Below are 69,451 nucleotides of genomic sequence, written 5' to 3'. Positions count from 1 at the left end.
AATTTCATTTACCTATCTGAAATAGTACTCAAGTTATAGGCTTTTGAAAAATTCAAAGTAGGAAAAGTACCACTTCCGGTTATCGGAAATCGCTCAAAAGTTGATACGGATCTACGATTTTGATAAAATACTTATATTTGAAATTTCATCAACCTAGCTGCAACGGTACTCAAGTTATCGTGTTTACACACGGACACACACACACACACACAGACATACCGACAGAATTGCAAAGCCAAGTTTTTCAGACTGGATTACGCATAAAACCTATTAATTTGGATAAATCTGGATTGATAATTTTTGCCCTATTAAAATAAGTCCTCTATACTTCGGATGTGATGAAGGACTGAGGTGTAACACGGTGAAAATTGTTAAAATTTTAAGTGATTTTTGTGCACGATTACAATACTTTCTCTATACTTCGTATATACGAGAAAGTAAAAATCAAATCCCAAATCTCAGAAATCAAATGTCACGCGATAAAATAAAATGTTTAAAATGTCACACGACACGATCCAAACGATACATCAGACATTGGATGACACAAAAGGCAGGCAAAACAGAGTCACCGTGAAACAAAAAACAACACCATAAAGATTGATTTAGTGGTGAGCTACAATACGTTACCTAAATATTCGCATTTCTTTGTTGTACATTCCTCCAGCTTGTCTGAAACATGCAAGGCAATAGGTAGATTAAAGCTTGCAGCAGTTTTGTTTAACTCAAATATAACTTTAACTTTCAGAAAGAGGCAAAGGTTAGCTAAGTATATTAATGATAACAAATAGCTTGTGAAGCTGACTACTCAAATGATTTAAGTCGACACATATTGTGGCTGGATTGTAGCTTATAGGCTATATATTATAGTACTTAGAGTAGGTAGATTAAAGAATAAAGAAGCAATTACATTCATATACGAGATTTAGATTTACGTTTGTGTTTATGTTTAGATTTAGATTTAGCTTTAGCTTTAGCTTTAGCTTTAGATTTAGATTTAGATTTAGATTTAGATTTAGATTTAGATTTAGATTTAGATTTAAATTTAGATTTAGATTTAGATTTAGATTTAGATTTAGATTTAGATTTAGATTTAGATTTAGATTTAGATTTAGATTTAGATTTAGATTTTGGTTTAGGTTTTGGTTTAATATTTTAACAATATATTTGTCTTTTTAAATACTTTGTCAATAAGTTTATAGCATCTTATTAAATACCGGGTTCTGTCGCTTTACGTAGTTTTGTCTAACAGGCATTCTCAGGATGACAGTAATTATAAGGAGTGGTAATTGACAAGGATAATATTGTCATTAGACCGTTAATTGGTGGACTGGAATGTTTACTGATTGGTAGCTATGTGGGTAAGTGCCAATAAGGATGCATTTACGTACACGTCGGTTATAAATCAAGTTTAAAGTATATATGCAACCCTTATCCAATGGTTAAAATAAATACTTTTGATGATGTAAAGTATTCCCATAGTACCTACTGTTACGGATCATTTGAGGTCAGGTTAGAATAGGGTAGAATAGTCTCGAACTTAGGGGAGAGTGCGTGTGTGAGATGTGTTTACCCTACTGTGTAATAACCCCGGTGTATTTATGTATTGTAATCCCAAGGTCGAATGCGGGTATAAAAGGGGGAATGAACGATTGTGAGGGGGTCAGCGGTTAGTGGTAGCGGGTAGGACGAGGGTTGCTCTGTTATGTGTAAAGAATTGAGACCGAATAAAAGTATTGAAGTAAACACGAATCGTCTCTTGAGTTGTAATTAAACCTGAACGTATTGACTGGTGTTCGCACTTACTTTACAGGAATTCGAACTCGAGACTTTCGAGTTTGCTGTCTAGCGCATCACCCCTAAGCCACGCCGTCCCCATACTCGTTCACTCGCCTTTTATACCCGTAACATTAAACTTTTATTAAAGACGTAACATTTTCAAAATACATGACGTGAAAGTTGAATGTAGTTGGCTAATTAGAGATATATGTCTTAAAATAAATGCCTGGTTAGAAAAGATTCGGTATACGCCTTAAATACATGCCATGTTTTAAATAAAAGATAACTTACGGCCCGTTTCTTCAGCGGTTGTCTCTCCTACAAAAACAAAAACCATCCAACAGAGAAACACGAAGACATCCATTGCTACAAGCATCTCTCACCTAGAGAATCACGTATATATGTGAGCGGCTGGAGTGTATTATTATTATTATTTGTAACTTAGAAGGTGAATGTATCGTTTCGTTTCATGTCGTAAATTGTTCGTAGTTTTTAGTTGTGTAGTCCCGTATTATGGCGCCGCTGTCTTACTGTTTATGTCCCTGTTTACAGCTAGTTTGTATATATTTCGTTTATATTGTTGTCAATGGTTATATTAAGTGTCTTTCTAAATAATTCTGTTGCATGTTTCGTGGCGTTTGGGTTGTTATCTGTGAATTAGGGACTATTTGTTTACGTGTAGTGTGCGAGGTGTGTGGAAGTCAGTTTCCGGAGTGATGGTTGATTGCTTTTGGATGTCGAGCGGGTGAAGGGAGGAAGACTGTGTGTCAGGTCCTGGACCATCCGGTGCATCAAATGTCAAAGAAACATCATCTAACTGTTAAACTAAGTGAATCCAATTCTTGTACGCTTGGACGTAGTCCGAAATTGGGTGTTTTGTTATATATAAATTGTTTCGTTGAGTTCGGTTTTGTATGTCTTGAGTGTTTTGTTTTGTCTAGATCTGAATCTAGATTCTAGTTTTTTATGTAAGTTTTGGTTCCATATTTTTGATAAATAAATCTTATTATATTGTTAAAGTTTTTTTTTTTTAGTAGTTTTATTATTTAGACTAAGGTTAGGTTATTAACCAGTCTGGGTTTATCCGGGCTTGCACTGACCGGACAGTAGTTAGTTAGATAAGCCTAGAAGGGTAGATTTTAGGTATTCACCGCTAGCAGGGCTTACATATACGTTTGGTAAATCAAGTTAGTTTCGTTAAATTATCTTTTTAAAATTTTCAATGTCAAGTTTAAATGAATAGGAAACTGAAAATTCGGTTTTTATACATTCACCTTAAAGTTTTAATTTCTAGCATGTAACCGATTTGGACAAAGTTTTAAATTCTGTATTCATATTACTATCATGAAATCCCAACCACAATTAAAATACCTCAAACAAAAAACTAAAAGGTCTCGGATAAAGTAAACTACAGTTCAATTTTTTTTTTTAATTTAAGATTATAACACATTAAATTCAACGTTAATAATGAATGAGAGTTATCGCTAAGATTAAGGTAAATACTACTTACAAAACAAATATTATCAGTCTTGAGTTACAGATGTTTTGAAACTAGCTTCAAACTCTCGTTCATTGACGCTATCGCTAATTAGATTCGATAAATATTTGACTGGTAACCAACCCCAGTAATAAAATTATTGAATCTACACAAACATGATCAATCAACACATGTTTACACAACAACACAACACATCAACGCGATGAACAAATCAACAGGTGCTGATTAGTATTGAGCTTTAATTAAACAAATCATCAAGTATTGATTAGTATTGAGATTTAATTAAACAAATCATCAAGTATTGATTAGTATTGAGATTTAATTAAACAACAGGAGCTGTTTATTATTTAGCTTCAAAAGTTTTCGTTATTATTGTTTGTGTATCATCCAGAATTTTCCTGACTGCGTCACTGCAATGTGTACCTGTAACCTTTGAAATCATAATGTGTTATGTGAACATATGGCCTCTGAAATTATGATGTGTTATGTGAACATACGGCCTCTGCAGTCATGATGTGTTATGTGAACATATGGCCTCTGAAATCATGATGTGTTAAGTGAACATACGGCCTCTGAAATCATGTGGTTTATATTTATATGAACCTGTGACCTCTAAACGCATAATATATTATGTGTCCATTTGATCCCTTCTTCTCTTTTCTTAATTGTAATGTTGGACGGGGGTTTCTCCAAAACATTAAGTGTCATGTGTCAATATTGTATGCACCAAATTTATATATTATAGTCCATTAACCCAGACTTCAGCCTGCTTTTCTGCCATGGTTAGCTTCCATTGCCTTTGTCCTTACTGGAACAAACTACAAGATAGCGGGTGTTTGAGTTTAGAGTTCTCTCTACTAGATGGGCTGCTGTCCAAAGCTTACTAGACTCATCTGCCTGGGGTTCAGACTCAGGACTTCTGGAGTAAGCACTCACACGTTCGTATGGCCGACCACGAGGTTCCCCTGTGACCTCTGAAATCATTATATTTGTTGTGTACCTTTGACCTCTGAGGTCACGATGTTGAATGTGTACCTTTGACCTCTGAGGTCACGATGTTGTATGTGTACCTTTGACCTCTGAGGTCACGATGTTGAATGTGTACCTTTGACCTCTGAGGTCAAGATGTTGAATGTGTACCTGTGACCTCTGAGGTCACGATATTGTATGTGTACCTTTGACCTCTGAGGTCACGATGTTGAATGTGTACCTTTGACCTCTGAGGTCACGATGTTGAATGTGTACCTTTGACCTCTGAGGTCACGGTGTTGAATGTGTACCTTTGACCTCTGAGGTCACGATGTTGTATGTGTACCTTTGACCTCTGAGGTCACGATGTTGAATGTGTACCTGTGACTTCTGAGGTCACGATGTTGATATGTGTACCTGTGACTTCAGAGGTAGCAATGTTTCTTTTATAAAAACGTAGTCTCTTTGATTTAAAATGTCCCTTAAAAAAAATCCATCTCCAAAAACCAGTTAACAATAGCATATCTGTGGATTATAGTTTTAATCTTCCACAGCATTACAAAAAAAAAAGAAATCAGTCGATTCACTTTGTGATGTTCGTTTTGTCAGACTACTCAACCAAACGCAAAAATTTGTCAAAATACTTGTACAGAGTCAATAAACGACCAAACATCGTCAACAAAATCTGAATCCTCCCCTCCTCGTGGTACATCGTCACAAAAATCTGAACTCTCTCCTTCTTTCTCCCAAAACCCACCTCGATAACTCGTGTGAATATAATCGAGGATCAAACACTAAACTACAGTAATTTAAGCTCAGTTAATTTTTAAATAAGATTTAATAATTTATTGGTGACATGTGAAGAAATAATGATTATAAACCAGTTGAATTTATCAACATTATAGAGAAGAAAAATAATGATTATTTAATCAAACATTTTAAACACATGCAGTGTCTCAAAGAAATGGATAAATAAAGACACGTTATAATCAATGACCTACTGTAAACAGAAGGTGCACAAAACTAGAGACGTGTACAGAATCACACAGATCGTAAAATATATAGATAATTCGGATCTTATGATTTATTTGCTGCGGCATCATATTAAAGCTCTCAATATCATTTAATTTTATCTCCCTTTCATAAACACACCCACTCAATGATAAACACAATCAAATTTTATATACATACATACACACACATATAGGCCTATATATATATATATATATATATATATATATATATATATATATATATATATATATATATATACTAGCTGCATCCCGTGCTCCGCCACGGTAAATCTTTTTAAAATGTACCAACTGGGGAACAGAACAAAACTAAACACAACACAAACGAACAAAAAAGAAAACACAAAAGAAAAAAACAAACACAACACTCATAACATAAACACAATTTAAATGCAATCAAAAAGGCATATTGCTCACAGTCTAGCCCGTAGCGCCAAATCGCGCCCTTCCCGAGCGCCGCCGGACGCGTCTGACACAGTGAATGACTATAAAACAGAGGCGTAGCGACCCTTTCCGGCGCCCGGGGACAAACTTTCGATTTGACCCCCCCCCCCTCAAACTTACGATTGGCACCCCTCTCCTCAAAATTTCAATTTCCACCCTCCCCCCCCCCCCCCCCCCCCGTTCAGACTTTTGATTTGCACCACTTTTGATTTGAAACCCCCCCCCCCCTCCCCCTCAAACTTTCGATTTGCACCCTCCCACCGCCCTCAAACTTCCGATTTCCACCACCACCCCCCCGCGAACATTTTTTTCAACCCACTTTGGCGCCCCCTTAGGTCGGCAACAGGGGACATATGTTCCCCCCCCCTCTCTACGCCTCTCCTATAAAACCCCCAGCAGTATTTAAAATATCCGTGTTTTACCTACCATATTATATCACTTTATCAATTCACGCATTTTTTTCCCAGTACTTTAAATTTTAAAAATTTACAATAGAGTTTCATAACTAAAACCATTTCGCACCAAATGAACGTGATGACGCGTCTATAATAGTGCTTAATAGTTGATTAAAAAAATTCATAAAAAACGTTTTAATAACAAGCTTTTGTGTAATGATGCACTAAAAAGTAGAAAATAAATTATAGACTACTATTTAAATAACTATAAAGAAAAGCGTGGGTCACTTTAGTATCTATTGGATACCTTTACTAATGTTAAGGAAGACACCCACGCTTTTCTTTATAGTTATTTAAATAGTAGTCTATAATTTATTTTCTACTTTTTAGTGCATCATTACATAAAAGCTTGTTATTAAGACGTTTTTTATGAATTTTTTTTCAGTACTTTACATGTTTTATCTACAATAGAGTTACATGACTAAAAACCATTGCGCGCCTACTGAATATCACGTTCAGTAGGCGCGCAATGGTTTTTGAACGCAGCCATTACGTGGTCGTGATGGCGCAGCTATTGATGACGCGTGTGGTGTGGTTGGCTAGACATGCCTACTAATTCGGTCCAAATTTTAATTAATTCATAAAAAATCAATTAGGCATCCAATTAAGTCAAATTTAGTTTCAGATTGTATTGTCTTCATGTCTTGACCCACGTGCCAACTGTGAATCGTGTCGGTCAAGTAGAACTGTCCGAATTTTCACTCCTGCGTTTCCGTCAAGACAGACTTACGACAGACAGAGGAAGTGAGTTAAATAAAAGCTTGTAAAAATTATAAGTAGTAAACATTACATTCAGTGAATAAAATAAATAAAAAATAGCCTTTTATCAATCAATGCTAATTATAATATTTCAACAATAATGTAATCTTACACGTCTGCATAATTTGCATTCACATTTTGCTAATTATATTATTCCAACAATTATTCCTTCTTGCAGATTCTGCATTCACATTTTTAGCGTGAGTTCAATTTATTTTTAAAATACCTCCCTTGGCAAAATTACTAAACAGTTTAATTAGATTTTTCTAACCTACAGTTATTATGTTATAAAAATGTATCCACTTTTTCTAGGAATATTAACGAAAACGATATTTGACATTGATCCTTTTAATATGTTTTAGCAATGTGCGTGTATTTAATATTCTCTTTACGTTATGCAAAATTGTACAAACAGTGGAAATTATAAAATAGCTCTATGTCGTTATATAAACAGACCCTACTCTAATACTTATAATAAGACAATGCGATGCACTGCAAAGCACTAAATGGTGCGATGTTTACTTTTATGGTTCCAAAATCTATAGCGATGACGGACGGACGGAAGGAAGGAAGGAAGGACAGACACAGCCCGCTTATATTATATATATATATATATATATATATATATATATATATATATATATATATATATATATATATATATATATATATATATATATATATATATATATATATATATATATATATATATATATATATATATATATATATATATATATATATATTGGGGGCATCGACCGCACCCCCGACGAAATTTCCTGCTAATCCACTGATTGTTAATGAGACATCTAGAGATTTAAGTAAGTACTAGCTGGGGCAGATGGTGGAATCGCCCCTAATGCCAACGGTGCCATTGCCCCTCCGTTGAAAGCTGCTGTACTCTGGTCATGGGTCGTGCTTTGTGCTGTCCTCTCGAAGCTGCTGATCTTGTTTTTGTCTTTCTTAACCCATCTCGAGACATCTGACAACAGGAACAACACAAATACGTGTTAACTTGTGGGTGTGTCCTGTTGGTGTGTTTTGTTAGCGTGCTATGTTGGTGGAGTTGGTAGGTGTAGGTGGTTGGTGTGTATCGTTCCTGTGTATTGTTGGTGTGTATCGTTGCTGTGTATTGTTGGTGTGTATCGTTGCTGTGTATTGTTGGTGTGTATCGTTGCTGTGTATTGTTGGTGTGTATTGTTGGTGTGTATTGTTGGTGTGTATTGTTGCTGTGTATCGTTGCTGTGTATTGTTGGTGTGTATTGTTGCTGTGTATTGTTGGTGTGTATTATTGGTGTGTATCGTTGGTGAATATTAATGGTGTTTTATTGGTGTGTATGCTTGGTGTGTTTTGTTGGTGAATAGTGTTGTTGGTGTGGTTTGTTGATTTTTGTTCACGTGTAATGTAGAAAAAGTTTGTTGATGTATTTTGTTTGGGACTTCTGTTCGTGTGTTTTATAAGTGATAGTATAAGTGTTATTTAAACTTCTAAGTTTTTAAAAAACTGGTTTGCAAAGTTTTTTTTTTCAACAAAACTTTCAAACTCAACCACGAAGACATGCTGTTTCTGAATAAGCTTGTTGACTCTTTAAATAATTAAATCTACTAAGGATCTTATTATTTACTCCCATCAATGTCCTGTTCAATTGCCCATTTAATTAGCAAGAATCAATAAACTGCACTGAATCAAATAAAGCAATTAAATAAAAACTCACCAGAGTCGAAACTGCTAGAAGTCTGTGACCTATCGTAAAAGTTAGAAATCATTAAATGTCTAATTAAAAGATAAAATTTATAATTAGGTATAACTAATTTTACTATATTAAGTAAACTGAAATTATCATATATATATATATATATATATATATATATATATATATATATATATATATATATATATATATATATATATATATATCCTGTAATATAGAAAACCAATTAAAATGTCAAGCCAATTAATTCAACTTAACCTTGTTTTGTCTGGCTGTATTTGCGCATGTGTTTTAAAATCTGTGAAAATAAAGTTCAAATATGGCAGTTAACATTTTATAGCAGTCTAATTATGATGTGTTTTAACTATGTGACCCATGGGCAGTGGGGTAGGGGTGGGGCAATTGTGAGATTACCTGAGATTTTTTTTTGTTGGCCTAACCAGAAGAAAAAAAATTAACTAACATAAAACAAATGCAGTTTTTTTTTTATAATAACGTTTCTTTAAATGCACTGAAAATAAGAAAATAAAGCGAACTTGCATTCTTTGATAAAAGCTTTGGTCGCTTAAGAGATATTTTAGCGACCAAAGCTTTTATTACATCCAAAGGTCCATATCCAATGCATCGGTAAAAATCTAAATCAAGACTCCTACAAACATTGTGTTAGTGTGCTACTTACATTTAAACTTCCATATCAAGACTACTACAAACATTGTGTTAATGTGCTACTTACATTTAAACTTCCATATCAAGACTACTACAAACATTGTGTTAGTGTGCTACTTACATTTAAACTTCCATATGAAGACTACTACAACCAATGTGTTTGTAGACTACTTACATGTAAACTTCTATATGAAGACTGCTACAAACATTGTGTGTTACTTACATGTAAACTTCCGTATGAAGACTCCTATAATTACTGTGTGCTACTTACATTTAAACTTCCATATGAAGACTACTATAAGTACTGTGTGCTACTTACATTTAAGCTTCCATATGAAGACTACTATAAGTACTGTGAGTGAGACAAAAACAATGACGGCTATGCTGATGGTCAATGCAAGGACATTGACCTCGTCTGAGTTTATTCTAGCATCTAAAAGTGATAAACACAGAATTGTAAGTTGTCAATAGCTGTAGAATGTGGTAGGTCTACACGTGTGTGATGGCCTACAGAGATGCATAATGTTTCAATAGACTAATGTAGTGCAATATTAATATATTATAAATTCGTCTAATAATATTAGACGAATGTATAATATAAATGGAGAGAGCACATTGTTTTATACGAATGAAACTTGGGGAATGATAAATGAACAACTAAACGAGTTCAAATAATGACCAGATTTGGCGTTATTCGTGTTGGGCAATTTGTAGTTAAACAAGAAATATCTTACAGTCCCCTAATGTAACATTTGCAATTTAAATGCCGATTTTGTTTTTGTATAATTTTTTTTTGGTTTTAAAAATATGGCCTACCTCTTAAAACTACTGTCGTTGTATTTGACGTTGGCATATTGGTAGTCGACGAAACATCTGTTACATAAGTATAAACTGGTGATATTTTATATATATATATATATATATATATATATATATATATATATATATATATATATATATATATATATATATATATATATATATATATATATATGTAAGTAGCACACTGAAACTATGTTATATTTATATATGCATATTATATATACACATTAGCAATGAATGGCATTTTGAACTAGATAGCAGTGTGCTCAATCTGTCTGCCTATATTTGGTTATATATTGTTTTAAGGTGTTTTGAGAGATCACATAAAAAAAGGCAACAAAAAAACCTACTGTGTCCCATGTGTGTCGTTGTTGTATCCTCTGATAGAATAAAAAGGGGAAAATTATATTATTACAATTTTTTTTACTAATTAAACACAAAAGCAATGGGCTCTAAATCGTCGAGTATAAATAAACAACTTTTTTTTTTTTTACAAAGATCACATAATTACATAGTTGTTAGACACTATTAATTAATTGGCAATCAGGAACGTGTAGAATTTTCAATTAGTGTTAATAACTATTTAATTTTACTCTGTTGGATTAGACGCAAACCGATACATGATAGTGACTTATTAATAACTACCATATATCGATTGTATACTGATAAGGCACCTCACCTAGTAGCAAATAGTGCTGACCACAAAAGATTTTCATATCTCATCTCACAGAAACAGATGAACTCTACTTTACCTGCCTTATACAGCTGTAAAGATTACACATACATAAGAGCTTATCACACTCTAAGCTGATGATTAATTTATATTTTCAGCTCGACAGAAAAAATTGTCTTTAACTCACCGTGAATTTCCGTTGTAGGCATACTTGGTGTGCTACCTAAAACCATCAAGGGAAATAGCACGTTAATTCTTGTGGATTTGAGGGGGTTATTTTTCCTTAACAGTGACATTCTAAAGGCTGATTGGAGTCATGCTCTTAATCTTATTGTAATTAAAAAATGATGATGTGATTATGCTTTGGGCACTATTTAAATAATTAAATACTTACTCTCTTCTGTGGTTACTGAGGTTGTATCATTTGCTGGAGAAAAAAAAACACATTATTTTAAGGTAAATCTTTGAGTAAATAACAGTAGGGCGGGCGCCCCAGGGCGTTGGGATGAGTCGCTAAACCTCTGCTTATAAATTACTTAACGCTACTTTCCCACTGTTGCATATAGGTATCTAAATGGCGTCTTAAGGCAATAGGGGATGGTGGGGGGGGTGGGGTGCTGGGGGGATACTAAATTTGCGAGACATCATTTAAAGACTGTCCGAACTTAAGCAGACAATTCATGAGCTATACAAACTTCTTACAATGTATAATCATCTCGGCTGACCGACTCTGTGAGTAAGACATGAACTGGTGTACCACGTGACACCGGATCACGTAGGATAGGTCCGTGGCTGGGATGGACAGCCTGGCCGTTAAAACCACCACATGGACGCTGTTTTTGTTAGGTACCTCGATGATCCTCGTCACCTTCTCGCTTCTTATCAGGTCTCCGTTTCCATTTCTACAAGAAAGAAATACAAATGCACATCAGTGACAATACGAAATAAGATTTGCAATGTTGGTTTAATTGATAAAGCTAATTATTGAATTATTTATACGAATTTTTATATTATGATACAATTTTTAAAAATCTTAATTCATATGGGTGTGTCTATTTTTTTAGCGTGAACGAACCTAAGAAACACATTAGGCGGGATATAGCTAGATCCATTAGACAAGCAGGTCCAGGTGTATTCGGTATTTGGTTCAACCAAGGTTAGGCCAGATAGTTCCGGATCAAGGGGCACCACTGCAGAAATAAAAACAGCAAAATTAAGAAACAGTTACAGAACTTGAATCTATGTTTCTGATATTTTAAAAGACTAAATCATCAAATGCTTGAGTCTCAGTGATTAAATAATTATGTGATTATCGCCCCTACACCACGACCATATGACAAGGGAGACTATCACGCATCAATTTTAATTACGCAAGCTTACTTTTGTTTAGTAAAGCAACTACTAATTGATTAGAGTTAAAAAATAATAATATTCTAGGTTATGATTTTCAAACTGAAGCTTAGATTTAATCAGCTTATAACACGTGTGATCGTTGAGATTGTTATTTAGTTTTTAAAAACAGATGACTCAGCTTGCGTCCACAAACAGACGTGGAGTTACTTCCCCCAGCAGAGTAGCTTATACAACAATGTGACATTAATTGCCTTCAACTTACGTATAACATAAGGGGTAAAAGTTGTTCTTTTCTCGTCACTGTCTAGCCGGTAATAACATATAAGCTCCCGGATGTTATCTAAAGCAGTTACTGTAAATGTTATAGTTGTGGTGTACGTCGAGGTTTCCTGTGGTAAAGCAAAATGTCAAGCTTGAATTTTTAAAATTTGAAATAAACGAGTTTATTGACTTTGAGGAATGACGGTTGAAATCGGGAAAGTAACAATTCTGTTGTTTATGTTTTAATTTCGAGCCCATATCTGATATAGGTCACACTTCCAAATGTAATCGGCACCATTCTGATATGGCACATTTTTTATCTAGCACCATTCTGATCGGGCACATTTTTATCTGGCACCATTCTGATCTGGCACCGTTCTGATCTGGCACCGTTCTGATCTGGCACCATTCTGACCTGGCACCATTATGATCTGGTACCATTCTGAATTGGCACCATTATGACCTGGCACCATTCTGATCTGGCACCATTCTGATCTGGCACAATTCTGATCAGGCACCATTCTGATCTGGCACCATTATGATCTGGTACCATTCTGATCTGGCACAATTCTGATCAGGCACCATTCTGATCTGGCACCATTATGATCTGGTACCATTCTGATCTGGCACAATTCTGATCAGGCACCATTCTGATCTGGCACCTTTCTGATCTGGCACCATTCTGATCAGGCACCATTCTGATCAGGCACCATTCTGATCTGGCACCATTCTGATCTGGCACCATTCTGATCTGGCACCATTATGATCTGGTAGTACCATTCTGATCTGGCACAATTCTGATCAGGCACCATTCTGATCTGGCACCATTATGATCTGGTACCATTCTGATCTGGCACAATTCTGATCAGGCACCATTCTGATCTGGCACCTTTCTGATCTGGCACCATTCTGATCAGGCACCATTCTGATCAGGCACCATTCTGATCCGGCACCATTATGATCTGGTACCAGTCCGATCTGGCACCATTCTGAACTGGCATCATTCTGATCTGGCACAATTCTGATCTGTGACTTTGCCAGACAATGCACACACGACCACGCACTTGGTATTTTATTTTATTTGGTCAATAGAAATAGACAATAGAAATTTACTTTTACACATTTCCGAAAGAAGAAACATACTTCAAAAAATAATAATGTATTTCAATGGGGGGCGCATTTTAACAGGAACGTTCAAATCGATACCTGAATAAAACCCTGTTTATTGTTTATTAGCTTGTTATACAATATGGTATACAAGATGCAGTAAACGTTAATATTTATGTAAACACGATAATCGCATCCGTTGGATAACGTTAAGACGAGATACACTTAGTTTTTACATTCACTGTGCTGTTGTCTATCCAATGATTGACCGGAAGTCCACCTTCCCTCCCCCAGAATAGCTCTGGCACCAGGGAATAATTGGTCAGTCGGACGCTGCATGTCACAGAACAGTTTGTTCCTTCCTGCAGGTAGGACAGGCCTGTGATCTCTAGGTGTTGGCCGTCTGCTGTAGTAGAGATGTCAAGGTTCAGTGGCTCGAAAGACATACATACAAACACAGATAAACATAAACATACGACACATACGCACATAGAAGGACTAAACTTATAAGTACACAATTAAATACATCAAAAGAAACCGTCATAAACAAATCATATACACGCAATACACACACACACACACACGCACACATATATTTATATATATATATATATATATATATATATATATATATATATATATATATATATATATATATATATATATATATATGTCTGGCTATATGGTTAGGAATAGAATTAGAAGTGAAGCACTTTTATTATACGAGAAACCCTTATGTTTAAAACTGTTTTCTGTAACGTCTGAATTGTAGTTGTTATACCTGTCTTTGTACACATTAATTGCACAATAATTAATTTAACCTTACAAAATTTCCATATATTACGTTATATGTTTAATAAACTTACCAGCATAAGCAGATATAAGTATAAATCCCACATAACAGTGTAAGTACATGGCGACGGCAACGATTTGTTACATACAGAAGTGAAGTTGTAAACTCGATTGATAACGTTAGCGATCTATGCATTGTAAATATTGGCCTAGATCGTTGCAACGGCAATAAATAACGACCAGGCCTAGTGTTTCATGCGTCTTGGTGGGTTGGCTATTGGTCTCACTATGTGGTAATCGACTGATCGTGTTGCGGTAACTTCCCACATACAGTGCTCCAGATAGTAGTGCTCGGTCAGTCATAAATATAATACTGATATACTTCACATAGAGGTGCTATTCATCAAACAGCACAACCCAACCTACCGCCCGCCCCCACCACTACAACACCCCACCCCCACCGCCAAACTGCCCCGAAATACCGTTACACCTATTGTGCCTACTATTACATTTCATCACCCGACATCAATGTTTTTACTGTCTTTCTGTAGGCAATATCCATCACCGTTCTTCACAAGAAGCCTATTCGAGGATACGTATACTTTTCTACCGTGGATTTGCATTATACAAATCACTACAATACTGTTTGTCTTTAAAAGCGCCGATGATAATGATGTTAAATTGTTCCTGTTTGGACGAGTGGTGTTGATAAATGACGTAATATCTTTGGGGTAGGGCGTCAATAAACCAACCGCCCGTCTGCCGATCTGCCAGTTCCTGATTGTTCTCAGATGGACCCAGGGTAGTGCTATAAATCTTGTCCATATTTGCATATATGTAAGCTATATTTCAACATTCGAGTCCATTAAGTTAAAAATGCATGGAAACAAATGTGATTTTTAAATTCATTAATGAACAAGTTTTAGAATGTGTAGGCTGTTATAATGTTGGGTTTTTCTTAAATTTGTTAACTATCTGGAGAAGCCTGATATTATGATTGTAGTCTACGTGTATAAGGTTTTTACGCCAAATGCGCTTAAATGCAGGGGCGTAGCGAGGGGGGGGGGGGGGGGGCGGGGGGTGCGGACCGCACCGGGTGACACCATTTAGGGGGGTGACACCAAGGCAAAAACATAGCAAAATATATAGAGAAAAACTCGAGGGGGGGTGCAAATCGAAAGTTTGAAGGGGGGGGGGTGCAAATCGAAAATTTGAAAGTTTGTCCCTGGGAAGGGTCTCTATGCCTCTGGGGGGGGGGGGGGGTGGCACCATTAAGTGCCGCACCGGCGCCGGGTGACACCCGACCTCGCTAAGCCACTGCTTAAATGCTATTATCTTTTCCCGTTGTGTCCAAGACACAAACGGCAAATAAAGAAGTTCTTGTGTTTCAGAGACCTCGGCATATGAGGGGATAGTGTGGTCAGCACAATGTCCACCCGCCTTTACTTTCCCAAACTTGAGTTAGGTACCCATTAGAGATGGGTGGACGTTATATTTTATATGAACCCGGATTCAAACTTGAGACTTTCAGGTTGGCAGTCTAGCTCTCTACCGTCGCATAAGCTTAATTTAGCTCATATTAAAAGTTTTTTTTTTTAAATATCATCAGTGTAAGTAGGAAGCATATACAAAAGTTAAATCAAAGTATTATTAAAGCCAGGAGAAACCATTAATGTCTTCATATTCCGCACAATGATTTTACAATAAGGTCCAAAAAAGCCATATTGGCCTATAGACCTAAACGAGCATCAGTGTTTCTTCTAGAAGAGATGCCTGGAAGAAACTCTGACGCGCATTCATCGAACGTGTTACCTTGGTGTTATGTAAAACATTAATATCTCCACTATACAAATACTTCCTTGATGAGACCTAGCCTTAACCATTATAGAAATCTAGTATAAAACTGCTGTTTACAATTTAAAAATTTGTTAGGTCAGATTTACAGTTAGATCTCTAGATCTAATTTGGTTTTCTTCTGTAGTTAATTACACGGTTTCGAAATTTACACGGACCCAAAACTAAACCTACTTTCTTTTCTTCGCCAGCTGGGCTGCATATGGCCAGATGTTACTCTAGTAAAGTCTGTATGTGTCCTTACATATCTCATCAGATTTTATATAACTTATTTGATTCACTATAAATCTAGTTACAATCTAGTAGAATATAGATCTATCGTTTCCACTATTAATTTAATTTTTGTTTTGGTGAGTGACTCAGACTCTCACAGAGTGACTCAGACTAATAATTTTTGGTAAAATCACGATATAGCGTCGGAAATTATTGGGTAATGTTCGTTGAGTTTCGGTAACATTCGTTACTGTAAACCATAGTTTATTTGACCGTTGAAAGAAAATAAAGTCAAGTGCATATTAATGTTTTAACTTAATTTAATGTTTAACTGACAAAAAAATAGCAACAATTAGTAAATCTAAATATTATTAATAAAGTCGAGTGTAGTAATTAATGTTTTTTTTTTAAGAAACAGAAAAAACCTGCAGAAGATTTGCGACAACCAGCTCTAGATCTAGTTAGAATCTAGTTCTGTTAGTAATAAGACGATTAGATTGACTAAAGTTAAAAGTAGTAAGAATAACTAGAATAATGTTTAGTAGCAGCAATAATTAGCACGTAAACTTAAAATAATTAGAAATACAAAATAATTAGCAAAAAGGTATTTAAAATGCAACTAAAATCAATCCTTGCACATTTTTAAACATTATGTATTAAAAATAATATGGCGGCAAATAAATGATTGTTTACAGTAGTTTCGGTGGTTTCCGGAACGGCTCGACAGATTACGCCATTATTTTACTGTTTTTTACTGCTGTACAGTTCCGGAATAATAACCGACGCTATATCGTGATTTTACCTAATTTTTATATAATGGGACTATCACTATCACTTGTTTCTTCCAGACTTTTTTCTCCGGGGGGGGGGGGGGGGGGGGGGGCACTTGAAATCTTCGGGGGGGGGGGGGGCGGTAAACTTTCTTCGGGGGGGGGGGGGCGGACACTGTTAAAAGTATATATTTTCTATATAAATTATATAAATTTCATTTTGTTCGGGGAGGGCGAAGAGATGCCTGGAAGAAACTCTGATCACTATGACTTAGTTACTAGACTCTAGAGACTATCTGTATAGAGTCCTTTCATATGACGTCACGTCCGTTCGTGATACCTACGCCCGCCGCCACAGTGGTGTACACCAGACGTAAACACAATCAGCTGTTCGCCAGCGCTGGACGTGTTCACCAGCGCTGGACGCGTTCACTGTATGTAAAGAACCGCACCCGCGGAAAAGGAAAAATACGTTAAAAAAACTTGAACTCTTAGGAATTGAAGATCCTTATACTGTTATTGACAGTTTCGTATACATAAATATGTGGACAAAATTTCTAAATAAAAATACTGTTAGTAATACTGTTTGCGTTTAGAGTTAAAGTAGCCGAATCTGATCAAATGCAGTTCTCGATACTTTGTTTCAGGTAAGGACAGTAAAATAATAAACTTCATTTTAATTATAAAAGATAACTATTAATAAAACAAATATGCTCGACCTTCACAAATACTAATAGTAAAAGACAAAGTCAAAAGTAATAATAAGAATAATAAGATCTAATAGTAGGCCTAATACCTGGCTCCGCTGGGTAGACATAGAATCTAGAATCTACTTCTTTACTTAAATTTAATTACTTTAGATCTACATTCGATTAAAAATACACCCATAATAAATCAAAAGTAGTCATAATAGGCCTAATAAAGCATTTAATTGTCTCTAAGATCTAAAACCTCGCTCTATTATCTAATCATTTTTTTAGCAAACGAAATTTTCTGAAATTGAAATAGATTGTATGACTAGACTTAGATCTAGAATCTGCTACTTAAAATACTTAAATTAAATTGTAAAAACTTTATACAAGTATGTAGTTGATATTATTGTAGTAGAAGGCTTTAATAAATTACTAAGGCCTACCTACTTTGCTGTCTTTTTACAGCAATATGTATCTGATACTGGACTGAGTTTAATTAAATTCAAATTCATATCTAGTAATTGGTCTACTAAGTTTTTGTAGCCTAGTAGTACAATCTAGATCATACCAGCCAACAACAAATAACCACATTATTATTATTTGGTTAATGATTAGGCTAATTTTTTTTTTTAAATCCACTGTTTATAAAAGAAACAAATCAAGCTAGAAACATTATAAGTGAGATGGTTTAGAATAATAACAATGGACCCAGTCTACAATTGATACAATTGCAGGTCAACATAGGGCCTACAGTCTAGTAGTTTACAGTAGGCACCTAGTGTGTAGCTAGTATACTAGTGTGTAGCTGTCCAGAGTTAAGATTCTTAATGCCTTAATGCTTTCCCCTGATAAGCCATGTGTGCTATAAATGACATAACATGACACCGAGGTGAGAAGTGTTGAGGGGAGAGCAGTGGGACTTTCCCCTTTGTTCTCCCTGCTGGGCCCTGAGGGTCAAAATTATATAAGAAATACTATCTCTGTGGGGCGGGGTATCACGGAGGTGAGACATTTTCAGGGGAGGGCAGGGCAGACTCCTCTTAGGTTTTATTGTGGGCTAGATACAGGTGGGGGCAGCCATCATGAGGGTTGAATGTCAGTATTAATGTGTCTGATTACTTCCCTGCTGGATTATAAGGGTCTTAAATTGTATAACCTGCTACCCAGATTGGTTATTACCCATGGATTATATTAGCCGTTGTAGTGTGGGTTTTGTAGGAGTTAAGTGGTCTCACGTTTGCTACAGTAGATAGCCTATAATATATTACTGCATTTGATCAGCTTCGTCTACTTAAACTCTAAACGCAAACGGTATTACTAACAGTATTTTTATTTAGAAATTTCGGCCACATATTTATATTATCCACGAAACTGTCAATAACTGTATAAGGATCTTCAATTCCTAAGAGTTCAAGTTTTTTAACATATTTTTCCTTTTCCGCGGGCGCGATTCTTTACATACGGTGACCACGTCCAGCGCTGGTGAACACGTCCAGCGCTGGCGAACAGCTGATTGTGTTTACGTCTGATGTACACCACTGTGGCGGCGGGCGTAGGTATCACGTGATTTAGGTCACGTGTTTGCAAGGACTCTATACAGTATACTGTATTGAATTGTATCTCAGCACAGCAGCAAGCAGTGTATCTGTTCTGTACTGTATCGGATATTAACTCTAGACTAGAGACTAGATCTAGATTCTAGATGTTTAGTGTACTCACCATCACTCATGTATCATGATAACAGATAATGTAAATTATTGTAAATGATTAGGCCTATTTGGTTGGTTGTGTCCGTTCTGTAACTCTGTGTAATATTTGTAATAAGTAATAATAAAGTGTAATATGTGTGTTTCAGACCTAAATTAGTAAAATTACTAATCTAGATTTAGGCCTACTAATTTAAAATTAGTAAATCTAGATCTCTAGATCTATTCTAAGATCTAAGTGATAGTCTAATAATTGTCATTTATTTTATATTATTTTATTAGTCTAAAAAGTCTTGTGAGTTGCATTACATCAAAATATTAATAATATTCTGAGATTTTCATGATGATAAGCATTTTAAAAGCAATTTTCTTGTGTCATCAGTGCTAAAACTCCATTTCTAAGTTCATAATATTAATAATAACGAAGTGTCTACTCGGAAAAAGATGTTTCAGCAGAAAGTACGAACCTCAATAGTCATGTACATTCTCAGTGACCTTAATAGCTGCGCTAGGGTTAGGGCTCTGCAGTTTGCTTGAAAACACATGCATGTGCAGTACCATCGAAAACATCGCTGCAGATGAAGGCGGTAGTTTCTCTCCATTGCGCATGCATATCTTTTTCCAGATAGAATCGACCCAATAATAATGCTATCAAATATCAAAGTTTTAGAACATCAGAACCTATATTTTAAATTTTAAGCCACAATAAATTTTTTTTTTTTGCATAATTTGAGGATTGTTTTCATTAAAGCTGAATTTAATTACTTTTTTTAAAAAAAAAACCTAATTACAGGAAAATTTACAATGGATCATTTTGAGAGAGACTACAATGATAAGCAGTTTGAGGCCAGGAAAAAGGATCTGCTGGAACAGTTTCCATTTGAAGTTGTCATCAAATACATGGTCAGTCCTCTACAGCTGAAGCTCCAGACTTCCAACACAACTCAGCTCACTGACACAGAACTAAATGAATATATATGCAGCCTAGGCAAAATACACCAGCTGTTGCTGTCATTGAAGGGAGTCACATCAACCCAGATGTTTCATTCAGGCAGTACTGGCTTTGGTATCTTTGAGGAGACTTTGTTAAATCTTGTCAGAGATGTTTGTTTTCCTATGCTTTACTCACTTCATTTGCTTCCTGAGTCTGACAAAAGTAACTCAGAGAAAGGGAGAGCTCTGGCTCTGATTTGTAATGTGATACTTGCTAGCACAGAACATTTTGATGGTCGTGTGTTGATGGTTGTATTGACCCAACTGTTTATGCCCCTGCTCGCTAACTGCGGTATAGAGCCCAATGGATGTTTATTATACTCATATCGTGATGACGCCTATCATCGTTTCTTGAGTGAACCGCTGAATAACTTTCTAAGCCTTGAAATTTTAGGATCTTTACTGAACCATGAGCACCTGTTTAGAGATTACCTGAATCTGATTGGTCAGATCTCCTGCAATGTTAACAATGACATCTCTCACATTTTTAAAGCAGTCACTTCTGCTAGCACAGACGACGCAGCTTTTTCTAAAGCGTTCACTGTAACAGCCAAACTGTTTCCTCACATCCCCCAGCCCCTGAGGAGAGACTGCGAAGCTGAGCTGTGGCAGCAGTACACAAGGCCTCTACACCTGACCAGTGATGGGGAAGTAGATAAGGAATCTTTATGGAAGTCTTTGTTTGTCTTCTACTGCCTCAAGAATTACTTCTTCCCTCTTGAAGAGTCCAAGAAATCAGAACTGTCCTCAAGGCTTTGTTCTGACAACTTCTGGCGTATCCTGCAAGCAGGGTTGGTGTCTGCGGATCCATCCCATAGAAAAATTTCCATGTACCTGCTCAAGAGGCTGGTAGACACCTGCAATAAGAACTCATGCGAGTTTGGCGCCAGTGCTGCTGATGTAACTAAGCGCAGCAAGGAAAACTTCCTCACAGAGGACCTGACAGTTCCAGCTGGGGATAGCCAGGCTCCATTGTTCTGGTGGTCCTTATCATCCACCAAACAGCTGACAGCAGTGTGGGAAAACTTTTTTCTCCTCATAGAAACCTTGGAAGAGAAACAAGTGAGTTTAGATATCAATAGATATCAATGGCAGCTGCTATCAAAATAAATAAATACTATAGCTATAATTTCTTACATTAAAAAAACAATTATCAGAAGCAGGATGGTGTGATTATTTATTCTGTTTAAAATTTCATGCCATTGCTCCATTCATAGGTCCATGTGATCAAGCCAATACTACCCAGGATGCAGAAACTTGTTGATGCTACTACTGTATCTGTTGAGGGTAAAAGTTTCATACTAATACTAACAAAAATATGTCCAGACCCAGAATAGATTGGAGGACTTATCAATTTTCTAGCATTTTTACCTCTTACCTGTTAAAAATCTTTCCCATCCAGGCGTGTCATTGCTACACTCGTCATGGTTGATTACTATAATAACGAGATGCTTCCATCATGATAGCCACTACATGTCACGCTGGGGGGCGTTGACACTCCTTAGTTTGGACTTGTTGAAGGTGCCACTCATCTCACATAAACAGCTGAAGGTGAGCATAAAACTCTGTCGCATATGAATGATAAACAGATTATTTCTTTACAATTAATTTGTTGCTGTTTTCAGGTTGCTAATAATAGCGTTTGTTTATTTTTCTAGTTTCTTTCTAATGACCTTCTGATGTATCTTCAAGAGAACAAGCTTTATAGCAGGTAATAGTTTAGAAAATTTTATATCACCTCACTTTGGTTTAATAGTGAGCTAACATAATGTATCTTCAAAAGTTTGTACAGTTAACAATGCACCATAAGCAATCAACTCATCTTTTAAGTAAAGTTTAAAAATGCTATTGTTGAATCAAACCAATGATATGCTTTATCTGTTCATGTACCTTCCTTTGACTCATGTACATTTATCAACCTCCCACAAGGTATGAGGGAACAGAGCTTGGAAAATCTTCTCCCATTGGTGAAGCCCTGAGGAGTTTTTTTGCTAATCTTTTTTGTGCTTTGTCTAAAGAGCAAAAAGGTATAGTAGCACATTCATTGATTTCATTTAAACATTTGTTTTCATTTACTGCTAATTAGTTGATTGTGTAATTAATAAATGTTTGACAAATTACATAATTTTTCACACTAAAGCATCAAAGATTTTATCTTTGCTTTTTTTATCTTCTTTGTTAAAAAATATTAGTTGATGAGTTAATGATCAGCTGTGAAAAATATTTTCCTATGTTGTTTCCTGTAGTTGAATACCTGCGTAACTTGCTGCAGATAGTGTGTGACAACAGCTGGGGCTCTATACCTTTAGTGTTTGTGTTTCAAGGTTTAGCACACATCCCACCTGAGCCAGTCCTCAACCACCAACTGCTACAGCTAGTCAGGTAGGTTTAGTTTGATAAAAGGCTGTAGTTTCTCTAGGAAAAACTTCTTACTAATTTTGTTACGCCTATGTTTTCATAAGGTCAGTTAACCTTCAGCAACTGAGCAACTGTTGGGGCGGAGGGAGTGGGAACTTTTTTAATTAACCAAGTGTTAATAAAATAAATTGGCGTCGTTGCTAAATTAAAATAATGTTGCTTATAAATGTAATTTCTGAACTTTTCTTCCCTCAGACAACTTCTGCAGTCCTGCTTTGCATTCCATGAAATGGTGACAAGGGGAGCAATCCAGTGTTTTATCTGTCAGTTTTTGATCAACCTTGTAGATTTGGTAAGTGCTGCTGGTGTTATTGTTGGTGCAGCATAAGGTTTAAAGGGAAAATCTGTTTTACTTTTTCTCAAAATAGATGGCCAGTTTTGTCTAACAAATGCTTAAAATATAATTACATTATCAAAGTCATTCTATTATTAGCTGTCTTTTTGTTTAGATTTATGCAAATAATGTATTCAATGTGTTTTGTTTGTTTTTTTTAAATTAAAAATGTTGTGCATGCAGGAAGAAACAGGCCTTAGTGAGTTTTTTTCTACACTGTCTCCACTTTATCGTGAGGAGAGTCTACAAAGGGGCACTACTCTATGGAACTCTGTTGTTGATTGGTTGAACTCCACAGCTGTGAAGGAGAAATGGAGTGAAAATGAAGTGCTGAGTCTGTCTAAACAATACCTGCAGGAAGACAAAGAAGGTGATTAGCTGAAACACAATTACTCAGTACTTTTGTATTTTGGGGGAATTTCCTTTCTAACTAATAATGAAACTGTCATTTGAATTTCCTTTTAAAACAATAGAAGATACTATTTTATTCTAAAAGCTAACAATATTTTGACAACTAGGGTAATCGTAATCGGTGTGAATTATTTCATTCAAAAGTTCATATAGAAAATATAATTTCTTCTGATTTCACTTGCTGGAAAAATTAATCATGAATATTTATTTTCCATGCTAAACAATAGGAATTCATAATGGTAAGCAATAGCGCTTAATGATCCCTTTCATTTTACTTACACTTTTTTCCTGGAGTAATAAAAAATTGTGTGGTCATGTATTAGAGGTACAAATTAAATTATTATGTTGATGCTTGTTTAGCTGTAGAAACTATACAAATATTTTTTTAGCTTGATAAAGTATGCAAATATTTGCTTAACCCCTGGATAAATGGGACAGTTGGGGAAGGCAATATGGTTGTTGATTTATTTGACCCCAGGAGACAATGGGACCCTGGTTGTGGAAGGCTATAAGGTTGTTAATTTGCTTGACCCTAGGAGAAAATGAGACGCTGGTTGTGGAAGGCTATAAGGTTGTTAATTTGTTTGACCCCAGGAGAAAATGGGACCCTGGTTGTGGAAGGCTATAAGGTTGTTCAATAAATTATTTGTTTGACCTCAGGAGAAAATGGGACCCTGGTTGTGGAAAGCTATAAGTTTGTTAATTTGTTTGACCTCAGGAGAAAATGGGACCCTGGTTGTGGAAGGCTACAAGGTTGTTCAATAAATTATTTGTTTGACCCCAGGAGAAAATGGGACCCTGGTTGTGGAAAGCTATAAGTTTGTTAATTTGTTTGACCCCAGGAGAAAATGGGACCCTGGTTGTGGAAGGCTACAAGGTTGTTCAATAAATTATTTGTTTGACCCCAGGAGAAAATGGGACCCTGGTTGTGGAAAGCTATAAGTTTGTTAATTTGTTTGACCCCAGGAGAAAATGGGACCCTGGTTGTGGAAGGCTATAAGGTTGTTCAATAAATTATTTGTTTGACCCCAGGAGAAAATGGGACCCTGGTTGTGGAAAGCTATAAGTTTGTTAATTTGTTTGACCCCAGGAGAAAATGGGACCCTGGTTGTGGAAGGCTACAAGGTTGTTCAATAAATTATTTGTTTGACCCCAGGAGAAAATGGGACCCTGGTTGTGGAAAGCTATAAGTTTGTTAATTTGTTTGACCCCAGGAGAAAATGGGACCCTGGTTGTGGAAGGCTACAAGGTTGTTCAATAAATTATTTGTTTGACCCCAGGAGAAAATGGGACCCTGGTTGTGGAAAGCTATAAGTTTGTTAATTTGTTTGACCCCAGGAGAAAATGGGACCCTGGTTGTGGAAGGCTACAAGGTTGTTCAATAAATTATTTGTTTGACCCCAGGAGAAAATGGGACCCTGGTTGTGGAAAGCTATAAGTTTGTTAATTTGTTTGACCCCAGGAGAAAATGGGACCCTGGTTGTGGAAGGCTACAAGGTTGTTCAATAAATTATTTGTTTGACCCCAGGAGAAAATGGGACCCTGGTTGTGGAAGGCAATAAGTTTGTTAATTTGTTTGACCCCAGGAGAAAATGGGACCCTGGTTGTGGAAGGCAATAAGTTTGTTAATTTGTTTGACCCCAGGAGAAAATGGGACCCTGGTTGTGGAAGGCTACAAGGTTGTTCAATAAATTATTTGTTTGACCCCAGGAGAAAATGGGACCCTGGTTGTGGAAGGCTATAAGGTTGTCAGCCTGGCCAGGATGCTGCTACTGTTTGCTGATGCCACAGAGAGGAACACAGAGGCTACAGCAGAGGGTGGGCTCATGAAGATCCTGCTGGGGACACCTCTAGGCCTCATCATGGGAGAAGTGTCTGACACTGTTACAGATATCAGGAGCAGGGCGTACATCAACACTGGCAAAGTTGACAAGAGCCTTTGTTTACTGTACAGTCTTGTCTTGGAGGCAGGAAGTAAGTTTCCTTCATCAAAACTGTTTTCAATACTCTTTGTTATCACAGTTTATTAAATAACGGTCATAAGTCTTGGGTTTTATTAATTTAATATGTATAATATTACAATTTTAATCTTTAGGGTAACTCATTTATGTCTTAACAAGCATTGGAATTTCAGCCATTCCCCCACCCCATCCACACACACTTGCTTTCATAGCATTTGCTTTCATATAAAAGTCATTACATGACCTCCATTTGTTTTCATTCATCACTTACAGCAGAGTTACAAACTACAGCAATTTAATTACCTACTTCCAACTAAATGTGACTTTCTTTAAAACACTGTTTTATAAATGAATACATATTATATGCAGGTTAAAAGTTTCTTGTGTCTCGAAAAATTTAAGATTTTAAAATAACTCTTACACATATCCATATCAATTTTTCAGGATACCATTGACATGGCTGTCATTAAAAAATGACCCCTTAATCCCTTTACTATGTTTAATTAAAATGTTTTATTTTAAGAACTGCAAGACAAAATGGTGGATTCTCTTCTGAAGAAATATTTGGCAGTGCCTTTTAAAGATGTTTCTTACTATATCAGGAATAGGCTGTCCAATGACCTCTTGAGGGTAGGTGCTGATTCTTCCCTCTGGTTCACTAATGTTTATTTCTGGGTCTGTAGAAGCCATATTGGCTTGCTACAGCTATTAGGCCCAGCTGCTATTACTTCTTATGTACCTGCCCATAGATTGCACTGATTTTGTTAATTATTCTTTCTATTTTATTTCCTGTTGTTTTTATTGCTAAAACAAGGCTGATGACATAGGGGAAATAGAGTTTTACACCGCTGTGCTTGTTTGTTTAGGCCGGTTCAGTGACAGCGTCCATGCTGAGCTGCTTGACCTGCTGGCATTTGTTGGGAAAGTTTTCTCCCTTTCTGTCCAGCCAAATGCTCATACTCAGGTAAGTTGGTATACCTGTTTCATCTGGCAGTTGTAACTCCTACCTGGAATGGCATAATTTGTATAGGAAGGTTGTATGATAAGCATGACCAGAATAGCTGTAGATTGGGGCAGAATCTGTAAATTTAAAATATTTAGGGTTAGCTTTAAGATAGATGATATAGAGAGTATTTGTTTTGTTTGTCTGACAGAATATGTATAGTGCAATCTGAATGACATAGGAGACAAGACAATCACATAGTAGTTGGTAGTGGAAGAAACTAATATGGAAGCTTTTGTTTGAGTTTTGGTGAATAAAAAAAGAACTAGCTGTTTTTACTTTTATTTATAAATACTTGTATGCTAAATTCGTATTTTTTTGAACACACTGAAATAAATGTATGCAGAAATGTAGTGGTTGTCCTCAGTCACTAGTTAAAGTAGCAGACTGTAAAATTCATATAAAACCAACCAAAGTGTCCTGACATAAAAGAGTTACTGTAAAAAAAATGTCAAACTTATGCAAATTAAAATACCAATTATGGAGATTATGGAGTAGAATTCTCCTGTTTATTCTGTGCACTCTGTCCTTTTCCCAAAATTTGACTATTTTTTTATATGAATTCACAGGTACTTTGTTGTCTTTTGTTAAATTGTAGATAGTTTAGTTGCTTCATTATGGCAGTTAAACTTGTAATTATCTCTGTTGAATGATACTGCTATCATCTAGCACATGCTCAGTTCTACTTGTAACTATTTTCTATCAATGTTTAATGTTTTCAGCACCAGGTTGATATCCTCAACATGTCAGCCATGAAAACTCTGGCCGCTGTCCTGGAAATACTCGACACTTACTCGCAAAGTGACAGCAAATGTGTGGCTGAAATAGTGCAAAAGATGGTCTTACTGCCAAGACTCTCGCAAATACCTTTACCTTTTACTAAAAAAAACTGCAGGTAATGACTTAATAATAACCTTGTTTACAGTTTGTTAGTATATATCCTTGTATCTAAATTGTGATCTCCTTTATGAGTCACATAGCACTTTAGTCGGTTTTTTTATTTTCTTAGTTTTGAAGCATTTTTCTTGATGATTTTAATGTAAAATATTTTAGGCAACTTAAATTTTTACAGATGACTTTTACCTCCATCCAAAAATATATTTTTTTGAGAAATTTTATACCAATCTTATTAGTTTGAAATTTTCATAATTTTTTTTTAATTGTAAGATAAGCAGTCCTATATAAAACTTATGCCACAAATGTATTCTTGCATAAATAAAATCCCAAAAATTACTTAGCTCACAATAACTCTGGTTGTAAAGCAACTCATTTTGCCTTGTAAGTGTCACAAAACCTAGATAACAATTAATTTATCTGCATGCCTTTTTTTTCATCCATTCTACTTGTAACTAGAAAGTGGAAAGAATAAACTCAAATCCAATTAGAAAATTATTAGATTACAGTCATTAATAAATTTATGAAGTTCAATTCCACTTATGATAGAACATGAAAAAATGTATACATTAATTAATAGGAGCTAGGTAACCTTGTGACTTTTAACAATTTATAAGTGCCTTGTCTCAAAATGTCATACAGTAGAAAATAGACATATTTTAGCCAAAAGAATGTGTTAGGTAATTTTAGAAAACAAATGCCACTTGTTTTCACCAAGAAAATCCCTCAGTTAGGCTTGCAACTTTTTAACAAAAGAAATTGTATTTCTCTCAGCCAGGAGAATGTCTCCAACGCCCAGGTGGGCAGTATTGTCAGCAGTTTCATCTCCAGCAAGTGGGAGTGCCAGAAGTTCATGTTCAGACAGGCTGCTGGGGGGAGTCTCAAGTTTGATATGGTTGAGGCCCTTGACCAGGCCATGGAGGACTTGGGCCTAGGTTCTGGCAGCTCTGATGTTGCAGTTTTCCAAGCTCTAGAAGTTGTCATGACAGAGGTAGAGCCCTACAAATTAACTTTCATATTTTTATTTTCATTTGGTGTGCATTTTACCATAAAACATTTGATAATTCAGATAACTAGTTACTGTAAATATTTACTGTAAGTACTGTAAAAACGTTAAATACTATCAATAATTTTACTGAAAAATGATACATTAAACTTTTAGTTATTATTAGAAGTCTTCAAACTACAATTTGACTACACATTTCTATTTTTTTTTCAAAATAAAATAACTTTATATCAGCCATATATTATTTGTTTTCAGTTTTTAGTAAATGAATTTAAATGAATTAGCCAATACTAATTCTTATTAATTTTGATATCCCAATGCTAATTTTTTCTTATCAATTTTGAAATTGAATATTTCAGCTCCTATCAGTAGCAGATCCCAATAATGTAGTGAAACTGATGGAGCTGAGTTGGTGCAATGTGCTTGAGGAGAAGAAGAATGTGTTGTTCTGGAGAAAGTTGAGAGCTCTTCTGCCTTTATTTCTGCATCAGGCAGTTTTAAGGCAGAGCCCAGACTCTGTTATAGGACAAGGCTTGGATAAGGTAACTAACTGTTGATATTTCCACAAAAAAGTTGGTACAAGGGGATAAAACTCTTGGAAAAAAATTCAGGGGAGATCACCACAACATAATTCTGTCTAAAATAGCTTCAAAACTTCAAATCGACCAAGTACACAAAAGAAATTTCCAAACCATCTAGTGGTAATTTGCTACTAAATTAACTGCAATAGCTTAGAGTACACATCCTTAGTGTGTTCTAAATATGTTTGAAACTGTATGTGCCAGCATTGATACTACTCAGCAAGATCATCAGTTATTAGAACTCTTAATTACTGTTGCTTGCAGTTCCTGGAGAAGACATGTGAACTAGGCTATGACAAGACAGGTGTGATGTTCATTGTGTTTGATCACCTGTGTCAGCACAGTCTTAAAGGTGACACTGACAGACAGGTGGCCATGAGGGTGGTGCCTCTCTTGGTGGATGGCTGTTTTTCTGGTGCCATGCATAAGAAAGGAGAGAGGTAACTTTTCATTCGTCATTCATTCTATAGCTAACATTGTAACTCTTTCATCAAAGGATGGATTAAGTTCTTATAAAATATAGCGATGGCCTGAAAAAAAAGAAGACATAATAATGTTCTTTAAAAAAAAATAAGTAAAAACCTTAGAAAGTAAATAAAATAACTTTCAACTTCAAGTGTTCAGATTTAATAATATACATTGTAACAAATAAAAAAAAGCTGTAATTGTTTAGTTGAAGAGTAAAGTAGTATACCCACAAAATGCAATTATTCTTGCTAGGTTATGGCTGGATGTCTGTGCTTATATTGAGAGCCTTGGTGATGGCTGTTCTGTCAATCAGATAATGACAAGGTTAGTCAACTTGTGATTCAATTTGTGGCAGTATACAAGCTTTATGTCTTCTATGTATACATCTGAAAGAATAATTAGCGTTTATGAAGTAACATTATCCTCATTTTGTTGGTTAAGTGTTTGATGCTTTAATAATACTATACTCTATTTAAATTCAAGAAACACTTGTACTATCTTTAATCCAGTGAATCTTCTGTAACACTGACCTCTGTTAACCTTAGCAACTACAGTTTATATTAAAAGCATCAATTAGCACTTGTTTGATTTTTCCTTTCTCTTGAGCAGCATGTCCAGAAATGATATGTTCACACGCATCATCATCCTCAATTGGTTGTCTGAACTTCGTCCTGACGTGCCAGCTGACCTCAACTTTGCCTTGACCTTAATCACCAGCCTGAGGGCCAAGTACCTTGACCTTGCTGCTCAAACAACATACAAGCAGTTCTCAAACTCCCTGAGTCACAGACACAAGCACCGGATGGTCCTTGTCTTCCTGCTGCTGGCTGACTTCATCAAAGAGGTTTGAGAAACTCTACTTCATCTCATGTCCCTGGCCTCAGGAAAAGTTTATTTACCTCAATTGTTCTGTGGGATCAGATAAATAAAATCAAAATAAGTTTAAATGACAGCTACTGTAAGGCAGTGAAAAATTAAAACAATAGAGTATTGTTGCAAGTGTGATGAAGTTTTTACTTTAATTATACTGCTGGGTACTGCTGACTTCACTGGATAATAGAACTATACATCAAAAACATTAATTCTGATCATTGATTTAGTTTTTTTGTCATAGCTTTTTGTCGTTTACAAGTATATTTTTTAAAAATTACTAAAAGAGGGTGAATTTAGGCTTTCTATTTTTTGTTGTGTGATGTCACTAGGATACGTGTCAGGATTACATCGCTAAACTATGGCACGCCCTGGAGATAGAATGTCATCCGTCAGTCAGACAAAACCTGGAGTGGCTGGTCATTCTGCTCATCAGTCGCTTCCCACACAATGTCTCCAGCGTTTGGGATGTTTTTAAACTGGTAAAACTATCAATTACATGCAATTACAAATTGGTATCTAGATGTTTTTAAACTGGTAAAACTATTGAATACATGCAATTACAAATTGGTATCTAGATATGTTTTTAAGTGTGTAAAACTATGAAATTGTTATTATTTTAAATTACTTTTAAATCTATCTAAATTGTTGAGATAAGCTAATGTTGTATAAATGTTATAAACTTCTGTCCACAGTACGACAATAAAAGAAGTGTGTGCCTTTGTTCACTGTTCCTTATCATTTCTCATCTAGGACCTAAGCTACCTGCTAATCTACAGGTATTTTTAATTTGTTCATTTGGTTTTTTTTATTCAGAGTAGCACATAAAATTCAGCATTCACAACCTAAGACTGCTGTCATCATAAAAGTAGATTTTTCTGTTGTAGATTAAATTTTTTACTTGCATAAATCCTAAATCACTATTCTCTTTGTATCTATCCCTAGAGTCAGTACTTCACCCAAGCCTTCTTATATTTTTGTATCTGTCCCTAGAGTCAGTACTTCACCCAAGCCTTCTTATATTTTTGTATCTGACCCTAGAGTCAGTACTTTACCCAAGCCTTCTTATATTTTTGTATCTGTCCCTAGAGTCAGTACTTCACCCAAGCCTTCTTATATTTTTGTATCTGTCCCTAGAGTCAGTACTTCACCCAAGCCTTCTTATATTTGTGTATCTATCCCTAGAGTCAGTACTTCACCCAAGCCTTCTTATATTTTTGTATCTGTCCCTAGAGTCAGTACTTCACCCAAGCCTTCTTATATTTGTGTATCTATCCCTAGAGTCAGTACTTCACCCAAGCCTTCTTATATTTTTGTATCTGTCCCTAGAGTCAGTACTTCACCCAAGCCTTCTTATATTTGTGTATCTATCCCTAGAGTCAGTACTTCACCCAAGCCTTCTCAGCCACCCTGCCATGGACAATGGCCCACCATTACAATACAAGAATCTTTGCCCAGACCACAGTAGTGAGACTGTGGGAACAGTGCCAGTCACTCCAACTGAAAGATGTGATCGCACAGTTCTTCATGGTTGAGTCTTCCATCAATTTCATTTTCAGCAATGGGTAAGTGTTTGGTAACTCTTTTGTGTACATTTTTAAAGTACCAGTCATTTTAAAAATTATTTGAAAGTTACATTAAAACTAGGCCTTAATTATTATGTCTCACCACTTTAATGGCGAGCAGAATCTGCCATTTCTAGCTCCCAAAATACTTTTTTTTTATATAAAACAGCTCGTAGTTTTATAAAGCTGAATATCATAGATAGTGGTAGTTTTAGTCAGAAACTAGTGTAGCAAAAACATTTCATCACATACAAAAACAACCTTTCTAGACAGAAAAATCTTCCTGATCCCCAGCATTAAATAATTTTAGCCCTCTGCCATAAATTTTATGTTTTTTATGTGCAGAAATGCCAGTGCAACTGTATCTAAATTACTAAGCAATTATATGTATGCTGCATTTGATGCTGTCAGAGATTACAGTATGGAGGTAATTATTTAAAGAATTAACTAACTTTGCAATGATACATGCTTATTAACTGTAGAAAACATGGCATTTAGAAAATGTATTTTTTTCCCCAGACAATATTTCACACCTTGCCTAGGCTGGCTTGTTTAGCTGATGATGAGTGGATATTGCCCAAGTATTTTATCCAGGGAAACAACTCATGGGCTAAGGGAGATAATCATTTGTTGCCACTGAAAAATTCTTCTCCGCTCCTTGCTCAATGTAAGGAAGGTCCATGGAGAACAAAAGCCCAAGGTTTGTACTCTGATTTTTTTTTTATTTGCAGATTGCAATAAGTCTCCAATATCTGTATATCTATAGGGACACTTGCCTTTCATTTGCTTGCTAATGACTTAACTTCAAATACTTTCAGCTGAAAATGATGACGATATTGTTGAGTCAGCTGATGGAGATGTACAAAAGAAAATCATGCCCTGGCGCCAGATGTCACCTGATCAGGAAACTGAGGCTGAGCTGGTCATGCAGAGGCAGAAACGTGCAGAAGGAGGTTTAGTCCTAGTCACCTCCCTTATTGATAAAATACCTAATTTGGGTGGTATGTTTACTTTCATTAGTTATATTTAGTGGTTAATCATAATCCTTTTAACCCACAAACTGTGTTCAGCTGATAATCTTGAAATGTACTTCCAATGTAATATTTTCCTGTAAATGACCCTCCATTTTTAAAAATTACTAAACCCTTTAGTTCTCATGTTTTAACACGTTAATTATAATACAATTGATTTTATACAATCATTTTATGTTTCATAAATAGACCTTAAAGCTATGGCATTGTGATCAAATACAAATACATATTTTATAGTATTTTTATTTACCTTTTTTCTCTATGGTTTTTATAAAAGAACTGCAAACGAGATTCCATTCTCAAATGTGATTGCTAATATGTGTTTATTAAAAAAAGGTTTTATTGGTTTTGTAGAAATATTTCTGACTTAGAATGTGACAACTCATAGACCTTTTCCTTTTTTTTTAAGGTCTCTGCCGTACAAGTGAAATATTTGGAGTGTCTGAGTTTGTTATTGGAAACTTGACGTATGTAGAGGACAGGATGTTCCAGAACTTGAGTGTCTCAGCCCAGAAGTGGATCACCATCACTGAGGTTTGTACAGATTTTAACAGTTTAAAATGTGTGGTCAGCTACACACTTTTGTCTTGCTATAAAAAAATAAACTTATCTTTGCAATATTTAAATTTAACATTAAATAGTTTTCTAAAAATTCTCTTGATACACCGAAGTAAGAAAAATATAATTGTATTTAAGATATTTTTCAGCATAGAATTTATCTTACTGTTCAGGTACTAAAAGCAAATTTTTCAACATAGAATGAATTTATTTCATGGTTCAGGTACTAAGACCAAGGCTGTCTGAGTTTCTGGAGGAGAAAAGAGTACAGGGTTACACTCTAGTGGGGGTGGAGCAGACAGCCAACAGTGTCTGTCTACAGGAGTACCAGTTCCCCAAGAAGACACTTTTACTGCTGGGGTAAGGTTTTTGTCTCTTGTAATATAGTCTTTTTAAAAATCATAACAGAATGTCCTTGTAGGGGAAAAATTTTTGAGGAGTGTAAACAAACATAACCTAATGTCTTTACATACAGTCTTATATAACTATGATGGATCGACTCACTTGTGTGTAGTTAGATTTTATTTAAATTTGACTGATCATTTCAATAGTTATGAAACTAATATTACTAATAACATAGATCTAGATGATTCTAAAAATCTGTTTCTGTTACAGCAATGAGAGGGAAGGTATACCAGTGGACATCATCCAGAACTTAGATGTGTGTGTGGAGATCCCACAGCAGGGGGTCATAAGGTCACTTAATGTCCATGTGTGTGGGGCCCTGATTGTGTGGGAGTACACCAGACAACACATGAAGAACATGAAAGCTTAAGATGTCAGGGTTTCCCTTTGTACCTCAATATTTATATCTGGTGCAAGTTCAGGACACAATTATATACCTTTTATGTTAGGGAAATCACTCACCCTAACTTATACTCTATACTGTAGATCATTGTTAGAAAATATAACCAAAGTCTACCATATAATTAAAACCACAGTGCATTATTTTCTTGTTGCTCATGAAATTACATAGTGCTTATGATGAAGCATTCCTAATGTTGTTTTACAGTAGTATAGTCATTGCTGGTGATTATTTGCATTGCTACAAAGAGTTTACTCTTGAGAATTGCGTCTACAGTGTCTCTATTTTTGTAATATCCTTTATCAAATGACTTTACACTTTTGGATGTTGTCTATTTAAAAACAGATCAATGTATACAACTGCTGACTTGTTCTATCAGCTCAACTCACTGTCAACTTTCTCATTGAAAAAAATATGTGAACAAAATGTGTTTTTAAATTTTATGCATCTACCTCAGTGTAACTAGATTTAATCATTTATTTAGAACCAGTCAGTTCCTAAAAAATGGCATATTTCCAACATCTAGTAAGTGCTTTCTATTCAGTTTTTTAAACAGTTTTACCTCAAATGCTTGTTATTTTTTGCTATCTGTAGTTCACTACTGAGGTCTAATAGTTTCAATACCCCATGTCTTAAAAAGAAAACTTTGACTTATCACCATTGAATCATCCTTAATGTTCCTTGCTTAAGCCTTAAACAACATCATGGTGATACCTTGAATTTTTTTTCTCTAATTACTGAAACTTAATGAATGTAAATTTTTGTAATTATTTAGACTAGAAGTTACTGTGGTGGGAACTATGTATATAATTTAAATGATTTTTTATGATGTCTATAACACATAGAGCTTTGTCATGTTTTGTGCTTTAAAAGATGTATTATATGCCAGTCATACACACCTGACAATAACTTAGAAAGATATTTTTTAAATATATAATCCAATTGATTTACTGAATGTAACATAGAATGTTCAAATGAACCATCATGGACTGACATATAACAAGAAAACAAAAAATAAAATAAAAGATTCAAACAGAAATGTTTAAATTTTTATTTCTATAAAAATACAAGGTCACCTGGATTGTAATTCATCTGTCTGTGCATTAAATTGACCAGAATAAAAAGTATAACCTAGGTACACCACACCTAGTAAAATAACAGAAACTATCATACTTTTCCAATTTTCCCAGCGCAAACTTTTGAGTTGTTTTTCTGTTAAAATAAAACAGGTTTTTCTTTTGTAACATAGATGTAGATCAAGGTAAAGTATATTAAATTCTTGATTACTGATTGATTTTTATCCACAATCAAGCTATCTGACTTATTAGCATTAAGTGGAGTCTTCATTGTTGAAGCTGCCTGTTGGTTTAAATATGAATGTACCACAGATGTCAGACATGTAGGCCTCATAGTACAGTGACATTGAAGGCATGATGAATGTATGCAGACATCACGACATCATTATGTGATGGAGCACTTCGACCTAGATCACTGACCTCAGGGATCTATAGACATGTCAAGTCCTGCACAAGATATGATGGACTCAATCAGAGGCTATGTGAGCAAACACTCATATCTACATACTGAGAAGCTTGTGTACTAGTGCAGCAGTCTTTTTACAACACTGGTTGCTAGTGCTGGACAACACATTTAAAATATGCTTGGGGGGGGGGGGGGGGATCAACAAAGTGACTGATACTGGGCTGGTATGAAGCGATTATTTGTAAAAACTAGTACTTACTGTTCTCTACAATCTTTTTCTCCAGGCATTTTTTCTCTTCTATCAGCCTGTTCCTGAAAAAGACAAGACAACATTTAAGTTGACAAAATTTATACAGCATTAATATCAGTACTGAAGAAAACAACACGTCATAGATGATGTCTATAATTTTTGTTGCAGCCCAGTTCCAGTTAATTCAGTTTTTAAAAAAAAATGGGTATGATGGAATTTTTGGCATAAAAGATGTTTAACACAGTTTGTTCAATCTATTAGCACTAGTAGTTATCATACTGATATTATAATTTACACATCATTAAACATCTTGTAAGGGATGTAAACAGTAAATTGCTTTAAAAGAAAGGATGTGTTAGCCAGTTTAATCAACTTAAAAATCATACTACTCAAAATAGCAGAATTCAGCAAAAATTAGAATACATAAATGTACATACAAAGGCAGTATTATTATTGCCATATGTAACAAAATGATAAACCACCCCCTTCCCAACACATTCACATAAAGTAAGCATAGTTACATCTCCTCATCAGTCATGTTTGTCAGCCTCCCTAGTCTCTCTATGGACTCTAGTCGGCTTTCATGCTTCTCCAATTCTTTTTGTAAAGATTCAATCTGAAAATTCAAATGTATTGTACAACAGTTAATATTTCTTAAGCACATCATATAAAATTATTATGGCAATGCTACTGCTAGACACTAAGACAGTATTAGTGACCAATCTCAATAATAGATAAATCATAATAATTAATTATTAATATAACTACACTACAGATCATCAACTGCAGGGTTTTTGAGAATTTATTTTATATAATTCTACTGAAATAGTTAGGCCTAATAAGAATTCCTAGATCTAGAAATTAATTAGATGTACTACCAGATCTATTACTACTCATCTATACTCATTTGGTTGTGTATTACTAGGCCTATTATTTATTTTTTATGTAATATATTGTTTTAGGTGCGTAAAATCGTCCAAGGCTAGTAATGTGCAAAAAAGTTGCCTCATTGCTAAGGCTTTAATAGAAGTATATTGTGATAGATCTATATTTGAGTCAAATATTATAGATAATTAAATAATAAACCAAAATCAATGGCTAAATATTAATATATCAATATAGGCCTATAGGCCCGAAATTAACTTTTAACTTTTAACAGAAGTGTTTGCGAGCAGGATTTGCTATAGGCCTATACTATATTGTATATAAGAAGCAGCTATCTGTAAGTTAGAGTGGTTCCCCATGAATCTCTAGAATAGTAGAATCTAACTATAATTTTACCAAAAAAAAACTTAACAACATACTAGATCTACAACTACGAGAATCTAACCTAGAACCTAGATCTAGATTCTAGAAAATAAAACTAGGCCTATCTAGTCTATATAGTAACATAGTTACAAGTAAGTTACAATACAATAGTATAGACAGACACCGGAGTATAGTATAGTATAGAATCTACTATCTATAAAAATAAAAATGTAATAAAGATCATAACTTAGGCCTATATTATATATCTAGATCTACCTGTGTCACAATGGTATTCATTTTATTTTATGTTCTGACTTGAGAGGTTTTCATAAAGTTAAATTCGTAGACTTCGAATCTAAAATCTATTAAACTATTCCTCGTTTCGCTTTCGATCTTAAAGCTAGTGTTATTTCGTGTTTCGTGGCAGTCGCGTAAATTAAAAACAATAATTTGATGAAAAACAAGGATCAAAATATTTACGACAGCTTAACAGGTTATATCCTGGATCTAGATTCTAGATTCCCCCACTACCCCTTGAAAATAGTTTCTCTTTTCTCTTTTTCCAACTGAATAAAAATAAACATGTTGACCCAACAGTTAATATTTAGTAAAGAAATCGCTGTTTAAAAAAAGAAAAAGAAAAACTAAATTGTTATTTAAAGGGGTGGAGGAGAGCTCAAGTAAATTGTGATTTCTGAGGCGGAGGGAGGGGGGGGGGGAAGAGGGCAATGGGCTAAACATTGTCCTAAGCTAAATTGGTTTTTAAAAAAAGCTTAATGTCATTAACTGACAACTCTTTAAAAATGCTTACAAATATTTTTTTTTAAATCTCGTTTTCTTTTACAAGTGCAGTGATTCTTATTCTTATTCTTTTTGGATGTACCGAATTATACCAGTTTCATATGAGCATTCGCGAAACCTTATTTATATAGTAATATATAGTTATATCATCCACATTGACGAAATCCGACCGTGAATCATATGTGTGTGTGTCTTGACCTCCGCTGAACCCCTGAGACTGACTCATGGGGTTCGATCGAACCACTGCCATAGAACGAGAATGAGGTTTAACTTTATATTTTTAATTAATTAATTATGCTTAGTCTATTAGTATTTTACTTAGCAATCTTTCACAACCGAGTTTTAGAAGTAACACTTCTGTTCAAATATTTGTCTCGAACTCTTGACAATCAAAGCACATGTCGTTTGAAAGGCCTCGATAACTAAGAAGTAGAATACTAAATATAGATGACCATTTTAGTTAGTTCATATTTGCTCAAATAGTTCATTAATTATTATTAGAGCAGTGGTTCTTTTTTTTTTTTTTGGAGATACCGAACCCCCGCCTGCTTCATATGTGCATTTACTAAACCCTCTCTAATTTTTATCGTCCGTACTGACCGATCGTGAATCATTTGTCGGGTGGGTATCTTGACCTCCAACGAACCACTGAGACTGACGCACCGAACCCTGGGGTTCGATCGAGCCCAGGTTAAGAACCACTGTCTTAGAGAATCTGAACTCAACCCAGTGGCGAAACAAGGCGGGGTGGGATGGGGAGGGGGAGGGGCAGAGTTTCTTCCAGGCATCTCTTAGGGGAGGGGAAGTGCGATCCGCACCAGGTGACACAATTCAAAGGGTGTGTACAGAGACGAAAAATCGTAAAATGTTCTGTGGAAACAATGTTTTATCCAGTTAAAGTAACAAAATAGGAGGGGGAGATGAGTGGCACCAAATCAAAAATACATAACTGATGGAACACTCAAGTACGGCTCAGGTAACGCGACAGACACAAATCTGAATATGTCTACAATTTGTCACTGAAACTGATAGTCAGTTTCTCAAGACAAAATTTTAAAATCTGTTCTGCTCTCCTCCCACACATACACACACTACCCTTCACCCACACATACACACACTTCCCTGCACCCACACATACGCACACTTCCCTCACCCACACATACACACACTACCCTTCACCCACACATACACACACTTCCCTGCACCCACACATACGCACACTTCCCTGCACCCACACATACACACACTTCCCTCACCCACACATACGCACACTTCCCTTCACCCACACATACACACACTTCCCTCACCCACACATACACACACTTCCCTGCACCCACACCTCTTTCTCTGATTAAAAAAAAACATGCACATCATATTATTTATATAAAAAAAAATTATTTATTTACAATGATTAAACACTTGAGCTATATTTTTATTTACATTTTTGTGGCCGAGTCTACCACAGAATCCAGTTTTTGTAAAGGTTTCTGTCGTTGAAGCAAAAACTCTTATAGTCTACCACAGAATCCAGTTTTTGTAAAGGTTTCTGTCGTTGAAGCAAAGTCTACCACAGAATCCAGTTTTTGTAAAGGTTTCTGTCGTTGAAGCAAAGTCTACCACAGAATCCAGTTTTTGTAAAGGTTTCTGTCGTTGAAGCAAAGTCTACCACAGAATCCAGTTTTTGTAAAGGTTTCTGTCGTTGAAGCAAAAACTCTTATTTGTGTCTGGAACTGTGAGCACCACCCCGTCCAGGCTGGAATAATGACCCTCGGGCAGTCCAAACCCCACCCTCCACCTCTTTCTGTGGGTGTCGTAGTAGTGGACCACAGTGCAGACGGATCGTTTGGACTGATTGAAACCTCCCAGCACACAGATCGTCTCCCCTGTGAAACAAGAAAATCATCATGTTAATTTTTACTAGTTAACACATCCCGTGTTTGTTTTAATAGGCTACATGTGTGCATGTCCTCCTGTCTGTGTAATAAAACATGGAATAGTTAGGTTTTGTTTTGTTGAGTGACATGGTCATGTCTATAACGTAGACTAAATCTATACTTTAAACTATCCTAAATTGGTAACCCTCGGATCTAAACGTTTTATTTTCTCGTGTCACCCCAACAGTCGTTTTTTTTTCACAAATACCACCCCCCCTATGGTCACGTTGTCACAAACAACTCTACCCTACACCACACTACCACTGACCTTACGACCCTACACCACACTAACACTTACCTAACACCACTAACCTACTGTCACATTACCACTTACCTAACACCACTACCCTACAACACACTACCACTTACCTAACACCACTACCGCGGCGTTACTGCGAGGGTAGGGTATGACGGGGTGGTTCAGGTCCCAAATGTGTACACGTTTCCCGGTCAGCTGAGCCAGCTGTTCTCGAACCTTCGGCAGTGTGTACACACACAGTGACCGTTCGTCTACGTTGGAGTAGCTATCTGGGTCAAAGCTGATGCCTGTGTTCAAGTGATACACACGTGTTAACACAGCTATCATTGTCTTTTATAAAGTGATTTAAGTCCCGATTCACTAACCACAACACGCCCTACTAAGTTGTTCCAGTCTACTGCTGTGTGTTTGCTGTTTGGTTACATTTAGACCTACGTTTTACGTAAACACAACTAGCAATTCAACAAATACTTAGTGGTTAGATTTTTGTATAGACGAAGTTGTTTTTTTTAATCAGAGGAATTTGTTGGCATTTCTTTTTATAATTTATATGATATCGCATAATTTTTTTATATTGGATTCTTTTTTTTAAAGTTATTAATTGCATAGTTTTCTTTTTACGTTAACACTATTTTTTAGAATTAAAAAAACAAAAGATTTTCTTCTATCTACGGTAAAAGAGAAATAACTGCAGTTAAACTAACCCCTCGGCCAAGAATTGCTGGATAGCCCCCCTTTGAATAAAAATTAACATTTCATATTTTGTATACTTAATTTTGGATACATTTATTTGAAAATTACCCGACAAAATAAAAATCTTGTTCTCCCCAACAGCTACCATTTTATGATTAGATCTCTCCTGGGGGAGATAAGCTTCGCCTTCTTCAACTTCAGTCCACACATCTTTTTCAGGCTCGTAGCTCCTGGGGGGGGGGGGGGGGGGGGTCAAAACAAAACATTTTTATTAATTGTTCAGTACTGATACGACATATGCAAATACAAATATAAATATATGTGTTGGTGTCCCTTTTAGCTTAACTAACTTTACTCAATATATAAACAAAAATGTAATATTAATATACAAATCACAATTATTATAATTAAATTTTAATGATAAAATGCAACAAATTTTAAAATGCTTTATACTAATTAAGAAATAGATCTATGTTGTTTTGATTACAGTAGAGGTGGTGGGTCCTAGTACTTGTAGCAAATAGTGAGTACAGTATTAAGGCGCTGCTGTGGAGACGATAAACAGTAATCGATGACAAATTGACACTGGCGAGTGGGTGTTTGGTGGTTTTAAGGGCGTACTATGATGAGCAGGTTTCTAGCATCAGACGCACTAAAGACCAAGGCTTCTTTGACTCCAGACATCCAGGCAAACGGTTAACTTCATACCATGACCACTTTTTAGAATTTTTAAATGCACATAGTTAAATTTGACAAACAAAGTTTAAAAAGAATCAAACTCTGGTGTGTGAAGTTATGCAATCAAATTATAAATTTCAGGACTGACACTTTTTTGTTAAGATGATGTGTAGTGATTCAGTGCTTGTGTTTTATAGAATACAAAAAAAAAAAAAAATGAGTTTTTCTTTTAAATTGAGTTTTAAAGAGATTTTTGAACGCTTTCCTTCTGTTATAAACATAGATTTTTAAAAATATCTTTAAATTAAGAAACCATTAGGCTAACTATTTGGCTACAGATAACTTTTGACTAACATTTGTTACATGCTGTCTGTGTTGTGGATGTAATTTGTTGTTGGTGATAGCAGATCTAGATAGTCACACATTTGGTCGGGAAATTTTAAGTAATACATCACTTGTCAAACATTTAGTCGGAAAATTTAAAGTGATACATCACTTGTCAAACATTTAGTCGGAAAATTTTAAATAATACATTTTTTGTCAAATATTTAGTCGGAAAATTTAAACTAATACATTTCTTGCCAAACATTTAGTCGGAAAATTTAAACTAATACATTTCTTGTGAAATATGTACTCGGAAAATTTAAACTAATACATTTCTTGTCAAACATTTAGTCGGAAAATTAAAACTAATACATTTATTGTCAAACATTTAGTCGGAAAATTAAAACGTGTACATTTATTGTCAAACATTTAGTCGGAAAATTAAAACTAATACATTTATTGTCAAACATTTAGTCGGAAAATTAAAACGTGTACATTTATTGTCAAACATTTAGTCGGAAAATTAAAACTAATACATTTCTTGTCAAAAAAAGAATTGGTCTATTGCTGAAGTTCTAAAATAAAAAAATAAAATGAGACTAATCTATTTCTTGATCTAAACTAAATCAGATTTCTACAAAATTCCTGTTATGTTAATAAAATACCGTATTCAAAATCGACACACTATTATTTGAATAAAATACCGCACAGTGTTTCTTCCAGACTTTTTTCTCCGGGGGGCACTTGAAATCTTCGGGGGGGGGGGCGGTAAACTTTCTTCGGGGGGGCGGACACTGTTAAAAGTATATATTTTCTATATAAATTATATAAATTTCACTTCGTTCGGGGGGGGCGGTAAAAAATTTTCGGGGGGGCTTCGCCCCCACCCCCCCCCCCCCGAAGAGATGCCTGGAAGAAACTCTGATACCGCATGTAAAAGTGATACATCACATCATTTTGTGAATCCAACAAGCGTCTCTTAAAGTGGTACAACGTCCTGTTGATACAGCCCATATTCTTACAGTGATCATTCACCCCCCCCCCCCCCGCCCCCTCTCGTCTCGTACAGATAATTTCCAATCAAGGAGCTAATTAGGTCGCTAATTTGACACTTTTACACCGCACGAGTTCCAGTAATTGGCGCGCGACACTTGAAATGGCCGTCAGGAAATGGAAAGGAAAGGGGCACTACCTGCTAGGGTTTGATTTCAAGTAACGTCACCAAAATGGCGTCTTAGTTCCCGGAGTCAGGATCTTGTTAAATTTAACTGCGCCACAGGGAGATTACTCGGCTGGGAATTGTGGGAAATTTCTAAATATAGCTTTCTGGGTAATGTCGGATAACTTATGGGAATAGCTCAACACAGTCTAGAACATTTCTGTGACGTTTGAATATGCGTGAACATAATATTGCTAACAAAGCGACAACCCTTATGGCTATCCATTTATTACGTCCGCACTAAACAACGGAATGGGGGGGGGGGGGGTGTAACTGGGAACTGACAAAAGTCGACCTTTGTTGTCGCAAAACTCAAAACTATTTAATTTAACCCCTCGCAAACCCAGACGGCCTTTACATGGCCTTTACTGACCCATGGCCTGAACATACCCAGATGGCCTTTACTGGCCCATGGCCTGAACATACCCAGATGGCCTTTACTGGCCCATGGCCTGAACATACCCAGATGGCCTTTACTGGCCCATGGCCTGAACATACCCAGATGGCCTGAACATACCCAGATGGCCTTTACTGGCCCATGGCCTGAACATACCCAGATGGCCTGAACATACCCAGATGGCCTTTACTGGCCCATGGCCTGAACATACCCAGATGGCCTGAACATACCCAGATGGCCTTTACTGGCCCATGGCCTGAACATACCCAGATGGCCTTTACTGGCCCATGGCCTGAACATACCCAGATGGCCTTTACTGGCCCATGGCCTGAACATACCCAGATGGCCTTTACTGGCCCATGGCCTGAACATAGATGGCCTTTACTGGCCCATGGCCTGAACATACTCAGATGGTCTTTATTGGCCCATGGCCTGAACATACCCAGATGGCCTTTACTGGCCGATGGCCTGAACATACTCAGATGGTCTTTATTGGCCCATGGCCTGAACATACTCAGATGGCCTTTACTGGCCTATGGCCTGAACATACCAAGATGGCCTTTATTGGCCCATGGCCAGCATATGCAGGGATGGGTTACAGTGTCCCTTATGGCGTGCCCATGCTCAGATAGCCTTTAGTGACCTACAGAGGGGAGCCAGCCCGGGTACTCGTGTCGTTATGTGGGAACGTCAAGGGGTCATCCATAAATGACGTCACACTCGTAGGGGGAGGGGGGGGTCCGTAATTTTGTGACGATGTGTGATGAGGGGAAGGGGGGGGGGGGTCAGATGTTGCGACGTCACATTTTTGCATTATAAAAAAGCAATGTTAGAAAACGAATTTTAGACGTTATTTCGCGTTTTAGATAACTGTTTTAATAAATTGTAATAGTTTAGACAAGATTTTGGAAAAATATCAATGTTTTAAAAAAATTCAACTGCAATTTTGAGGGGGGTTGTAGGTTGAGGTGTGACGTCATTTTAGGGGGGGGGGGTATGGCTTTTTGTGACGAAGTGTGACGGAGGGGAGGGGGGGGGGAGGTAAAAATCGTCAAAAAAACCGTGACGTCATTTATGGATGACCCCCAAAAGTAAAAGTTAATAGTAACTAATTTATAGATAAAACATTATTTCACTGCTTTTGTTACACCCCACAGAAGGTTCTAGTACCCCACCCCACCCCTAGAGCCCACCCACCCTCCTCCATCACAAGAAGCATGGAGTTAACGTGTAAAGCTAATGATGACCCCCGGATTAAGTGGTAAAGCCAACAAAAGAGAAGCGGAGCTGTGCCTCGAGTAGGGGAAATCAATCGGCTTTTAAGGCCGAGTCAATTGCTGGTTTGCTTTCTTTATTTATTGCCTCCCCTTTCTGGCTATCCGGTTTTATTTCCCATTTATCGGCCAATTTTTCGCTGATCACGGATTGTTTTTTTTTTTATTTTGTTTATTTTGACTATCAGAAATTCGATCTTTAGTTATTTTTACTTATTGAATTCTTGATTTATTTATACTTTAACAGCAGTATAATTTTTGTTTTTACGAATTTCAAGCATATAAATATTATAGGCTCATATTTTAAAAAAAAAAGTTTTTGAGAGAACACAGCTACGCCGGAAGCAGGGGCGGAACTACAGTGCCGCCAGACCCCGCAATGCGGGGGGGCCCACGCCATTTAGGGGCCCACGGCCGACCATAAAAAAAATTGTTATAGTTAAAAAAAATTTCTTGCATTTTTGACTTAATGTTTGTTTTGTAAAAAAGATTACCGTAGCTGCGTTTGGATTATCTTTATTCTATAGACACCACCCCACGCTCATTTTTCCTTCGTTTTTAAACCACTGTGAAAGCCGAGTCCTCTTTCTCCTACAATGAAACTTATCAAAGATAAGCAAACGTTCAAACCACTTCCATGACTTATTTCCCTTTTTTAAATGGTCAAATAGTGATGCTCATAAGCCTCTTTTTAATAGATTTGTACTAAACAAATTAAAAAGCAACTACTTCTCTTTATTATTATTTGTTTATAAATTACTTACTAAAGAATGGCACTGTATAAAAAGAAAATGTATTTAAAATTAATAAAATAAAAACAAAAAAACATAAAAATAAACATGACACGAGACACCATTATTTACAGAAAGCTTTCATGTTTTATATTCTTTTGACCAATATGATTTTAAAGGATTTACGGCAGAGATAATATATGACTGATTTTTACAAACAGACTAATGCACTTACACTCTTGACATGATGTTTTAATTTAAAAAAAAAACCCACGTATTTCTCATAACACGAACAGGCCAGCATGAATAAGTATCCTATGTTCGTATGTTATATATATATATATATATATATATATATATATATATATATATATATATATATATATATATATATATATATATATATATACACATATATAGGCCTATATATTTATATGGGGGGGGGGCCCAAAAAATTTTTTTGCGGGGTGGCCCCTTTTTTCTAGTTCCGCCACTGGCCGGAAGAAGCTAGAATATAATAGACTTACAGCAATAAAATATTCACACCAGTATATGACAAACACTTGACAGCGCTTGTCAACAAAAACAGATTTACATATTTTTTTATCTGTCCCCTTGTCGGATTTCGTCACAGCAAAAACATACCGTTTGTAAGATCGGGACTAACTTTTTTTTTAAGTGATTCATTCGCAGGAGACTTTGATACATCTATTAAAAAAACAAGCCTATAAGAATATCAACATCGCAGATGTTAACCAAAAAAAAAAAATCGCGCATCCAATTGCTAACAAAATGTATTAACGAAAAAAAAAGCAAAAATTCTCGCCAACTTTCCGTATCGCTTTACAAGCAAACGTTTCGTCCAGATTTTTTTCTCTCCTAGAGGCCAATCTTTACGTTTCGTCCAGATTTTTTCTCTCCTAGAGGCCAATTTTTATTTCAACACCCATCATCTTCTCCTCGTTTCTTCAATCAACTCTCGAGGGGAGGGGCGAGGGTGGGGGAGATGACTGCATCGGTTTGTGACTCATTTACTGACTTCTTTCTTCATCCGCCTGGCAAAGTTGATGTGATGCCATTCGTTTGTTACCCTCGATTTTATTTCTTCTCATTATTTACATTTCCTCCTTTTTTTACGATTTACATTTTCTTCGATTTTATCATTTACATTTTCTTCGTTTTTATCATTTACATTTTCTTCGTTTTTATCATTTACATTTTCTTCGTTTTTATCATTTACATTTTCTTCATTTTTATCATTTACATGTAATTTTTCCCCCATCTTTATATATCATATGTATTACACTTTATTTTCATTCGTTTTTAGTCTTTATAATTAAAAAGTTTATTCCCTTGAGATTTAATTAATTTTTACGTTTCAACAAGGCCTAAGTTTATACCCATTATATCTTTACTCTTTATATTTTAACAATTCTTACCATTCAATATCTCTTGTATTTAATGTTAAAGTGGTGAAAATTCAGACTATCAATCAAAACAGATGAGTTACATCTTATCAATCTTATCTGTGTATCCACCCCCATCCATAAATCAATCATTATCCATGAGACATATTACATAAACATCCTTATTCTCCAGTTATCGATACCCTGATAGACAATAGCGCCTTTCTTCCATGCTATATCCATATACCAAGTAATTAAATAACCATAGATATCTTATCATATCCCATTACCCATCCACAATCCAGCAAATATCCCAACATCCTGGCATTTCTCATCAACTATCTACAGGCCAGTCATTTAGAATCCACATCTCATCCACCATCCACATCATGATCCCAATCCCCCCCCCCCCCCACCCCCATTACCCCAACTAAAACACAACAAGCACCTCTCTGGTCAACCAGCATTACTCACCTAATTCCCCCACACGTTAATGCCCCCCCCCCCCCACACACACACACGTTAATGCCCCCCCCCCCACACACACAACAACCCATTCACTCACACTGACACTTATCCCTTTCCTTCCCTAAATCCCTGACGACTTTCTACAAATGGAATGTAAACAGACGTGAAATGGTGCGAGGAGCAGATCTAATGGCACGCGGGGTGGGGGAGGGGGGGTGACAGAGGGAGAGGGGGGGGGCGCTCAATGACCCACCAGGCCCTGTCACACACCCCGAGCAGACCCTAAACATGAAGACAAACTTGACCTCTTCAAATCCCTCATGACAGGTCACTCATTCTATGGCCAACCGGAAAACGTCTTTCTATTTTAGCTTGAAAAAATAAAAATAAAATCCGAATCATTAATTTAAACAGATTTCAAGAATTTTTTTTTTTAATTTTTGAACATTTTGAAGGATGAATCATTCATCTGTTGCTAATGTAAATGACCTAATTTCTGGGTGGAAGAAAAATTAAGTGTGCCTTGATATTTATATTTAAAAAAAAAAGAAAATGGAATACAACTATCGCGTCTTTTCAATGAATGCCTGTACTTGTTCGTCAAGTTGCGTGCGACCGTGTAAGACAACCCGCACGCTCCGTGCGTCAGCTCACACTTCTTGTGTGCGGAGAGCGCTCACACATGAGACACGTGCTAAAGATGACACGATTCCACACAAATAGCTCGTGTGTCGGCATTCAGATTTTAAACTCACAAAAATACAGGTGGTCGTTTATGGAGGCATAATCAGGTCATTATTTTAATAATGTATTTTGATGCCAATCTGGTCATTATATTAATAATGTGTTTTCATGATAATACAATAAATTATTTTAAACTGATTATTGTGCGCACCAATTAACAAAAAATAAAATATTCGTTTAAACGAGAATCGACCTGTGAAGGAAGATTTATTTGTTTGTTATTTTAATTCTCGTGAGTTGCCGAAAATAAAACATTTTAGCGAAAATATTTTAGAAGGGTTGGCAAAATATATATTTTTTGCGGCGATTCGAAATCAGCTTTTAGAGAAAACTATAATTTCTGTCAGTAGTTTCTGACAGCGTTCAAGTTTTCCACGCTAAAAGGATTTTGTCAGAAGGTTTTTTTTTATTGGGGGGGGGGGGGGGGGGGGGTCGCCGTTATAATTACCATGTCCCGAGCATGAACACAGACACACACACACACACACACATTTATACACATATGTACATACACACGTATAAATATATACTTGAACGCTCTAGCGCGTACACACACACTCAAACGCACACACACACACTGAAATAAAAACACAGAGACACTCTCTAGTCAATCCATGTACTGTAGCAACGGAATAAATTATTAATTAAATGACAATAATTGTTAATCACCGTAATCACGTGATTTTATTGTTTCCAGTTGATTAGTCAAAGTTACCGAAAGGCTATTTTTATTTTTTGTTTGTTTTTACCTCTTCCGCATCCACCAGTAATACTCGATGATAAAATCTTTGACGGATCGGAAAATAATTAAAACAACATTTTATTCACTGCTGGTCTTTAGCCTACACAAGAACGAGGCAACGCTACATCGTTGATGGTTTGTACAGTGATGGTTCATTGATTTATTTTGATTCTATTTTGATCACAGTTCGCCTCGATTGAATGGAAACACACTCAAGCTAAGTTCTCCAGTATATGAGGAGCTAGAAATTTGAATCGCCACGTGGCTTCAAGAAGGGGATCGGATGGGACGCAGGCCGGCAAGGAGGGGATCTTGTGGGGGTACGGGCCGGCAAAGAGACCGGATTGGGTGGGGTACGGGCCGGCAAAGAGACCGGATCATCTCCTAAAGAGGGTCAAGTAAGTTGTTCCCTGCAAACAAATTCCCGCCCTCGGAGCGTCAACTCGTGAGTCACACCGCGAGCATAGCACGCGCATTTCACATGGGGGGGAGGGGTATTTGATTAGGTGACAAAATGTAGTCGCATGCATGTTTTAGCTGATTTAGCAACCGTATGACCGTCCCAGGGACGAGTACCCTGATTTTGTGTTTTATTGACTTGTGTTTTATTAACTTGTGTTATATTAACTTGTGTTATACTGGCGTGTGTTTTGTACCTTCAGCCTGGTACAAGCGACAAATATATCTGTATGCAGCCACGCTCGTACAGATTCGCTGCTCATAGTCCCTACAAAATGTCATGTCCCTAACTCTACAAAATGTCCTCTACCTAACTCTACAAAATGTCCTGTGCCTAACTCTACAAAATGTCCTGGTCCTAACTCTACAAAATGTCCTGTCCTTAACTCTACAAACTGTCCTCTACCTAACTCTACAAAATGTCATGTCCCTAACTCTACAAAATGTCCTGGTCCTAACTCTACAAAATGTCCTCTACCTAACTCTTCAAAATGTCCTGTCCTTAACTCTACAAACTGTCCTCTACCTAACTCTACAAAATGTCCTGTCCCTAACTCTACAAAATGTCCTGGTCCTAACTCTACAAAATGTCCTGTCCTTAACTCTACAAACTGTCCTCTACCTAACTCTACAAAATGTCCTGGTCCTAACTCTACAAAATGTCCTCTACCTAACTCTACAAAATGTCCTGTCCTTAACTCTACAAACTGTCCTCTACCTAACTCTACAAAATGTCCTGGTCCTAACTCTACAAAATGTCCTCTACCTAACTCTACAAAATGTCCTGTCCTTAACTCTACAAACTGTCCTCTACCTAACTCTACAAACTGTCCTCTACCTAACTCTACAAAATGTCCTCTCCCTAACTCTACAAAATGTCCTCTACCTAACTCTACAAAATGTCCTCTCCCTAACTCTACAAAATGTCCTCTACCTAACTCTACAAAATGTCCTGTCCCTAACTCTACAAAATGTCCTGTCCCTAACTCTACAAAATGTCCTGGTCCTAACTCTACAAAATGTCCTCTACCTAACTCTGCAAAATGTCATGTCCTTAACTCTACAAAATGTCCTGTCCTTAACTCTACAAAATGTCCTGGTCCTAACTCTACAAAATGTCCTCTACCTAACTCTACAAAATGTCCTCTACCTAACTCTACAAAATGTCCTCTACCTAACTCTACAAAATGTCCTGTCCCTAACTCTACAAAATTTCCTCTACCTAACTCTACAAAATGTCCTGTCCTTAACTCTACAAAATGTCCTGGTCCTAACTCTACAAAATGTCCTCATTAAAACAAAACCAGCTATACATATTCTGCCCAAGACGTCAAGTTTTTACAGCAAATATTTTAAAAATTTGTTAGAGCGAATCTCAAAATAATAACTTCACTGTGTTAAAATAATTGTTATCTATGAATATTTTGTTTTTTGCTAAAATCATATTTACGCGTTTTCAATTCAGACTTTGTACCACTAAAGGAGCGAATCTTCAGAGCGCCAAAATGTTCCACTTTTACTCTTTTTTTACACTAACAACCAACAAATCCATTTTTGACCTTTAACATTGGACATATCAGCTACAGATATTCAATTTGAAAACATGACAATCAGCGGCAATGACCTAGCGCAATCTGCAGAGATTTCGAGACATGAACCATAACTCCTGAAGCCTTTAACTCGCTAGCCTCCCTTGTCTGACTCGCCAAAGCGTGAGATTTTATGAGTCACAGCATGCGCACACATCTGCACTACTTTGTATCGACCAATCACTGCGCAGCACAGACAATTATTGCGCTTTATGCACGGGAAATATTGCGGGCTTTTTCAAACAATTATTTTTAGGTAATTTTTTGTGTGTGTGGCTAACAATAATCATTGATAATAAGTTGAATTAAAGTTTTTTTTACGATAATTACATTAAATTTTTAAATCACATCAGTTTCTGTTAAATATTTGCGTCATTTTATTCCGTACATTGTCTTCTGCTTATGTTTCGATTTAATGCCGTGCAGCCAATGTCGGTTGTGAACAGAAACAAGTGCAAACTTCAATTAATTAATGAACTAATGACGCATTGGTTAGAAAACAGATAATAACGAGTACGAATATCAATTATGTATCGATAGTCCTTGGAACAAAGAAACGAAACATGTTATAGGGGCTGTGTAGACATAATAACATTAATTGCACGCGAAGAACAAAACTGTTATTTTTTACCAGTTAAATTATCGTATAATATAAATCATCATTGTATCACATTATCGTATAATATAAATCATCATTATATCACATTATCGTATAATATAAATCATCATTGTATCACATTATCGTATAATATAAATCATCATTGTATCACATTATCGTACCATATAAATCATCATTGTATCACATTATCGTACAATATAAATCATCATTGTATCACATTATCGTACAATATAAATCATCATTATTTCACAATATCGTAGAATTTAAATCATCATAATATCGCATTATTTAAAAATCTAAATCATCTTTGTACCACATTATTGTAGATTTTAAAACATCATTAAATCACACATTTTTAATTAAACAAAAAAAAACCGAATTTGAAAATTAATCATCATCTGTGTTTAAGAACAGGATAGCTGAATTTTCCTCAACTAAGCTACACATTTATTAGGGTGTGACGTTATTAGTTACAGAAGAAAAAATAATTATAAAACTCATGTCTATGCTTACATTCATGAAGATTTAATCAAACTAATTAGTTAAACATAACATTCTTGTCAATTAGACACGACAGCTAAAAGATAAAGATACTAACTTATCACGTTGAGTTACGTCAACACAGTATATAGTATATATACACGACCGTTTCCATCGCTTTAATGGCAAGTCATCTAAAACAGCTAATAAGTAATTAAGCCTAAACGGGCTATTTATTTGAATGGAAGTCACTTTAACACAATAGCAGACATTTTTAATCACTTATATTAATTTAGTTTGAAAAATATTATGATACTAATGACAGTGCCATCACAAGTACTTCTCAATCCTGTATATTATATTGATAGAACTAAAAATCATAATAGTTTCAATCGCCTAAACTGCTAATACTTGTTAAAGCGCGTAATACCTTAACGTTAACACTACTATAGTTTTCTACCGTTCACGCATTGAACTACTTTGCTATTTAATCGAAACACGCGGATTTTATCTTGGAAATAGTTAAACGGATATTTTTAGCTAAAGTTTTTAAACAAAAAGAGTACAAGTTTAAAATGTTAATTTCATACATTTAATTTTACAACCAGTATTTACATAAAACCATTTTAAACTTTACAACTTTTATTTTTTACACATTGACAAGTTAACAGCTATTCAGTATTCGAATCCATGTTGTGTACAAAACACCAATAAATGTTTATCGTACAGATTGAACAAATGTACAGTGAACTATTTAAATTACTGATATTTAAACAGATTGACAACTTTTTTTTTTCTGTGCGCTGTTACAAATGCGCGAGTCATAGACTCACGTCGACTCACACTAGTGATTGGGTTGTTTGTGGGTACTCACCCTTGACTTCAGTGCATGCGTCATCAATAGTACTCACCCCCCCCCCCCACCCCCACCATCCCCAAGTTCAACTAACGCAAGCACACATCAGCAAGGAAAAAAAAAGGTTATTAATCATGTTTCATTAACATGGGAAATTTGTTGGGAAACTTAAGCCTGAATCACACGATGCGACATTTAAGCCTGAATCACACGAGGCGACATTTAAGCCTGAATCATACGGTGCGACATTTAAGCCTGAATCATACGGTGCGACATTTTAGCCTGAATCACACGATGCGACATTTAAGCCTGAATCATACAATCCGACATTGTATCTGCCCACTGTCGTTGTGCTTGTTTATGTGAGGTTTTGTGGGAGGATTTTGTGTGGGTTATGTATGGAGTTTGCTTAGTACCAGTGGCGTAGCGAGGTCGGGTGTCACCCGGTGCGGCACTTAATGGTGTCACCCCCCAGAGGCGTAGCGACCCTTCCCGGGGACAAACTTTCAAGTTTTCGCTTTGCACCCCCCCCCCCTCAAACTTTCGATTTGCACCCCCCCCCCCCACTCAAGTTTTTCTCTATATATTTTGCTATTTTTTGCCTTGGTGTCACCCCCCTAAATGGTGTCACCCGGTGCGGTCCGCACCCCCCCCCCCCTCACTACGCCCCTGCTTAGTACTGTGGTAGGCCTTCGTCGTTACGTGTGTGGTTATATATCATCAAAATTATCAAGGTGATAAATATTTTGATAATTGTGAACTTATGATTAGGTTGTCGAACTCATTATGGCGAACCTGTGATTAAGCTGATTACGGAGGTCTGTGTGATTACCCTGGAATGGTGACTGGTAGCAAAACGAGAGCAATGTCAAGGCTAGTGAGTGAACTACAAGGAGAGATGTAGCAGTGTTTGGTGCTGTGAAGGCAGCTTAAGAAACAATCTCATGGCAATCATCAATGCTTTTTTTTTCGTTAACAGTCATACCTTGTAAACTCATATCAACCAAGTTCGATAATTTGTAAACTAATACCAACCAAGTTCGATAATTTGTAAACTAATACCAACCAAGTTCGATAACTTGTAAACTAATACCAACCAAGTTCGATAACTTGTAAACTAATACCAACCAAGTTCGATAACTTGTAAACTAATACCAACCAAGTTCGATAATTTGTAAACAAATACCAACCAAGTTCGATAACTTGTAAACTAATACCAACCAAATTCGATAATTTGTAAATGCATGCCAACCGATTGCCATAGAATACATGTGATCATCTCTACATTCAGTATTGAGGCAATGATCTACAGTAGGGCTGTCCTACGTCTTGTAGACCATGGGTCGCATGAAACAAAAAGTTTTTTGACACTAGTATTGATTTTTATATGTGCACTATCAAATTTTTTTTTAATGAGTCAACGCACAATTTAATACAATAAATTATTTGTTTAATATTCCAGTTAAAAAAAATGTCATTTGTATTCTCTATATTTCAACCTGAATCCTTTGGGTTAGCAGTGTGGGTAGGCAGTCTTATGCTCAGCCATTCGATTCGACCACACCGTCCCGTCCAAAAACCTACTGCGATAAACTGTTTTTGTATCATTCAGTGACACTATGGCGTGGGGAGCATGGAACTTTGTTGTATGATAATCATTAGAACCAACATTTAGATGCCAGTGTTAGTTTTTTTGTATGATAATCGAACGAACGAACATTTAGAGGCCAGTTTTAGTTTTGTTGTATATAATCATTAGAACCAACATTTACATGCCAGTGTTGGTTTTGTTGAATGATACTCACAAGAACCAACATTTAGAGGCCAGTGTTGGTTTTGTGTTCTAGTTGATGTGTGACTAAATGCCCATGAGTGAGAGAGTGAGGGGGGGGGGGCGGAGGGAGGGTGGGAGCGAGAGAGATAGCATTAGAATCAAACAAAATCAGGATTGTTATGTTTTTTGGGGTTTTTTTGGCGGGGGGGGGATGATGAGGCTTAAAGCAGACGGTGCCTGCAGGAGGGGGGGGGGTAAAACAGACCTCGTCTGCTGGGCATCTAATGAGTCATGGTCAGTTCCCTGCCCGTCCTCTTTGTTTTCCCAGCGGCCAATTGTTGCCCCTGATAATTCGGTTATCGCCCTTGTGTTATTTGTAGTCGACATCAAGTGCCCCTCTGATATTCAACTCCGGTTACTTTACATGGGGGGGGGGTAGATTTACGGGAGGGAGGAGGGGCTCTCCTGGGGTAAAGGATGGAAGAATAAAGAGACAGACAGACGGAGACATAGAGGGGAGGTGGGCAACTGTGATGATACATTGACTCGATGTGAACATTTTACCAAAGTTTTTCCTTGAATATGCGAGCTTCAAGATCACATTAACATAGCCTTAAACATTTTTTTTGACAGTCAGAGTTAAATAAAAAGCAACGACCAAAAACTTCAAACAATAAAGTTGGTCGAAAACTTTTGACAACCGAAAGCTTTTGACCAAAAAACAGAACAGAAAGTTGATTTAAAAACTCATGCCAAAATTAAATTGACCGAAAACTCCTAAAATTGTTTTTGTCTGAAACAAAACGTAAAGCAGCAACACAATGTGGGCGGTTATCACAAGCCTAGGGCGTCACCACGCGGGCATGTCAGGCGTGGTGTTAGAACACGATAACTGGGTGACAGGATCGAATCCCTCCCTAGCCATATCTTTCTTTCGGTCTCAACTTATTTATTTCGTGTTTGGTTAAAGAAACGCGACGGCTATTTAGTTCAACTGTTTTGTGTACAAGGTACCACCCATATTTGAACCAAACAATTTTTTAAAGAGCAATAACAATATTTTTGTTGTGCAAACTGTTTTTTTTACAGCCAGCCATCTTTCATACAGCCGTATCCTTCTTCCGATTGTACTTTTTATTTATACACTCTACACATGCCTAAAAATGTATTCACTCAACTAAAACCGCATTGCAATGGATTAGGTTTTAGCTCTCGACGAAAGCGTGCACAAGCATATTTGCATATGAGACGCGCAGTTCGAAAATCTATAAGCAGTCTATAGGCAGTAGGCACTTCGCGAACTTTCGATAAATCTAACAAAATCCAATTCAATTACTGATTCTTAAAATTGTCATAAGAATTTAAAAAACTACCAAAGTCTCGGCCTCCAAGCCACGCCAGGCGAGGGCCTAGAGTGTCTTGATTTGTGATTGATTTGTGATTGATTTGTGATAAGATTTGTGATATGATCGCAGCAGTTTCTTTTAAGTTACTAATTTTTTTAAAACAGATTAACTATCATGAACTGTTTTTTTTTCTTTTGAATCAAAATTGTTTTAAATCATCTAAGATTTTTTGGCTTTGTGTTTGATGCTAATAAAATGATGTTTGTTGCGACTAGCGTTTAGAGTCACGTGCTACATGTTCCACTTCGTCATAACCAGTTTTAAATATGACTTTTTGTATTCCCACAATATGTTACCATCTAATTCACCAGTCCCCTATTGTTTTAACTCTCATGCAAGATGTTGCCTTTTATTTTATCTTTTAATTCTCACGCAATATGTTGCCCTCTTTATGAGCTGGTTCAAAAGTTCACCAACATGGCGGAACTTGGTTTGAAGAAAGAATTTAATAAAGGTAATTTTTGTGAGCTAGTGACCGGCTAGGCTCCAGTATGATTAAGAATTCCAGTTTCTTTATCTTTGGGTGAGTGTGACTCACTAAAAACGTAATGCTTCGTTTTACGCCAATGTTTTAAAGCGCGCGTCTTGCCATTGAGGAAAAGGGCGGGGCCTAAGTTGAACAAGCTCCGCCCCTGTTTCTCGTGACCAGTGACGAAGCAGAGCTGTACGGGACGAGTTAGCCTGCGCGTGAAACCATTGATTAATTGTGGGTGAGTGCTACTATGCGCGTGCGTGCACGTGACTTTGGTGGAGGGGGGGGTGAAAGAGAGGCGGAGGGGTTGATAGGCGAACATAATGGCGGCGATGAATGGACGCGTTGGTGAGTAAGTTTCTAATTTCAGCCACGCCAGCATGGTGTCATACATCACCTGACGGTTCCAGCATCACGTGATTCCCGATGACAAAGTCACGTGGTGTTTAACCCCTGGCCGGCCGTACACCATCCGACAACCGCTGTCATCACCACGCGAAAACTAGCGTCTAGCGTTACACTGAATAAATCACAACATCAATCAATACACCCCACGGTCCAAGACTTTTTATCGGAACCATTTTTTGTATTTGTTTGTTAGTTTGTCTCGGCTACTTTATTTGTGTACACCGGAATAAAAAAAAAGTCACGGGAATTAATGATGGGATTGAATATCTTCCTAATTAAGTAAATTACAGACCTGTAATTAAAATGTGTCACCAAAATGTAATATCAAATGTACCTTCAGTATGGTGTGAAGTATAGGCTCATTCAACTCTGGGCGGCCTTGTGCACGACAATCATTCAATCATGCGTTAAAGTGTACAGTATGTTTAATTGCTTAAAATTTTGGTGTGAGGCAAAACAAAGAACATATGCGTGTATAGAGTTTTGAAGGCCAGCAAGGTTTTCCATAACGCTTAAACATAAATGTACCGATTAGAAATCCTAGTCAGTGAATTGTTATTACATTGCCATCATCACATACCATATTACCACCACAATTACATGCCACATCATCACCACCATCAAACACCACATCATCACCAACACAAAGCACGTCATCACCTCCAGCATACACATCCTCATCATCACCACAAAACAACAACACTAACTAAAAGAACACCTAATCCATAAATAGTCTGTTTTTATTCTGATTATATTACATGATGTACCTGACTTCACTAGACTTCAGTGTTTCCTCTCAGCTTTAATTAGTACCTGGCAGAAGTACTAATTAAAACAGAAAGGGGGGGGGGGGGGTTAAAGACAAAAGTTCCTACTGCTCACCTCTCACTCCCTTGATATGGCAACATTAAAGAAACAGCTTAACTCTACTATCCTAAAGTCTCATTGTTCACTTTATGGAAAACTTTTTACCGTCGGATATCTATCAACTACTGAATTAACCACAAAAAAAAGAACAAAGCGCACAAGCAAGATAGTTTTTAAACAAGTTTAAAATTTTTTGAAATATAAAGGATAACATAAATGAAATCAAAGTAAAGAAATAGAAGGAGAGAAAGAAATAAAAGAATGATAAAGATAAGGACAGTCATACATGAATAAACATCAAGGATAAAACACTCGCGAAATTAACAAGCCATCGTTATATGACTCAGTTCTATCCCTTTGATTTAGTCAACGGTTATTCCCCTTTGCTCACATCGCTAATGACTGTGCGATCGTCCTTTGGATATTCCTTGTTTGGGGTGGGGAAAAGTGGGGAGGGTTGGGGTGGAGAGTGAGCATGACGAATATGGTTCTTGACTTGCTAACTGCCCAACGCCTTTCACCCCCACCCTTCCCCCAACCTCTACGTGCCCCTATCAACTAGTCGCTTATTTCTTTTGTTGGCTCCCTTGAGATTTCACCCTGACCTTTGTCAGTGAGACTAATTAAAGTTTAAACCCATTTGCTGGATTCCAGATTAACTTTTAATCCAATCACTCTGAGTGACGTCACTGTAGGATTAAGTTGTATTCTCTTCTAATGTTGTTTTCCAATAAAAGAAATTATTTATTAATGTGGCGTTTAAAATGTACGCGCTCTTCTGTACATTTTCTCATTTTTGCTGTAAATGTTATTGTTTATGTACGGCGCATGCGTGTTGTTAGTCTGTCAACAATAAGATCAAAACAATGGAACATTTTTAGTCTACCTTCACATATTAGCCCTATTAACCAGTGGCGTAGCCAGGGGGGGGGGTCCAATTTTTACCCGGGGACAAACTTTCGATTAGCACCCCCCCTCAAACTTTTGATTTGCACCCACCTCATACTTTATATATATATATATATATATATATATATATATATATATATATATATATATATATATATATATATATATATATATATATAACGAGGGGGGGGGGTTATGACCCCCCTGCCTACGCCACTGCTATTAGCAGTATATCACCAATACGCACCAACAGCTTACCCATCATACACCAATCACCATGACACACCCATCTCACACCCATCAAAAACCCATCACTCACCAATCACTCAACCACCACTCACTCATCACACACCCATCACCCACCCACCATCCAAACTCTACCATCACACATCTACTACTCATCTTTCACTCACTCATCCATCACTCACGTGAATTCCCCACCGTGAGTCAAACCTTACCGTCCAGACTTCACGCCTTATGGTTTCAACTATCAGACCTGGAAAAATTTCGCTCCCCCACCGCAACTGCGCGTTTTGACAAAGTTGTCTTGAGTCAACATTTAGCCCCGTTTATACGTGAACTCACCTGCCCGTGTCACACCTGTGTGAGTACTCACGTGTAAAACAAAGTCAGGTGAGTTAATTAAAATAATGTGTAATTAATAAAACTTTTAATTTCACTTTTAAATGAGCTCTGTGCATACTGGAGTTTTCAATGATCAAAGTGAAACTGGTTTTTATTGTGTTGAGACTTTTAAAAAATCAGGCGTACACACAATGATGTCAGGAACATTAATATAAGTTTAATACTTTTATACAGACATGGAACAAAACATCAGGATGATGGATAAACGTTGATGGTATTTCGTGGAGGTAAGGATGGTAAAAGGGATATTGTCAGATGAAGGTAAGAGGGTTATTGTCAGATGATGGTAACAGAGTTGTGGTCAGATGATGGTAAGAGAGTTGTGGTCAGATGATGGTAAGAGAGTTGTGGTCAGATGATGGTAAGAGAGTTGTGGTCAGATGATGGTAAGAGGGTTGTGGTCAGATGATGGTAACATCCATTCGTCTGACAGGTCCTCAGGGTGGAGATAGGTTGACGTGAACTCTCTAAACCACTCAAGTGAAACTCTTTAGGTTGTGTGTGAGTAAGAGAGAGAGAGAGAGAGACAGACAGAGAGAGAGAGAGAGAGTATGAAGAGAGACAATATGGTACAGGGCAGCAAATTGTGTAGCTGTTGAATTCTGTTCATTTTCTGGTTTTCTGTTTACACGATCTGTTCCATCTCTAGTAGTGTTGGAGAAACAGGCAGGCGGCAACAGGAAGCTCAAATTGTAATAGAATATGTTAGGTGTTGGGGCGTCTAGGTTTTGGAGAGGATTTGTCATGATGGGAAGGGATGAGTTAAAAAAAAATCGTAAAAAAAATCATGACGTCATAAATGGATGACCCCCCCCTCCCCTCGTTAAATCAATAGTCACTTTTGTAATTTGTTTCATCACCTCCCCCATCTCACATATATGGCCATCAACCACGTCACGTGACCGAGCGTTTGGCCATGGCTGAAAAGGCCAACAGTTGGCCAGACGTCACATCGACATTAGTCATATCGGGGTGTAACATGTGGGGCGCCCACCGCCCTGTGACACCTGACACCCCCCCCCCCCACCCCCTCCCCGCCATCATTAGAGGACAGATCCCCGTCAATAGAACAAGCTGTGACCACGTGACTGCGAACGACCACGTGGGTTCTTCCACGTCACAGAACAACCAATGGATCTATGCTACGTCACAGACATAGCCACCCCATAAAAGATATAAACGTCCAATTTTTTTGTGTGTGCACAGTTTTATGATCGTTCTATTGATCATAGACAGCGGCCAACAGTGGCTGGGGTAGGACAAAAACAACGAGAAGCTTAGGACGATTTGAGGCAATAAAATTCGATTTTCTTAGGTATACAGATTGTGAGGCTTAACAAGGATAAATGTGGGTACGTGTGCGGGAGAGAAGAGAACAAAAAAGGAGACACACCACACAGACACACACACACATACACAGCAAGTAGATTAAGCAGCATTTAGTCGAGGAGGGCAAGTATATAAAGCAAAGCATCAATTAAACGAGAAAAGCAAGTTGTTAATGCTCATTATATATATATATATATATATATATATATATATATATAGGCCTATATATATATATATATATATAGGCCTATATATATATATATATATATATATATATATATATATATATATATATATATATATATATAATGAGCATTAACAACTTGCTTTTCTCGTTTAATTGATGCTTTGCTTTATATACTTGCCCTCCTCGACTAAATGCTGCTTAATCTACTTGCTTTCCTCTTTCATTTTTCGCTTATCTATTTGCCTATTTGAAGTTCTTTGTTCCCGTTTTAAATACCATGTTTAATGTAGAAATCTTTAATTGATGCGTGGGTGTTGGAACTACAACCTTTGTTGTATCGTACAGAAGCGAGGGGGGCGCGGCCAGGGGGTGCGACCGAGGGCGCGCCCAGGGGGTGTGGCGTTCCGCGGTCATTTATTAAGTTGCCATCGGGGCAGGGGGGTGAAGGCTATGATTTGTTCCAGCGATCACGCGAGTTAGGCCGCGAGTCTTGGGGCACCGACAATAAAGGGATGACACATCCGTATTGTCTGGGGCCAATGTGAGCATGTTGTCATTGCTTTAACCCCCCCCCCCCTTTCAAACTCCACATCAAACTGTCCACTCACACATACACGCGCGCCAACACACACACATAATAGTCCTCGGTATTTAGAGCGTTGTGGGTATTTCAAAACGTCCCCCTCTCCCCTCATACAATAATGCACAGTATTTGGAATAATGCGCTCGTCATTTCGACCGTGCCCTCTATAGCCCCCCCCCACCCCCCCACCCCCACCCCCTCTACTCTACCCCCCTCAAGATGTGAGAACCAGAGCCTGGCGCGTGCCAGGAGTTGAAGGCTACCCATCAAGGAAAAAAATTAGGGATGACCAGGCAGTTGGTGTCCCTCTCCCCCCCTCCCCCCACGGGTCACGGTGACATGTCCTTTGCAATCTGCAGGACTAATATTAATAGGCGTCATATTCTAAAAATAGCTGAATCGTCACACGAAGCCTCTCAATCTCTCTATATCACAAGCACACACACAGACACGCTAACACACACTTACACACGGACACGCACACACACAGACCTTTAAATTTGACTATCACCGCTGGGTACGGGATAAACTCATCTTTGCGACTAAGCTAAGAATTTGATAAGATCCGATTAAAACACATTGTCGTTTAAAAATTGAGATTTATATCGTACGACCAATATGTAAGGGATGGTTGAAAAAAATTGTTCCCATTTCTGTGTACGTTTTTCATGATGGTGTCTTGCCATCAAGATAGTGTAATACCATCAATTTGATGTCATACCATCAAGATGGTGTCATGTCATCAACATGTGATGTCATACCATCAATATGGTATTATACCATCAAGACGTGGTGTCCTACCATCAAGACGTGGTGTCATACCACCAAGACGTGGTGTCCTACCATCAAGATGTGGTGTTCTACCATCAAGGCGTGGTGTTCAATCACCTAGCCAAATTGTGACACCAGCGACTTGACGGCCTACAAGGAACGGGAATCTGACACCAGACGACAAAAGTCGTCGGCCATTTTGTTTTGGTCGTGTAAACAATCTTTCCCGCCGTTGGCTGATGTAACCACGTGGCGAACTTTGACCTCCGCCGTTAGCGCCAGCACAACTGAGTCACAACCAACAATCAAAACCTCGGCCATTGTTTTAATCCCGAGCATTATGGGAGAGAAAAAAACATGACGTGTTTCCGTCGCCTTGGTTCCATGGGGGTGGGGGTGAAAAAGAGGGGAGGGGGTGATAACTAAGGGGTTGATGACTGAGGAGGGGCATTGACCTAAGGGTGGGAGGGGGGTGGAAATTTGTTTGCTGTAGTATTGTTTTATGGGATTAACTTGTCAACAAACATAATCTTTTAATGAATATTTTCTCAGCCCGACATTACAGTTATCACCCCTTGCATGGAACGTGCGTGAGGTCTGGACGTCATTAATTAATTTTATGCGCGTGAGATTTTATCACGTGATTATATCACACGGAGGCCAAGACAGAATTTAACACCTATAAAAAATGTTTAAGATAACAAAACATCATTTTGTTATAATATTTAAAGGCATTTAGCGCAGACGACAATTGCGACCGTGACAAATTGGGACAAGGGGGAATGAAGGAACACTCCTATATATCATATAAAGTTGTGTGTATATATATATATATATATATGTAACTAGGGGAAGTTACCAAGAGACATAACGTGTTACAGTCTGACGTCACAGTGCAGGTGTTGGCTGATGCCAAGGCGTAATATCTCGGGAAGCGATACGAAAGACGGTCTGTCAACTTTGATGTGACAGGATGCAGGTGGCTTATTAAAATCGGACTGTACGACAGAAGCGGCGTAATTAACAGTCTGATGTAACGATTAGAATCGATTACAACTACGATTATGATAGGACCGAATATGACTACGATTTGAAGGGATAAATAGGGGGGGGGGACGGCGGAGCTCGACCCTTTTCCCCTCTTGCCTCTTTCATCGCTCGCTTAGATCAGTCAGTCTGTGTGACTATGTCAAGTCGGTTATAGAACGGGTTAGCCGTATTGTGTTAAGGAGGATTATAGACATGTGGATTCAGTTATATAAAGCCTAGTGAAGGACTGTTAGGGGTCAGTTGATTCAGACTATTATTGAGAAGCATTCCTGTTGATTTATTGTGTTATTATGAAGCATTTCTTGATTCATGTAATAAAGGATCAATAGCGAACCTGCATCTTGAGTATCTATACTGTGGTCAATGTTGTCTAGAATGAGTGGTTAAACTCGTTAACACGTGGCACTACAGGCAATTAGGTCTCATTACATGTGGCGTTGCGAGCATGGTAACTGTTGGCTCGTTACAATTGGCGTTGTCGGCAGGATAAATGTTCGCTCGTCACAATTGGCGCTGCGAGCAGGGTGAATTCAACTAGACTTGCCGTTTAAGGCACCTATAGTCAACCTTGTGCATAACTGTGTTTAGTGTGTGTGTGAATTCGGACATTCAGGAACTGTGAAAATTGAGGAACGAGGAAAAAATTTTCATACACACACGGTAAGAAAGAACTCTTTTTTTTTTTTAGTACTTAAGGAAGAAAATGTCTACTCTGGACGAGAAGCAGACCCATATAGTGGTCCTACCCAGAGAGTCCCATATTAACAAATTTTACGGGGACGGAGATCCAACTTTAACCAACAGGTTCAGTGAAGAGGTCAAAGCGGCCTGGGCCTCGAGACATATGTCACCAGAGGAAAGATTAAGACTGCTGATGGGCAGTATAGGTGAAACGGTTAGGGCAGAGGTTAAGTGCCACGATAGGACCGTCCAATCAGATCCAGATAAGGTGCTAGATCTGATTATGGAGACCTTTGGGGAGAGACGGTCGGGAGTGCAACTGCTATCGGGATTCGTGGGCTTAAAGCAGAAAATGGCGGAGAGTGTGATGGAGTACTCACACAGGATGAACAGGGCCTTTGATTTGGTAAAGGGCAAATCACCGGACATTGATGTACGCCTACTGAGGGACCATTTCATCGAGGGGCTAGCAACCCCGATCTTAAGGAGAGAGTTGAAAGAGGAGGTCCACAAAGACCCGCAGTTGACCTTCCTTCAGGTCAGGAACTCAGCGATCCGCAGGTCCGAGGATGAGGACCAATCGAACTGTTCGGTGGACAAAGTCTCTGTGCCTGAACAGAGACAATCCCCACCCACAGGGGCCGACACGATGGAGACCATGATGGCTCAACTGTTGGCCCACCTAGAGAAGGTTGACCAACGTTTGGAGAGGTTGGAAAGCAGGTCAACAGCTGAGAATCAGGAAAAGAACGGGACAAAACAGGGACGGGTTGGACGGCCGCGTCCTGCCAAGCCATCACTCCAATGGACGGCAGACGGTCGACCAATTTGTTTGTCTTGTTCACAACCCGGACATATGGCACGGTACTGTCCGGTGAAACGATCGCCCTCTGTAAGGCAGGTCAAGGCTACAGAGCGGCGAGGTAATGACTTGGTAAACAAAATGACACAGAAACACAGTAGGGAGAAAAAGAAAGGTAAAACACAACTAATGGAAAAAATGAACTGTGAAATGAACTTGAATGTTGAAAAGTTTCAAGTGAACAATTTGTTGGTAGAGAAAAATGATGATAAGAAGAAAATTGGTAGACTTAATAAAGGAATTCAAAGTCTAACCAGGAAACTGGATAGGAAAAGTTCATGCAAATTAAAAGCACAGGAGAAATGTTCATCTTTAGAGTGTCTGTTATCGGAAGAAGTAAATAAAAATAGTGGACAACAGAACAGTGTTGGCAAACTAGAAAAAGTATCAGATATTGAAAAAGAACTTCAAATTACAGCAAAGTTGGGATCCATCGAACAGCGATGGGCAGCAGAATTGGCACTCTTTGACCTGGAGAGAAAATATCGCCCAGGGCAGTCCAATGGTAATGCTGACGCGTTATCAAGGAATCCTTACGAGAGACCGGGTGATGAGGAAGAAACGCTGACAGGAATATGTGAGGTCAGAGCGTCAACAGATATCCCTCATGGGGTACAAGTGATGCAGAACGGGCAGACCGGGGTGGAGCACATATCCACAGAGCCCGAACATATGGACATTAGTGAGTTTAATTGCCTTAATCACAAAAAGATAAGAGATGCCCAGAGAACGGATAGTGGCTTACAACCGCTATTGAAATACGTCCAGGAACAAAAATTCCCAGGAAGAAGGGAAAGAGAACAATTTGGTCGAGAAACAAAGAAAATACTGAGTCAGTGGAACCGTCTCAGTATAAAGGATGGTGTTCTCATGCGGAGAATTCATGACCAAATTGATGGCACAATACACCAGGTGGTGGTGCCGGGACAATTACGAGAAGAAGTGCTAAGGTTGGCACATGACAGGGCAGGACACCAGGGTCAGGACAGGACGCACAAAATATTACGACGGAGGTGTTACTGGCCCAATATGGAAATGGAGGTCAAACGCCATTGTGAGGCTTGTGTGAGGTGTCAGCATGCGAAAATGCCAGTTGTCAAAATGAGACAGCCATCAGGACACCTACTAGCGACAAAACCACTAGAGATTGTGGCGATGGACTTTACGTCGTTGGAGCAATCATCGGATGGGACGGAACATGTGTTGGTAATGACTGATGTATTCACCAAATGGACTGTGGCGGTGCCCACACGAGATCAGACTGCCAAAACAGTGGCAAAGGTATTAATAGAACATTGGTTCATCAAATATGGCATACCAAGACAATTACACTCTGACCAAGGAAGGGCTTTCGAGTCAGAAGTAATTAACCAACTGTGCAGCCACTACGGGATCAACAAATCTAGAACAACCACATTTAATCCGAAGGGAAACGGACAGTGTGAACGGTTCAACCGCAGCATGCATGATTTGCTGCGTACGCTAGAACCTGAACAGAAAAAACGTTGGCCTGATTTTCTCCCAGAGTTGGTATATCTATACAACTGCACACCCCATGCCACAACCGGCTTTACGCCATACATGTTGCTGTTCGGACGAGAGGCTCGACTCCCTCTTGATTTGTTCCTAGGAAAAAGGGAGAGTATGACTGGCTCATACACAGCACTGGAATATGTGAATGAACATATGAGAAGAATTAGAGAAATGTACAGGGTAGTACAGGAAAGACTAGAACATGAAGCACGGCGAAGGGAACCGCCGATACAGACGAAGGACCCGCCACTCAAACTGAATGACAGGGTATTACTGCGTAGCCACCCGTTAGGCAGAAACAAAATCCACGATCTCTGGGGACAGGAGATATGGCAAGTCGTGGAGATGCCTAAAGCAGCAGGTGGCCCCTTTAAGATAAGACCCATCGATCACGCCAAACCGGATCGGTGGGCGAATATTGCTCAATTAAAGAAATATTGCAATAGGCAAGAAGAGCAGTTACACACAGAGAAACCCAAGACAATTAGGGAACCGGAAGTTATAACGGAAATTCACATACCCATTCCGGAACCATATCACCATCAACAGAACAACAGCGATACGCAAGGGGAGGATACCGGCAACAATGAGGATCCCGGTCCCTCCAAAAGCAGAGAGACAGTAGACCATCAGATAAGTGGTCCGCGGAGAAGTTTGAGAAACAGAAAGAATACGAAATTTTTTGTCAGCAACCATCAATTCTTTCATGGTCGCGCTGGTATGAAAACAGACTGTTCAAAAAGTCATAAAAGTGAACTGGTGAAGGCACCAAACGAAAAAAGGTGGATGTGAATTCTAGAACTGTTTTGTGTCTGAGGAAGATGATGTAGACACATTGGATATGTGAAATGGGGATAACTGTCAATCTTATACGAATGTGACGACATTGACAGTGAGTGGAACAATGGATTTTTTTTTTACGGTGGTGCGATGGACTTTGAAGGACTGCACCTGCCAAGCGTTGTTTGTGGTTGATAACACACAAAAAAAGGCAGGGGTGGATGTAACTAGGGGAAGTTACCAAGAGACATAACGTGTTACAGTCTGACGTCACAGTGCAGGTGTTGGCTGATGCCAAGGCGTAATATCTCGGGAAGCGATACGAAAGACGGTCTGTCAACTTTGATGTGACAGGATGCAGGTGGCTTATTAAAATCGGACTGTACGACAGAAGCGGCGTAATTAACAGTCTGATGTAACGATTAGAATCGATTACAACTACGATTATGATAGGACCGAATATGACTACGATTTGAAGGGATAAATAGGGGGGGGGGACGGCGGAGCTCGACCCTTTTCCCCTCTTGCCTCTTTCATCGCTCGCTTAGATCAGTCAGTCTGTGTGACTATGTCAAGTCGGTTATAGAACGGGTTAGCCGTATTGTGTTAAGGAGGATTATAGACATGTGGATTCAGTTATATAAAGCCTAGTGAAGGACTGTTAGGGGTCAGTTGATTCAGACTATTATTGAGAAGCATTCCTGTTGATTTATTGTGTTATTATGAAGCATTTCTTGATTCATGTAATAAAGGATCAATAGCGAACCTGCATCTTGAGTATCTATACTGTGGTCAATGTTGTCTAGAATGAGTGGTTAAACTCGTTAACACGTGGCACTACAGGCAATTAGGTCTCATTACATGTGGCGTTGCGAGCATGGTAACTGTTGGCTCGTTACAATTGGCGTTGTCGGCAGGATAAATGTTCGCTCGTCACATATATATATATATATATATATATATATATATATATATATATATATATATATATATATATATATATATATATATATATATATATATATGTATATATTTTTTTGTGTGTATGTATATGGATATATACGCTACCTTAGGAAAAAAATCACTCCGACGACGAGGTACAACTCTAGCTATAATAAGGTGTAGTTTTCACACTACTGTAACAGAGACTAGTGGACGTTGACTGGACGTTGACTGGACAGTTACAAAGTACCTTGCAGACACAGGGACTCAACTACAATGTAACAAACAATGAAATCTGCAGGACGACATTATGACTAGAAGCAGCTCCATACTTGTCTGCGACACTGTCATGCGATTCTTCACTCAGACGGAAGTGAATCTAATTTTAACACACCCCAAAGAACGTGTATGCCACGCTAGTATCTCGCGGTGACGTCACGACATATCGAGAACATTTAACACAAAGGTTTTAATAATTTAATGCATTTAACATTATTTACTACACCCTAGTTCATCCAAACTAGTACCTGTTTTGTCTGAGTTAAAGTCCACTTATTTTTTAAAAATTAATTATTAAAAAAAAAACACATCAGATCCTGTAATATTTTGAAGATGTAGATTTAAAAAAAAATACGATTTAATTTGGTGACATTGGCTTGCTGTAAAAGATATTAAGGAATAATCCCATTTTCAAGACTCAGCTTTATTCTGTTCCCAGTCTTCTCGTGGCTTGAACAAACTTCCGCCTAACCCTTTAATCCAATTGATCTCTGAATCTTTGGCCAATTTTATTTTCCTCGGGACTGAGCTGTTCCAAATTAACATGGAAAATCCTGATCAATAATTGTCCAAAACATGACTTAAACTTTAATTTCTGAACGTCGTGTGATGAGCTCATCATCCACTCAATGGCTTCACTGTGGTAGATCATTTTTATACAGAAGCATTAGAAACAACTGAGATAAACGCAAATTAAATACCGAAATCAAATTAATATGTGCAATTCACAGATAAATCTCTAAGAAACAAACTTATATAAGCTAGCCATAATTAAGCTCTATATACCAAACATAATTTAACCACATATAATTAAGCTCTATATGACAAACATGAGCTAACCGAATATAAATAAGCTCAGAGAAATAATT

General features: G+C 37.3%; 5 protein-coding genes across 5 annotated transcripts in view; 1 reads left to right on the top strand and 4 right to left on the bottom strand.

Annotated features, from left to right (window-relative positions):
* Window positions 1–3,462, bottom strand: part of LOC131945181 (neprilysin) — a 28,104-nt gene extending 24,642 nt beyond the window's left edge. The window contains exons 1-3 of the mRNA XM_059306210.1: window positions 3,287–3,462; window positions 2,068–2,159; window positions 628–669 (exon numbers count right to left, since the gene is read on the bottom strand). Of these exons, the coding sequence (XP_059162193.1) occupies window positions 628–669; window positions 2,068–2,152 (127 nt within the window). The 5' untranslated portion in view covers window positions 2,153–2,159; window positions 3,287–3,462. The remainder of the gene's footprint in view (window positions 1–627; window positions 670–2,067; window positions 2,160–3,286) is intronic.
* Window positions 3,463–9,621: 6,159 nt separating this feature from the next.
* On the bottom strand, window positions 9,622–12,940 carry LOC131945207 (uncharacterized). Its single transcript, XM_059306235.1, has 9 exons — window positions 12,794–12,940; window positions 12,421–12,547; window positions 11,881–11,995; window positions 11,508–11,707; window positions 11,200–11,232; window positions 10,993–11,028; window positions 10,483–10,512; window positions 10,127–10,183; window positions 9,622–9,743 (listed from the first exon to the last, which is right to left on the bottom strand). The coding sequence occupies exons 1-9, from the start codon at window positions 12,938–12,940 to the stop codon at window positions 9,622–9,624; spliced, it is 867 nt and encodes a 288-aa protein (XP_059162218.1).
* Window positions 12,941–20,352: 7,412 nt separating this feature from the next.
* On the top strand, window positions 20,353–35,481 carry LOC131945200 (putative methyltransferase TARBP1). Its single transcript, XM_059306228.1, has 26 exons — window positions 20,353–21,608; window positions 21,764–21,833; window positions 21,949–22,097; window positions 22,205–22,257; window positions 22,476–22,573; window positions 22,793–22,928; window positions 23,160–23,256; window positions 23,482–23,668; window positions 25,420–25,683; window positions 26,194–26,300; window positions 26,485–26,634; window positions 27,396–27,568; window positions 28,342–28,558; window positions 28,933–29,115; window positions 29,419–29,594; window positions 29,875–29,946; window positions 30,232–30,466; window positions 30,825–30,974; window positions 31,188–31,271; window positions 31,870–32,057; window positions 32,403–32,484; window positions 32,577–32,757; window positions 32,876–33,058; window positions 33,498–33,622; window positions 33,870–34,006; window positions 34,262–35,481. The coding sequence occupies exons 1-26, from the start codon at window positions 20,358–20,360 to the stop codon at window positions 34,419–34,421; spliced, it is 4,908 nt and encodes a 1,635-aa protein (XP_059162211.1). The 5' UTR covers window positions 20,353–20,357; the 3' UTR covers window positions 34,422–35,481.
* An 11-nt stretch (window positions 35,482–35,492) lies between these two features.
* LOC131945201 (uncharacterized) lies at window positions 35,493–37,863 on the bottom strand. The gene is made up of 4 exons (XM_059306229.1): window positions 37,708–37,863; window positions 36,705–36,799; window positions 36,193–36,245; window positions 35,493–35,663 (listed from the first exon to the last, which is right to left on the bottom strand). Exons 1-4 carry the CDS (start codon window positions 37,726–37,728, stop codon window positions 35,524–35,526), a joined length of 309 nt encoding a protein of 102 aa, XP_059162212.1. The 5' UTR covers window positions 37,729–37,863; the 3' UTR covers window positions 35,493–35,523.
* A 2,031-nt stretch (window positions 37,864–39,894) lies between these two features.
* On the bottom strand, window positions 39,895–40,800 carry LOC131945203 (uncharacterized). Its single transcript, XM_059306231.1, has 2 exons — window positions 40,536–40,800; window positions 39,895–40,115 (listed from the first exon to the last, which is right to left on the bottom strand). Exons 1-2 carry the CDS (start codon window positions 40,750–40,752, stop codon window positions 39,895–39,897), a joined length of 438 nt encoding a protein of 145 aa, XP_059162214.1. The 5' UTR covers window positions 40,753–40,800.
* Window positions 40,801–69,451: the final 28,651 nt, after the last annotated feature.

Source organism: Physella acuta, unplaced genomic scaffold (assembly GCF_028476545.2).
Source record: "Physella acuta isolate Inbredline_101_S28 unplaced genomic scaffold, ASM2847654v3 ptg000531l, whole genome shotgun sequence".
NCBI classification, from domain to species: Eukaryota; Metazoa; Mollusca; class Gastropoda; family Physidae; genus Physella; species Physella acuta.
This window is presented reverse-complemented; position numbering and strand designations above follow the sequence as displayed.

Coding starts and splice junctions, on each gene's coding strand:
- LOC131945203 (XM_059306231.1), bottom strand. CDS start 40,752: ATGATAGCTGTGTTAACACGTGTGTATCACTTGAACACAGGCATCAGC. Junction 40,116..40,535: donor CGCCGCGGTAGTGGTGTTAG/GTAAGTGGTAGT, acceptor CTTGTTTCACAG/GGGAGACGATCTGTGTGCTG.
- LOC131945207 (XM_059306235.1), bottom strand. CDS start 12,940: ATGGTGCCTGATCAGAATTGTGCCAGATCAGAATGGTGCCAGATCAGA. Junction 11,996..12,420: donor TTTTACCCCTTATGTTATAC/GTAAGTTGAAGG, acceptor TTATTTCTGCAG/TGGTGCCCCTTGATCCGGAA. Junction 10,184..10,482: donor AACGACACACATGGGACACA/GTAGGTTTTTTT, acceptor CTTATGTAACAG/ATGTTTCGTCGACTACCAAT.
- LOC131945201 (XM_059306229.1), bottom strand. CDS start 37,728: ATGAATACCATTGTGACACAG. Junction 36,800..37,707: donor TGAATACCATTGTGACACAG/GTAGATCTAGAT, acceptor TTGAATTTTCAG/ATTGAATCTTTACAAAAAGA. Junction 35,664..36,192: donor GAAAAAGATTGTAGAGAACA/GTAAGTACTAGT, acceptor TTATTTTAACAG/AAAAACAACTCAAAAGTTTG.
- LOC131945200 (XM_059306228.1), top strand. CDS start 20,358: ATGGATCATTTTGAGAGAGACTACAATGATAAGCAGTTTGAGGCCAGG. Junction 23,257..23,481: donor TGATCAACCTTGTAGATTTG/GTAAGTGCTGCT, acceptor TTGTGCATGCAG/GAAGAAACAGGCCTTAGTGA. Junction 33,059..33,497: donor TAAAATACCTAATTTGGGTG/GTATGTTTACTT, acceptor TTTTTTTTTAAG/GTCTCTGCCGTACAAGTGAA.